This window comes from Camelus ferus, chromosome 9 (assembly GCF_009834535.1).
Source record: "Camelus ferus isolate YT-003-E chromosome 9, BCGSAC_Cfer_1.0, whole genome shotgun sequence".
Classification (NCBI taxonomy): Eukaryota; Metazoa; Chordata; class Mammalia; order Artiodactyla; family Camelidae; genus Camelus; species Camelus ferus.
Genome location: NC_045704.1, coordinates 37,416,328 through 37,478,228, shown reverse-complemented (window position 1 = coordinate 37,478,228; position 61,901 = coordinate 37,416,328). Strand labels below are relative to the sequence as shown.

Here is a 61,901-nt window from a genome sequence, read left to right as displayed (position 1 = left end):
AACTTTTTTTAATTTCAGAGACCTTTCCTACTTTATGCTGGCAATATACAGTCCAATAACAAGTCTGCTTCTTTAAAAAATGAATTTATATTGAAGCATCTTAAGAGCATGAAGCTTTAGCTCTGATTAGATGACTAGCTGCAAACAAGAATGCAGATGGAAACAGTCTTATGCACTGTAAACATGCTGTACTCTGAGGCATAAAGGTACTGGGGATGTCACACTGAAGAGTATCCCTGAATGTGTTTTCTTCTTTCATTTTGGACTGCAGTTAGAGTCCATGCTAATATCATTTCCCATTTCCTAGGAAAGAAATTAAAAGTCAGAAACAATTTAAATTACTTGAATCCTCTCCCATGAGAGGAATTTCTATACCTCAGAAATGAATGTGGCTCTTTGATGGGGAATGCTTATTTGCTGTTGACAGCTTTTTAGTGAAAAAGATAGAAATCAGATTGAATTTCGACAGTGAGAAATTGAGAGCTTGTTCTGCCAGCAGGAGACTGAGGCCTCTAATTTTACCTCTGCAAAACAAAGATGAACCAAGAATATAATCTACCTACTTTTCAAAAACAAAACATAAAAATTCAACATGAGGCCTGCTTCAAAGTAAGAAAAATTGCACATAGGGCCAGCTCTGTTCTATCTATCTTGGTATTAATATAATAGCTGGACTGTATTCAAAAGCAGACAGAATAGATTCCAAATTCCATTATACTCTCTTTTCTGAACCTTTCATTTGAACAATGAAGTTCACAGTAACCCCATCAAACTTCCTTAAACCAAGGGTCTGACAATCCCTGAATACCAAATATCTCTAACACACAAAATTAAATTCTATTCTACACTCAAAATATTGATTGTCAAAGGTACGTTTTTTGCAATAGTGGTGATAGACAGATAGCCTTCATTAGACTCTAGTAAGCTCCTAATTATATATAATAAATCCAAACAGACAATACTTGTTTTGTAATTGAAATAAAATTTGGCTTTAGAAAGACTGTCAGATTCTTCAAAGACATTTGTTTTCTAACACTCAAATCTGAGACAAAGGCAATGTTTATAAATTTCACATCCCAAATGAAGCCTGAGGGAGAAAAATGTCATAACAATTTTCCAAATTAGTATATTATGGTTATAAAAGAGATTTTTGCTAATAGAGATTTTTAACACCAAAGATGTTTCTGATACCATGACCTTACGTGTATTATCTCAGGGGAAAAAAAAAGGTAGATTTTATTATAGACTCAAAACAGAGTTTTATCAGGTAATATCCCCTGGGCTCTCCTTTGTCCCCTAAAAGAACAAACAGAGAAGAAGATGAAGAATAACAACTATTACTATTACTACCAAGCTGCCAGACAGAAAAGCATGTGATGTTTCAGGGGACAAAATTAATCAAACACAAAAGTAAAAATAATGAAAGGAAGTAGTATGTTAAACAAAATCCAAAGCAGATATAAGGATATAAAGAGGAAAGGATTACATAACTATAGAAAATGTAGATGTGCTATTTGATAGAGACATAAAAATAGTGTTACAGATATACACAGAATATTCTGTTCTAGGAAGCCTCAATCAACCATGTGCTTTCAACAATTTTAAAAGAGATTAATTCCCTACATAAAGCACTAACACTACATGCCAATCTAGCTGAAGAAAATAAATGAAGTCTAATTGAGCTAATTAGTTCAAAATAATTAATTTTACTAAATTACTAAATTTTCATTGAAAGTAATATCAGGATATGGGAAAAAAGAAAAGATCTGAGGGCTCATTCAGTTTAATTTGAGAATTCTACAGCAAAGAAAATGAGTCCACTGAAGAGAATCAACTGATTTCCATTTCTGGAAACAGTTGATTATCCTGAAAAATCTCCTAAAACAACCAGAAATACTAGCAAAAGATACTGTAAGCATCCTTTTAAAGTTTGTTGGATGGCAAGAAAGAAAATGATCCCAAATGGAAACAAGAGAACAGAAGATGAAATAAAGAGCAAAGAAAGGGGGAAAAAAAAAAGGTGGATGAATCTATATAAATATTTACTATAGAAAACAACAGTAATACATTACAGTATTTAATACACATAGAAAAGTGTAGGATAAGATAAGAGGTAAATAAATAGAAATAAAGTGTTCTCCAGCCCTAGAATTTTTATGGAAGTAGTAAAAGTACTAAATTATATTATATTGGAATAAGTTAAGGATACATGTCTTAACATTTAGAGGAGCTGCAAAAAGAATAGAAAAATAACAATTTAATAAGTGATGGAAATGGAATAATAATTTTTAAATGCTTAGTCAATAAAAGGTAAAAAATGAAAGAGAAAAAAGAATATGACCAGTGGAACAATTAGAGAACAAATAATAAGGCAGTTAATATAACAGTAAATGTAAATGGACTAGATACTATGCACATGCACCCATGCACACATACGTACATTCAACAACAGAGCGATGTACCCATCAACATTTGTACACAGCTAAACCTACTCTTAAATACATGTATTAGAAAAAAGGAGTGGCTATGTACTCATTTCCAAAAGAAAATATTTAAAAATAAAGAATAGAAAATCAAACCCTAGGAAAACGGGGAAAGAAATAACAAAAATAAGAGCAGAAATTAATATAGAAGACAAACATCAAATATTAAGTCTACAAATATGAAAATTGTTTCTTTGAAAAGATAATAAAATTAATATTTTCCTAAAAAATGACTCATAAAAAGAGAGAAAAAGAATGCATAAACTTCGATTTCAGTTAAGAACAAAGGGACACAGACTGAAACAGGAAGAAATAGAAAATACAAACAGAACAATTATCAGTACTGAAATTGAATTAGTAATTTAAAAAAAACCCAACAAACAGAAGTCCAGGACCAAATGGCTTCACAGGGGAATTCTACCAAACATTCAGAGAGTTCACACCTATCCTTCTGAAACTATTTCAAAGTATTACAGAGGAAGGAACACTTCCAAACTCATTCTGAGGCCATCATCATCCTGATACCAAAACCAGACAAAGATATCACACACACAAAAAAAATCACAGGCCAATATCACTTACAAATATAGACTCCAAAATCCTCAACAAAATACTTGCAAACAGCTACAATAATACATTAAAGGATCATACATCATGATCAGGTAGGATTTATCCCAGGGATGCAAGGATTTTTCAGTATCTGCAAATCAACCAATGTGATACACCACATTAACAAATTGAAGAATAAAAACCATATGATCATCTCAAGAGATGCAGAAAAGACTTCTGATAAAATTCAACAATGATTTATGATAAAAACTCTCCAGAAAGTGGGCATAGAGGGAATGTACCTCAACATAATAAAGGTTGTATATGACAAACTCACAGCTAACATCATACTCAATGGTGTGAAAAGCTGAAAGCATTTCCTCTAAGATCAGGAATAAGACAAAGATGCCCACTCTCACGACTTTCATTCAACATAGTTTTGGAAGTCCTAGCCACAGCAATCAGAGAAGAAAAAGAAACTTCAAAAATCCAAATTGGAAAAGAAGTAAAACTGTCACTGTTTGCAGACAACGTGACACTATACCTAGAAAATCCTAAAGATGCCACCAGTAAACTACTGGAGCTCAACCATGAATTCAGTAAAGTTGCAGAATCCAAAATTAATATACAGAAATCTGTGCATTTCTATACACTAACAATGAAATATGAGAAATAGAAATTAAGGAAATAATCCCAGTTACCATAGCATCAAAAAGAATAAAATACCTAGGAATAACCCTACCTATGGAGGCAAAAGACCTGTACTCTGAAAACTATAAAACACTGATGAAATTGAAAATGAAACAAACAAATGGAAACATATACTATGTTCTTGGATTGGAAGACTCACTATTGTTAAAATGGTCATACTATCCAAGGCAATATACAGATTCAGTATAATCCCTATCAAATCACCGACAACATTTTTCACAGAGCTGGAACAAAAAAATATTAAAATTTGTATGGAAACACAAAAGACCCCAAATAGCCAAAACCATCTTGAAAAGGAGAATGGAGCTGGGGGAATCAGGCTACCTGACTTCAGACTATACTGCAAAGCTACGGTAATCAAAACAGTATGGTACTGGCACAAAAAACAGACACATAGCTCAATGGAACAGGATAGGAAGTCCAGAAATAAACCCATGTACTTATGGTCAATTAATCTATGACAAAGGAGGCAAGAATATACACTGGAGAAAAGGTAGTCTCTTCAGTAAGTCGTGCTGGGAAAACTGGACAGCTACCTGTAAACGACTGAAATTAGAACATTCTCTAATACCATATACAAAAATAAATTCAAAATGGATTAAAGACTTAAATGTAAGACCAGATACTATAAAATTCCTAGAGGAAAACATAGGTAGAACATTCTTGGACGTAATTCATAGCAATATGTTTTTTGAACCAGCTCCTGGAGTAATGGAAATAAAAGCAAAAATAAACAAGTGGGATCTAATTAAAAGCTTCTGCACAGCTAAGGATATCATCAACAAAACAAAAAGACAACCTACAGGATGGGAGAAAATATTTGCAAACGATGCAACCAAAAAGGGTCTGGAGTGTATTGTATAAGGGCACTAATCCAATTTTGAAAGGTTCTGCCCTTGTGATCTAATCACTTCCCAAAGGCCCTGCCTCCAAACTCCACAGAGAATTAGGATTCAACATATGAATTTGGGGGAGACACAAACATTGAGTCTATGGCAGGGTTGATGCCAAGAGAACTATTCCTCTGTAAATTACAAGGTTTCCAAAACAGAGGATGGCAAAACCTGGTGAAGCTTTCAACAATACCTATATCAAGAGAAAAGAGAAATCCTTAAGATAGCCTCCCACCCCGCCACACCTCTTATTAGCTTGTTTGCAAAGATCATTTGTCTATTGGCCTAACTCTGGGAAAGTAAGTTAGGCTAATGGTAGCTTTAATGACCCTGTATTATGAAAAAGAAAAGATGGCAAAAGTCAACCAACTATGCATCTAGGAGAAGCTTACGAATATGTTTCCTTTTCTTCTTGGAAACGAAGCTCAGGGAAAATGTCAGGAAAGAAGACCACACGGTGGAGAGACTACATATAACTTGGGGGCAGCAGCTAAAAGTGAGTAAGGTTATGACAGTGAGAATAGAAATAAATTTATTTTCTAGTTACCTGCAACTTCTGTTTTTCTGCAGAAGTGAACACAGAAAGCCATGTGATGGAATAAATAAAATAATGTACGCTTCCCACTGTAAGCCTATGAGCAGTGGTTTATAGGAGCATCCATTTAGGAAACAACTCTTGATTTTAATTTAACAAATTATTCTCAGGATTGGGATTCACATTTGACTTAGATTAGGTCCTGTGCTGAATTTATCATTTAAAAATTATAAAAGGATATATAGATATATAGAGAGATATATGATTTGCTTATTTTTACATGCTTTCTGAATGAAAAGATTCAATGCTCTTGATCATTTCTTGGAGCAATAATATAGAGTTGGGACAAAAGGCATTTGAATTCTGAGCCTTTTCTTAAAAGTCAAGAATAAACAAAATAAGATATTTTTGAAAAACACATTGTGTCTGGCTTTTTCTCACTTTTCAATTCTCTACTTGCTTACCATAGGGCTTAGAGCATTTTTTGGAGTGGTAGGATTAAACAAAAGGCAAGCATGTTTCTCCATAGACTTCCCCATGTTCTCTCACCTCAACTTTTAATTAACACACTGTCAGCTGGGGATAAGGGTAGCCAAATACAAAGGCAATTATGTACAGAAAAAGAAAAAGCATATTTTACCACAGCATAAACTATTAGCACTTTTTAGTTATCTGATCATCTGAATGTAAAATCACATGCTGAGCTCTTGTGAGACCTCAGCCTCCAGCTCTGTGCAGAGGAGTCTACACCAAAGCAGGAAAAAGGAGCAGATGCCCTTGTGAATGAACCCAAGGCCACAGATAAGGAGAGGGTGTCAGTCGGTCTACGGTACATCCACACAAGCCTGAGCCTCATCGTGAGGGCCACCAAAGGCTACATTGATCATGGTCCCTTTCCAAAGACACACAACAGATATGAATACCTGGGAAAGCAGAAGCCCTGGTTTTATACAAATGAAGAGGAGGTGACACTAACTGTGGCCAGTGAGTCCACTGGTCATAACTCCCACTGTGTAGTTAGGATGCCATGATTCAAGCAGTAACTTAAAGACATGATGAGGAATTCAAATGGAGCAAGGCTCAGGCTGACACCATCTCCTCCATCACCTGCTCTCCTTGACACCCCCGGAGGCTTTCCAGAGAACCCTAGGGCTCTCCAGAACATTCTGAAAATCACTGATTTGGGACATAACGGTTGCCAGTGCTTAACTCTCTCTCAAACATGCCTGAGGGTTTTAACTTTCTGTCAGTCCTGCCCCTCACTCTGCAAAAGAGTGACCAGAGTCCAACTGGCTGAAGATGTCCACCTATTTTCAATCAACAGAACCAAAGGCATCTATTTCACTTCGCTTTGATTCCTTACTTTGGTTGACTTTGTAATGTTACCTCAGAAAAACATAGGTTCATAAAGGGGATTACAATAATTAGTAAGTGTTTTTAAATATCTACTCTGTGAGAAGTGCTTTAAACAAATGGCTCATTTCATAATCTACATGAGATGAGTATTATGTCCATCACTCACATGAGAAAGCTGAACTGGATCATGCTGCTTAACTTCTCTGAGCCTCAGTTAACGAAAAATGAAACAGATTTGAAATCATATACACCTCTACACACACACACACACACACACATTTACCCTACAAATGATGACCCACCAGGACCCTAGGGAACAAGAGTATCTCTCTTTAGATCTTTTTAGTAAGCAGTTAACTCACCTATAATGTTCTTCTCAAAGAGAAGCAATGAATTTGAGCTGATGATTGGGTGTAGGCTTTGATTCAAAGAGGACTTGATTCCTGTATCAGGGTTCTTACTGGCAAGCAAAACTGACTCTTGTAAATGTAATCATGAAAATCACGTACTTATCTCCACGGTTCACTAAATTTTTGTCTTCAGCAATTCACTCAACTCCTTTGATCCTCAGCTTTCTCTTCTATGAAATAGGAGTCACAGAGCCTCCCAGATAGGGTGAGCATAAGCTCTGAATTTGATGACTGAGGTGAAACACCTACACAATGTCCAGCAATGGCGAGTTCCTTTCCCTGACCCCATTGTCAATGGACAAAGAAGTCTGATCCTGAAGAGGGAGGTGGAAAGTTAGCGATGATGTGAGGCTGCCTTAGAGTACAGGTAGTTTCAGCAGAATCAGAAAGCATCTCTACAGGGAAGCTTCAGGTAATGGATTGCATCCACAGATAGTTCAAAACGTAGAAGTAACAAGCATCTCCAGTACTTTCAACATTTTCCTTCCATCATGTTAAAGGGTGACACCTGCAGATGCAGGAATCTTTTTACTGGCGATTTTCACAAAATGCCCTGAGCAGGCACAATAGCAGACCCCAAGGTGATGTAAAGTGTTGCCAGGAAATAAAGCAAGTGTAGCCCACTATCCCGAGCCGCAGTCTGGATTCTGAGCCCACTGCTGTGTAAATGGACATGGTTAAGGAAAACAGTGTAGGGCAAGGCCCTGTAGTATAATTCAAACAAGTGTCCTTGAGCCAGGACTGGATGCAATCAGAAAAGTCTGGAAAATGTTGCTAGAAGTGAAGGAGAGACATCTGAAATATTGGTGCTAGAAATTTTCCAGAGATACATGGCCCTTAAGGGAATCATTTATTCCAGGCGATGAGCAGCCAGAAGGATCACTAGAGAATCTGTGGAAGGAATCTGTAAAGATAGCTTTACACAGCCTGCTTTTCCCGTGCTCAGTCCTTTACACATTTGTCAAGTATTAATGCAGTTTCCAACTGAGCATCTCCAGTTGCCCATTCAGCGTTCTGACAGTCACAGGGGAAAGTCAGCCGGCAATCTTCTTCAATGTCATCAGAAGCCACTGTTTCTAGACCTTACTTCTAGGGCAACACAAAGGAAGACTCATTACAACAGGAAAACCTTCCAGGTTCCTCATCCCTGAAAATGTACTACTTTGTCAATATTCTATGTAAAGGACCCCAGAAATGCTTACTTTCAGTAGATAACAAGGGCTGAGGGACAGTGGAGTTTTCACTTCCCTCGATTTTAGTACGTTGCTTCTATTAAATCACTCTATGCATTCATCAATTTTCTGACAAGCTACATCAGACTGATGATAAATTCACTGATCAATAAAGAGGGCCAGAATTTACTGAGCTCTTGATATAAGCTTTAGATGCTTTATTTTATTATTATTATTATTATTATTATTATTATTATTACTACTACTACTACTACTACTACTACTACTACTACTACTACTACTACTACTACTACTACTACTACTACTACTACTACTACTACTACTTTACTTAATCCTCTTTTCTACCTTGGAAAGAAAGTGTTATTCAAACCATTTATGAGTAAGCAAATTTTAGCCAGTCTAAGGCCATATATCTAGAAAAAGCTGATGCTTTTCCAAGGTCAAATCCAGGGCTGTCTGCTCGAGAGTTCAAACTCAGTATCTTACACTGTTCACGTTCAGATGAGCTACAAATGCAGCCATAGGTGTTTCTAACACAGGTTGCACTGGCTTGGTTTAATCTTTGTTAATCAACAAGGCACTACAACATACATCAATTAAAGAAAAACAAGTATGGTCTGACCTTCAAACCTTTGGTGTGCTCAGTCTCATACATGGTTCTATCAGGGCGAGAGGAAAAGGAGAAAAATTATAGTGGGGGGGATAGAGACAGAATCGGCCCTTGAGGAACTTATCATGGAATTAGGAATTTAAAATAAATCAACTTAATTCAGTTAGAAAAAATTACCAGGAATAACATGATAAAATGTTAAATAGTACAGGACCCCACACACTCCAAACGCACAACATTAACACAGAAATGAGGTCGTCTTGCAGGGCTGCATTCAAGAGTTGGAATTTAAATCAGTTCTTACAGGATAAGTCAAATAAGGATAGGCAGGCAAGAAAGTACAGAAACTGCTGTTATTCAGTCTACCGGTCAGGTTTTTTATTATGTGCAGTAGGAGCCAATTCTAATTTATACACAGACACACAAAAAGACCTTATTGGAAGGATATACTATACCTCACAGAAACAACAGAAAGCAGACAACAGAGCAAGGAAAATGAGCAGGAACCAATAAACACGGCCAAGGTCACTTGGTTGAGTGAGTCTGAAGACCACCACTGATGTGCAACCAGAACAGTCACCAGACAGCTGATGCCACTACAAATGACTCTTGACTCTGCTGCCGTAACTAGGAAATCCTACACTGTCCTTCGCTATTTCGGTAACTCCCTCAAGATTAAAAACAAAAAAGCGGAGAGAGAGAAGGGATAAGGAAGAGGAGGAAGGAGAAGGAAGAAGAGGAAGGGGAGGAGGAGAGAGGAGGGAGGAATAGGAGGAAGACAAAGAGAAAAGGTCTTTAATAGTAGATTCCATAAAACGGTGTCCTGAATGCACAAGTGGGAAGAGAAAGATCCCTCTGACTCTATACCTAACCACCTTCAGTTTCTGAAATGTGAGGCACTCCCACACTATATACAATAGAGAACTTATTCTAAATAGAAAGTTTGAAATCTGCGTAGCCTCAGAGTTTAAACTCCACCTCCAACTCCCTTCAAATAAAAGTCCCAAAGGCCCCAAGACCTCAACAGGTGTTCATTCTATTTAGTTTGCTGAGAAATTGTGCCTTTCATGTGTAGTTAAACAATACTTTTTTTTTACAGAATACACACGGAGTTTAAATTATCTGAAGTTTGATTTTCGTGTTAGGTTATATTCTATACAGAGGTTCTGTAAGGATTTCCAGGATGTTTTAAGGCTTCAAGGACCAGCATCATGATTCCATGGAGAAGTACAGCAATGCTGGGAATTCTGTCTGCGTTCCTCCTTGACACCAGTTCCATCTTTTCCAAGGGCTTCCTCACTTCAAGAATTGCCACGTGGAATACATCCATGGGAAAGCTGGAAAACATGCGGTCTTAGGAAACCAGGTTCTACTGAAATATCCCTAACATAAATAAATCTCTGTCCATGGGCTGCTGAAGATATGGAGACTGAAGCACAAAAACCAGAGAAAGTGAAAGACTAAAGCTTTTAAATCACTGAAGACTGGTTAGAGATAGCTCAACAATTCATACATAAATATATATAGTGTGGCCCTTCGGGTCAGGAGATTAAAATTATTGAGAGCCTACTATTGTACTATTGTCACTGTGTCAAAAATCTTACATGTATAATTCTGTTTGTCAGCAAATTTATGTGTGAGCCCTCATTTCTAGACATTTATTTCACCTCTTTAAGTCTCACTACTCACCAGTAACACTGGAAGCAAACACACTTGCCTGGATTATTACACTGGGTTGTTACAAAGATCAAATGAATGAGTGAATGTAAGAAGTGTTTTGGAACCTCAAATGCCAGGGATCGTGATGGTGACAGTTCCATTTGACGGCTCAGCCCCCATCTGAGCTCACCAAACATTCAGGGCAATGTTCTGTTCTTTGCTTTGCTGCTCCTCTGAGACTCTCAGGCTGGAAGCATACTTTTAAATGTAGCTCTGCTGGCTCCAAGACACGGATCTACTCTGTAAAAGATAAATTGAAGCTTGTTCCTAAAAGTACACTGGAAGCTGCCAAGGGAGAAGACTTATCAAAGAGAGGACATCAAGATGTCACTCATTCTTCCCATCTGCACCTGTGATTGAGAAAAATGTTTTCTTTAATACAACTTGATATTTGAAAGGAAAATGACAAAACGAGATCCCTTCCTTTTATCATTTACATTATGCCATAGGGGTACAAATTTCATTTAAGAAATTCTGATTTATGCCAATTGATGGAGTGTGCCCAGTGACCAGAAATAGTCACCTTTACTCCTAGGAGACATAGCTAAGATATGTACATGTATTGATATATATAGACACACATATATAGGCGTGTCTATAGATATATAAGAACACATACACGTGTGTGTGTGTGTGTGTATTAGGTCAGGTAACTCCCTTGCTCAAAGGTACCCAAATGCTTCCCATCGCATTAAGATCCAAAATTTTTACCAAGGTCTACAAAGTGGCCCTTGGTGATCTCTCCTACTGCGTTTTCTATAGCTTTCCTTTGAACTGCCCCTTGTTTCTTGCTTCTCTATTATTTGAGCACACTAATTATACACCTGTCCTGGATGCTTTGCTTTCTTTCTGTTCCTTTGATGTGAAGTGCTGTTCTCCCCTGTGTCGCATGGTTCAGTCCTAGCCATCATTCATGCCTCTCCTTCAGTGTCACCTCCTCATATGTTGTTACCCAACATCTGATCAAAAATAACACCATGGGTACTCTTCCTCCTCACTCTATCTTATTTTCCTTTATCTCCCTTATCACCACCTGAAAACATGTCATATATTGGTTTATCTGTTTGTTGTCCATCTCCTCTACCAGAATGTAAGTCATACAATGTGGGGACTTCACCTACTACATGCCAAGCATTATTCTAGGCACAAATGCAGTGAACAAAGTAGACAGCCAACAGGTATTTTGAACAAAAGAGAGGCGGCAGCATTCTAGACTGAAAAAGTCTGAATGCACATCCTCATGCGCCCAATCTCAGGTTACTTCAGTACAGGTTCTCAGAAAACCATATTCTTTTCTTTCAAATAACTTGGTCTATATGTATTTATGAATTTATTAGTGGATGAATGCCTATCTCCCACTAGGGCTATAATCTCCATGAGAATGGAGATCCCACCTCTTTTTTAATCTGTATTTGTTTCCCAGCTCCTTACAGTGTGTGTCACATACAACAAATATTTGCTGATTGAACGAAAGTGTGTACTAATGAGTATCTGACCCAGTTATGGCCAACAGCTGAACCTTTGCCCTCCACTATTTAACAAGGCAAAAAGCTTCTTCGTGAAACAATTCCTGTTACTTAAAACAGTCATTTAAGTTTGGTCATATACCTCCATTCGGAATCCAGGTGGCTTGGAAACATGATATGGAAAAGCATAAGGATTGGTATTTAGACCTGGATTCAAAATCTGACCTAATATGTTATATATAACTCTCAGGATTGTCATATTTAAAAATTGAAATGCCTAAACCTATGTTTTAACATTATAAAATCAAAATAAGTTCATGTGTACATGACTTGAACTATGGCCCTTGTGGTCCAATCTCTGTGTCATCCGGCCTTAAAACTAAACTGAGGAATTATAAAGGGAATCCATTCCTTACATGCATCTCTTTTAAAAATATATTTACAGGAATCAAACTCCTGATTTACAGTTGCCTCTCAAACTCCCCACCACCAACTTTCTATTCTCAGGAATTCTGTGGCCACTCCAGACTCTCTCACAGGACTTTCCCAAACTCCCCAGTCCCCGTAATTCTTCTCTTTCTCTTTTACCTCTTTATTATTCCACTTTATTTAGGCTTTTTTTTTTTTTTTTAATGGAGGTACTGGGGATTGAACCCAGGACCTCATGCATGCTAAGTATGAGCTCTACCATTGAGCTATACCCTCTGCCCTATTTAGGCTTTTTATTGTGCCCTTCCATTTTCCCTCTCAAGCCTCCTTTACTCTCCCTCTCTCAATCTATTTTGCACATTTACCAATGGAGATTCAACTGCCAAAAACAAATTAAAATGAGCAAAAAGCTCGTTCTGTTTGTAGGAATGGGGGGAGAGTAACACAAAAGATGTAATAACTCTTATTCCTCAAACTAAGGACCAGGGAAGGAAGGTACCCACTTAGACTACTCAGCTAACATACATTAGGACTAAGGTTAAAACACTGGTTTGATTCTGAAGACACACTGGACCTTACAGGGAGATTCTGAAACCACAAATCTGCCTAAAAATCAGGATCATTTGAGACCACATCCCAATCGATGAAACAGAGGGGAGGAAGTTTAAGCTGCTTAGTTCCTTTTTGCCCCTTTCTGGAGGGATCTAAGTAAAGGAACACAAGCGGCATTGACATACGTATTTATATTTATTCCTTTCAACTGGTGGCCTCCAGAAAGAGTGCTCAGTGGCACGGTTTGATTTAGCTGCAATCAGCTTGTTGCCATGTTAGCTCCGTTTAAAAAGGGCAAGCTACGTCTATCCGCTCCAGCCCGCTGCGTGGTGCGCCAATTTGGTGAGGTTTATCATCTGTCTCTAATAGCAGTGGGCCCCAGAAATGGCACAGAGCAATTTTCTGCTTTCGTTTCCGCTGCACTTGAGAAAAATCTGGGGGCAATTTTTTTAGTCTGAGGCAATATTTCTTAATGTTTTTATCTCTTAGAATTGCTACTTAATTCTCTCCTTGACTCACTTTCGTAGTTTCAGGCCGAGTCGACCATTCGGTAGCTCAGTTCCAACCAGGTGGAATAAAAGTGGAGTCTAGGGGCTGAGCAAGGCGCTCGGGGTAAAGGAACTGGGAGAGTGAGCCAGCTCAATCACAGGGCAATTTCTGGCTGAAAAACATAGCCACCTTCTCCACCCTTTTCTCTGGTGCAGATCTGTCTGCAGCATCATTTCCTTGACTAATGTGTGTTAGGTGCCTCTGTTGACAGAGGGTATTAAGAGGATGTGACTGCAAGTTGACCCGCAAGCTGGACCTGGGCAATAGGAGGCTCCTCACCCCTCCCCTGTCCTTGGAAAGTGTCCTCCACTCACCTTCCCCCATGCTAGAAGCTGCCCAAGGACACAGCCTTGAGATAGCAATGTGTTGTTCAGACCAGCTGGACCATATACATGACTGAGCCCCATTAAGGCCTCTATAAAAGTTTAAGATTCTGGCGGGTGCAGAGATCTACTCATCTTGCACCATGCAACCCAAGCCTTGTATGTAAGTTCCCTTGCTTATTAAACCTGCCGCCGCCAATCTAAAGTGATTTTCCTCTTTCTTCCAACTCTCCCTTCCCTCCATATATGGGAGCTAGTTTCATATTACACCCAGGAAGTTCCCAAGTCTGCAGACTAATCATTGGCAAGCCAGCCAGGAGACCGAAGACATGCGCTTTGGGGAAAAGGCATCTGTGGGGGAAATCCCAAGTTAACCATCGATCTCTGTGTGGGGGGTGGCCCACATGTTAGATGCAGAAGTACAGGATCCCCTGAAAACACCAGCTGGTCTAATGGAGGAACTACACAGTGTCCCAAGGCAGAGAAGAAACAAATGGTTGCTGCAGTGGGCTGGCCTCTCCTGTGGGCACTTCAATGGCCACCAGTGCCCAACTGGAGGCTGAAGCTCAGGTTAAAAAGTTGGAAGAAGAGCTGGGGTTAGAGAAGGATGTGCAGGCATCCACTGCTCTGCTCACTTCAGGGCTGGCAGACAAGGTGGGAGATCAGGATAAGTTGGAGGCCTTAGCGTGGAGACCTCAGAGTGCAAGCTGCTTCAGATAATGGTGTGGACACTAATGACAGAGTCCAGGTGGGGCATTAAAAGGTGGAGTCCCTGGGAAAGTGATGAGAATGAAGAGGAGGATGTTATGGTGATTGATAATGAAACAGATGAAGCAGCCAGGCCGTCGGATCTCTAACACAGAGGAGAGCAAAAGCACATCAACCACAACCCCAGCCAGCAGGGCAACATGTTTAGAAAGAATATGCTCCCACTGCTCTAGCTGCGAAATCCCAGCAGAAGGACGGAGAAGTACCCCGGTATGGTTAGTGCGGCTATGGGATACAGGAGGCAATGGCACTTAAAACCTAAACAACAAATCAGACCTGCCCCACTGCTCCAGCAGAGGCATCAGGGATAACAGTCTTATTCTGAGCGGGTGTTTCCCATGCCCCGAATATAGGATGCAGGCCAAGACTGCCTCCAGGTGAGGGTTGTTGGAGGTGTTCGGAAGCCTCATGTTGAGCTCACTATTCACTGGGCCTCCAGAAATAAAAGGTGATGGCTCTGGTGGACACTGGAATTGAACGCACCTTAATACATGGGACCCCTCAGAAGTTTTCTGGTCCCCTCAGCACCACTGATTGTTACCAAGGACAAATGGTTATGGTCAAAACACTTTTGACACTGCAAATTGGGTGTTTTTCCCCCACCGCCGGCCACTGCCTGGAGAATATGAGGTTTTCATCTCTCCAAAACCAGAGAATGTACTGGGCATTGATATCCTAAAAGGTCAAACTCTGCAAACCTCTATCAGCGAATTCCATTTCCCGGTTAATCAAACCAGTGCTGATGGCAAACGCCAAATGGGAAACAGTAAGCCTGCCACCCCCAGGAAGAATGTTAACTGTCAAACAATGTAAGTTGGAATAAGGAGACAGGAGAAACGATCCAAGGACTGCACCGAGTGAGGACTGTACACTCTGCCATGGTTCTTTCAGCAGCCCAGTATGGCCAATAAAAAAGCCAGAAGGCTCAAGGTGGATGACAGTGGACTGCTGAGAGTTGAACAAGGTAATGTCTCCCATCCATGTGGCTGTGCCCATCCTTGTCACCATCTTAGATCCCTTGGCCTTGGTCCTAGGAGTCTACCATGCTATGCTGGACTTAGCAAGTGCTTTTTTCTGTACACCCCTGGCCACTGAGTCACAGATAAATTTGTCTTCACTTGAGAGGTGCCAGAATGGACCCTTCAAGGGCTTCCCCAAGGCTGTCCTGCACAGCCCCATTTCACGTCATGGGATTATAACCTGAGACCTGCTCCTGTTCTCCTTCCTCAAGTCAATAAAATGAACCCATTGCACTGATGATGTCATGTTGACACGCAACGACTTGCCCCTGCTGTAGGGCACTCTGCAGGCTTTGCTGGAACATCTGTGAGGGAGAGGATGAACCCACAGGAGATTCAAGGCCCAGGCACCACCATGAAGTTTTGGGGGATCATTTGGTCAGGTAAGATGTGTGTTGTCCCAGAACCTGCGGCTGATAAGATGAAAGCTTATCCAACCCCTAGGAATGTGAAGGAGACACCAGCCTTTGTAGGGGTTCTGAGGTTTTGGAGGACTCTTACTCCCAGCTGGCACAGTGCCTCCATCCCTCATATCACCTGGCAAAGAAGGGGCACACATGGGACCGGGGATCAGAGCAGCGAGCCGCCTTTGAGAAGGCAAAAATACTAGGCAAGCAGATTAAAGCCCTAGGCATCCCCCAAGCTACCCTTCGAGTTAGTCGTGTTTGTGGCTCTGAAAGGCACGGTTTGGGCACGGAGGCAGAGACAACAATAAAAGAGAGAGTACCCCTAGGTATGGGGCCCAACTCTGCAAGGGGGCAGAAACTTGCCGTAGTCCCATAAAGCAACGGCTCCTACAGTGTACATAGCACTCCCCCAGGCACAGCCTCTCACGAAGGAATGGCACATTGCGATCAGAACTTCCCTTCCTATCCATCAGCCCACCTCTGCCATTTGGCTCAGACCCCTACTTTGACTAAGGGGCAGGCCTATTTGCAGCAGAGAAGCACCCTGTCCACCAGCCCACTGTCTCTAAAAACGTGGGTGCTGTTAGGCCCTGTAGCATATGTCATCCTCCAGATGCCCTCACCCCTATTCCTATGGCAGCCCCTGCAGCCTGAGAAGAGAGAATGGGGGAAATTCCCTTTGTTTTGTTTTGTTTTAATTGAAGTATAGTCAGTTTGCATTGTGTCAATTTTCAGTGTACAGCGCAATGTTTCAGTCATATATATAGATACATATATTGGTTTTCATATCCCCTTTGATGCCTGGTTTAGAGGTGTATCTAGTCAAGGCAACCGTCCACATGGACTACAGTCGCTATTCAGTCCAATAATGACACCATCTGGATGGAAACAGTAACAAATAGCAGCAGCCAATGGGCTGGACTCAGAGCGGCTTGGCTGGTGATCACTCATGAGCCCTGGCTGTTAATCCTTTGTGCTGACAGTTGAACTGCTCTAAAGGGATTAACCTCATGGCTTGGACAATAGGAGGCTGAGGGGTGGATGATAATGATTAAGCCCTTGTGGGTCAGGATACATGGAAAGACATTTGGGTTCACCTGCAATAACCTGCGGCAGTCCTCACTGTTTCCCACATCCCACCTCATAAGGCTCTGACACCTCCTGGCAATCGGCTCAGGTATGAACCCTGCCCTATGAACTGCCCTCGCTGAGGTATGAACCCTAGCAACTGACCCTTCAGTAGATACAGCAGAAAAGGTGCAGAGAAAGAATGGACACCACAGTGCCTCGTTGGAATGGGGTATTACCAAGGATGCCAGACTGCTCTTGAAATAGAGTGACCTGGTTAAGGCAGTAACAGCACATCTTATGCATTCTCACCAATGCCTAAGGCAATTGCCAGAGGAGTCTGGGGCCATCCACTGAAGTTCCCAACAGGGGAGGGATTGGCAACTTGATTACGTTGGCCCCCTCCCTATGAGAGCGAGTTCTAAATATGCCTTGGTTTCTCTGGGCACTGCCTCTGGCCTAACCCAAGCTTTTCGGTCTCCATGCAAACCAGAATGCCACCACTGGGGGATCAGAGAAGCTGAGTACCATGTATGGAGACCCTCATTGAATAGAAAGTGATTGGGGTCACATTTCAAAGGTGCAAGACTGGGCAAAATAACATGATATTGAATAGAGGTTCCAACTCTCCTGTAACCCACAAGCATCAAGATTGGTAGAAAAGAAAAATGTAATATTAAAACAGCAGGTTAAATTACTAACAGGTAAAACCACTTGGCTGGGTGGACCAGGTACTCTCCCAGGCTTTAATACACTTGAATCATCAACCAGTAGGGCCTAGCGCCCCATATGCCAGACTGGGGGCCCCCACCAAGGCACCCAATACTGTAAAGGTACAGAACTGGCAGGAAACCATCACTGCCCCTGACGCTCACCACGGATCAATGAGCTATGCTGCTGAGAACGCCACGCCAACTGACGCCTGGGAAAGGAGCTACCTACTGGAATTTGCAACAGGACATCCCACCGAGTTGGATGAATTACTTCGTACCCCTGGGTGAAAGAAAATACCCAGTCTCACTGGGATCCCATTGTCCTGCTGCAAGCTGAAATACACTCTACCTGGAGTGGAACACGTGGCCTTAAAAGAGGAGAGAAAGCAGAGGTGCTGCGGGATGTCCTGCCCCAGTCCACCTCTTCACACCTGACAGTGCTGCCTCCCCCGCCTCCTGCCCCGGCCAACAAGTATGCTTTGCACAACCAGGTCAAGTTCCCAAAGCTGCAGCCACATTAACATCTAAGGATCAGGCCACAAGTGTAATTCTGGTAGAAGGGGAAGATCTCCCCATACACGTTCCTATTAAAGAGCTGTCTTTTTGACCTTAGACGTCTGCTACTCCTTTGCTGTCCAGTAATGGGACGGGCACCTGAAGTAAGTGCCTTTCTACAGGCGGCCCACACGTATGCCCAGCAAAGAAATCAATCCAGCTGTCGAGTGGGTGGGCAGCTGCCTGCCTCTAGCTCGTCAGGATTGCCACGGTGGGTATCGCTGCTGCAGGAAGGGGACTGGAGCGCCCGAAAGCAGTACGTTAAGGAAGTACATGAAGCAGTACGACTAGTGCTCTTAATTCAACTGATTTACCAGTACTGATCCCGAAACCTGGCCCGCAGCACGCACCATCAGTACCACGGGGCATGGGGTTCTTCTTCCGTCACACTGTTCCAGGCAGCCCATCGAACTGCTGCCCAGAAAGGCCCTAGAAATACCACCATTAGAGCTATGGGTGGCTGTGCTCAGATTTGGAATGGGTTTCTGTGGTTTACCCCAGGTTGTAGACACTTGAACACCCAGTCACCCCTATGTGGGGAACAGAAAAATCACTCTAAACAGAACCAGCCCAGGCACACCAGGAATATGGGACGGGCATCACTGGAATTATGTAGTCAGTCACTCTGCCATACTAAAGGCAGTGACTGGTCACACCTCCTAGTACTTATCGGGTAGCCCTGAATGCGACTCGGTGTTGTGTGGCACAAATCTTTGGCGGCGGCTTCCACCTGGATCATTGAGCTGCTGCACCCTGGGTTTTCCCTGGACACAGAGGAAAAATCCACCCACAGTAACGATGCCAGCTTCCCTCTCCTCAAAGGCCAGATGGGCACGTTTTGTTTGTCACTGGTAGGATCATTTGGCTTCCATCTTCATTCCCTTCATTGACCTGGAGGATGTCATAGCACATACAGGAGCCCTTGCTAAATTCACCCAGCAAGCCTTCAGTGACAGCCAGCAAAGCCTGTCCTTACCGAACCCTGAATGTCTCATGAGAAATGCTGTCCTCCAGAACAGGATGGCCTTGAACATTATCACTGCCTCACTAGGGGGCACCTATGCAATTACCCAAATAGAATATTCCATGTTCATACCTGATGAGTCTGCTAATGTATCACCTTTATTAAACCACATAAAGACACAAATAGCCCTGAGTGATCTGACCTCCAGCCTGGGGGACTTAATAAATCAGTGGTTTGGATCATGGGGCTCTTGATAAAAAAAAAAAAAAGCTGTCACTGGTTTTTGGGGAATCATTGTCTTAATCTGTGTTTTCTCTTACATGTGCCTGTACTGTTGTTACATCTGCCTCCAGTGCAGCCAGAAGCTGCCAGAGCCACCTCTATGCTAATGAAACTTCTTGCTGGCCACTCAGGGCACACTGAAGAAGAGGGGGACGTATGAGATTATAAGGGCTCATAATGAGGGATAAAGTGTCAGGAGGAGGTCATGGAGAGGGTGTGACTTTCAGCTGACCTGCAAGCTCAGGCAATCAGAGGCTCCTCACCCCTCCCCTGTCCTTGGAATGCACACTCTGCTTGCCTTCCCCACACTGGAAGCTGTCCAAGGACACAGTCTTGAGACAATAAGGTGGCACTGAGACCATTTGGCAGTATATGTAACTGAGCCTGGTGAAGGCCTGTATATAAACTTCAAGATTTTGGCAGGCAGGTGCAAAGATCTACTTGCCCGCAGCTGCCGAAGACAAGCCTCGTATGTACGTTTCCTTGCTTATTAAACCTGCCACCCACCAACCCGGAGTGGTCTGCCTCTTTCTTCAGTCTCTCCCTGCCCTTTGTCTATGGGCCAGTTTCAGATCACACCCAGATAATTCCCAAGGTTGCATACTAATAGCCTCCGATTCTGACTTTGTCACAAATGTTAACATTTCTAGCCATCTTTTTAAAGTTAGCTTACATACTGAAAGCATAGCGACAAATCTGTTCAAATTCTCACCATTGAGAGATAACCCCTAATAACTTTTCACTGCTTGCAGCCTCACATACAGACACGTTCTTAATTGACAAAGTGGCAATGCTGTTTAACTTGCTACCATCGAGTGATACAATCATCTTTCAAAGCCAGTTAATTTTCTTTCTACTGCCTATTTTTTAATAGCTCCACAAATCTGGTGGTTTATTTAGCCAACCATCTGTGGTTGCTCATGTACTCTGTTTACAAATCATTCACTTAGACACAATACTTCAGACAATACAGTCGTAGCTTAATGTGGAGATGCCACTGAATAAGTGATAGACGTTTTCCCCGTGTTCTCATGAGAGTGGAGAGCTAATGTGTCTTTCCCTTTTGATTAGCAGCCACAATTGACCCCAGGACTTGGAACCTCACTTGAAGTTTCAACCATCCCCTTACTACTCAGCCCTCATGCAAACCCACATGTCCTGACGTCAGGAAATCAAGTGGCTGGTGCCCTCCTAAAGTCTGTCAGTGAAGAGGTTCCAGGTACAACGTGGAGACAGCTGCTTTGGTAACAAGGGGCTGATAAATAAGCTCTTTTAGGAAGAAAGTCGATTTTCTCTACTGACTTTTCTCTCTCATGCCACCAGTTTTGGGGTGATATGTTAAGGAGAGGAGAGACACGTAACAAGAGGCTAGTGAGAGACAGTGGGAGTTTAAAAAGAAAATGAAGGTGGAGAGAGAGGAAAGTAGCTAGTTCCACATCTCTCTCTTTCTTCTCAAAAGAGGTCTGGAGTCCTTTTTAAAAATTGGTGAGGCTCAATGACTGCAACAGCTCTTAGAAACCACTGAATTCAAACCCTCCTTGGCATTGATGAGAAAACTGTGGACTAGCAGGAAATAAAAGGCATTTCTCGTTTTATTGTGTTTACCAGATACTGTTTTTTTTTATGAATTGAAGATTTGTGGCAACCCTGCTTCTAAGGAAGTCTATCGGCACCATTTTTCCAGCAGCATTTGCACACTTCATGTCCCTGTTGCCACATTTTGGGAATTCTCGCAATATTTCAAATCTTTTCATTACTATTATATTTGTTACAATGATCTGTAATCAGCCATCTTTGATGATATTATTACAAAAAGATTACGTCTCACTGAAGGCTCAGATGATAGCATTTTTTTAGCCATCAAGTATTTTTTAACTAAGGTATGTACATTTTTTTTAAGATATAATGCTATTGCACACTTCATAAACTACAGTATAATGTAAACATAACTTTTAAATGCACAGGGAAAGCAAGAAGTTCGTGTGACTCCCTTTACTGTGGTATTGGCTTTATTGCAGTGGTCTGGAGCCGAGCCACAGTATCTCCAAGGCGTGCCTGTACGTGGATTTTAGAATCAACTTTCCCTAGTGCTCTTCTCAGTCTACCTTGCTACCTTTGACCAAAAATGTAAATTAACATTTATAAGGAGCTTATTAACATTGAGCAAAAACACTTTGCATATTACATTCTATTTAATACCAAAACATCTGTTTTAAGCAGCCACTAGCACCATCTGAGGAAGACCATGTACCGATTCTAAGGTCTCCCAGAGCTGGTTGGTGAGGGAGCTGGATTCCGATGCAGTCACACTGTTTCCCAAACGCTTTCTCACATGCTGTATTTAAGCTCAACCTTCTCACCGACTATGCTAAGAGCAGAACCACAGATGTTCCTACTCCAACACAATAAATAATGTTGTGCTTTTGCGGGGAATATGTTTTTAAAACAAGCCCAAAAGAGAGCTTTACAGAAGATACAAACTTTTCTAAAATTAAAGATATTTTCAGCAAAATGGAAAATCTCCTGTGTATATTATAAGTAGTTTGGGGTATGATGACAAAATTTTGGCAGGAAAACCCTGGCTCCTTGCGTATTTACAATTTAAAGGTGGTACCCAATGACAGACAGAAGTTTAAAAAACAGAAAAGAAACCACTCATAGAAACTTATCAACAAACATAGATCTATTATGCCTTGATTGGAAACGATCTATTTATAGCACACAAATGTGTCATCTCTTCTTGGCTATTATACGCTCCTACTTGGGAACTCTGAAAAAAGAGAGCAGAAAACAGTGATTGCAAATAGTCTGATTATCTTGACAACTGCAGTACAGCCTCTTAGGCGTGACACTCTTGCAAGCCGCCTCAACAACCCCATGAAATTTGGAACATCGCTTGGTTCCACTACCTACAGGGAAATATAATTCTCATCAGGAGTTACCTGCGGCTGATGCAGCTGACAAATGTTATCTTATCAAGTCTGTAAGCGTCTCAGACAGGTGCGTCTCTCCCCCAACCTAGGAAATCACCCTGAATAATTCATTATCTAATATGTTTCTCTAAGCCACCATACCTGAGGGGAAAAATATCACGTTGAGGCTCTCTTTATGTGGAAAAAGTAAGGGGTTTAGAATTCTTAAATTCTTATAGGAAGCATCACAAAACCTTTTTTTTTTCTGTTAAAAAAAAGGGGGGAGGTATCAAGGAAGTGTGGGTCTTGCTGCTCCATTACCAGCTTCCTAGCTGATTTCCACGTCCATACCTTGGCTCTATTCAACTTCTAAGATAATCCTCTCATTTGGATAAACCCATTTCTAAATCAGCATTCTCTTTCTACAGTTCAGTTTCACCACAGACATGAACATGCTTGCTTTGCAGCTCCTGTGGGCAGTGCCTCAGATCCTTTCCCCGCCCAACCCCAGAGAGTCTCTGCAGGTGCACAGCTCTTTTTCTCTTTTTCAGCTCTTTGTTCCCACCCACTCCCTCACTTCCCACTGTCAAGACTGGACACGGGTTTGCTTTTGTTTTAACCCTTCGAATATCAGACCCAGTGGGCATGAGTTATGTTCCCATCTCCTTAGGCCCCCACGCTAAGCTGTCTCCTTTTACCAGTGATTCTCAAACGTTAGTGCACACCTGAGAGCTTGTTAAAATACAGATTGCGGGGCTACACCAGAGAGTCTCTGAGTCCAATCTGGAAAGGATCAGAAAATATACATTTTATATCAGAAAAGGAAAGTAAAAAAAAAAAAAAAAAAAACTCTTTTAAAATTGTATCAAAAAAATAAAATACTTAGGAATAAACCTGACCAAGGAGGTGAAAGACTTACGTGTGGAGAATTATAAAACAATGAGAAAGGAAATTAAAGATGACTTAAAGAAATGGAAAGATATCCCATGCTCTTGGATTGGAAGAACTGATATTATTAAAACGGCCATACTACCCAAAGCAATCTACAGATTTAATGTGATCTCTATCAAATTACCCAGGACATTTCCCACAGAACTAGAACAAATACTCCTAAAATTTATATTAAATCACAAAAGACCCAGAATTGTCAAAGCAATACTGAAGAAAAAAAATGAAGCTAGAAGAATAACCATGCCAGACTTCAGACAATACTACAGAGCTACAGTAATCAACACAATATGGTATTGGCACAAAAACAGGCATATAGATCAATGGAACAGAATAGAGGACCCAGAAGTAAACCCACACACCTACAGTCAGTTGATTTTTGACAAAGGAGGCAAGAATATACAATGGAGAAAAGATACCTCTTCAGCAAGTAGTGCTGGGAAAGCTGGACAGCAGCATGTAAATCAATGAGTTAGAACACACCATACACAAAAATAAACTTAAAATGGCTTAAAGACTTAAACATAAGACAGGACTCCATAAATCTCCTAGAAGAAAATGTAGGCAAAATATTCTCTGACATAAATCGTAGCAATGTTTTCCTAGGTCAGTCTCCCAAGCCGACAGAAACAAAAGCAAAAATTAACAAATGGGACCCAATTAAACTCATAAGCTTTTGCGCAGCAAAGGAAACCATAAACAAAACAAAAAGACTGAGAGAAAATATTTGCAAATGATGTGACTGACAAGGACTTAACTTCCAGAACATACAAACAGTTCATACAACTCAGTAACAACAACAACTACAACAAAAACCCAATCAAAAATTGGGCAGAAGACCTAAACAGACATTTTTCCAATGAAGACATACAGATGGCCAATAAGCACATGAAAAAAAATGTTCAAAATCACTAATTATCAGAGAAATGAAATCAAAACTTCAGTGAGGTATCACCTTACACAGGTCAGAATGACCATCATTAAAAAGTCCACAAACGATAAATGCTGGAGAGGCTGTGGAGAAAAGGGAAACCTCCTACACTGTTAGTAGGAATGTAATTTGGTACAGCCACTATGGAAAACAGTGTGGAGTTTCCTTAAACAACAAAAATAGAGTTACCACACGATCCAGCAATCCAACTCCTGGGCATATATCCAGAGGGAACTCTAATTCAAACATGCACCCCAATGTTCATAGCAGCACTATTTACAATACCCAAAACGTGGAAGCAACCTAAATGTCCATTGACAGATAATTGGATAAAGAAGGTGTGCTGTATATATACACAATGGAATACTACTCAGCCATAAAAAATAATAAAATAATGCCATTTGCAGCAACATGGATGGACATGAAGATTGTCATACTAAGTGAAATAAGTCAGACAAAGATAAATATGATATCACCTATATATGTGGAATCTAAAAAGATGACACAAATGAAACTTATTTACAAAACAGAAATAGACTCACAGACATGGAAAATAAACTTATGGTTACCAAAAGAGAAAGGCAGGCCGGGGAGCAGCGAGAGATAAAGTAGGAGTTTGGGATTAGCAGATACAAATTACTATATACAAAATAGATAAACAACAAGGTCCTAGCATATAGCACAGGGAACTATATTCAGTATCTTGCAATAACCTATAATGAACAAGAATATACGTATAACTAAATCACTATGCTGTATACCAGAAACTAACACAACATTGTAAATTAACTCTACTTTAATAAAAAAAATATATATTTATGTGTGTGTATATATATACACACACACATATTTTTAAAACAAGTTCCCAGGTGATGCTGATGATACTGGGGGTCACATTTTTAAGAAGCCCCAAGTGACATTAATGTTTCCCACACTGGCCTGTTCATAAGAATTAACTGGGAGTGCCTGAAGGGTAAAAAACGCAGACTCCCTTCAATGTGGATACCCGTTCAGTAAATCTCTAGTTTGCACAAGCTCTGCAGATGTTTATTATAAAAAGGCATGTTGGAGTTTCTGAGTTGTGAAGAGCATGCAGTAGCTCTAAACTGACAGGTTTAGTATAATTATGACTTGGGAATAATTATTGGTACAGGTGAAGAATATCTATTACAATAAATCGATGGCATTCTCAGATTTACCATTTATATATTTGACTATTCAGTAGAAACTGGATGAAACGATAAGTTCTTTGAGGGTAAGGTTTTGTCTTTCTCCCCAGATTTGCACAGTAAAAACTAGTGGAAGGGAGAAGGGGAAAGATAGGGAAGACTGCTTAAAAAAATACATAATCCCAGGCCCAACCTTACAGTAATTCTGATTTAACTTGGATGGGGTGATTCAGGCATTGGTAGTTTTAATTTTTTTTGTTGGGGGGGTAATTAGCTTTATTGATTTATTTATTTTTTATGGAGGTACTAGGGATTGAACCTAGGACCTTCATTCATGCTAGGCATGCATTCCACCACTGGGCTATACCCTCCCCCCGCAGGCAGTGGTAGTTTTAGAAAGAACTCCAGGTGATTGAAATATATAGCCAGTCTCAGCAACCACTGTGATCTACTGTTCTCAGTCATCATCTCTGTTTTGTATACTACATACATTCTACTGCGCAAGTTACTTAGTCTCTCTCTGTTTTAGTTTCACATCTCTAAAATGATGCTAAAATATCTCCTGCATTCAGTTACTCATGAGAAGCAAATGAAATGAAATTATCCCTCCTTCACTCTTTCAATCATTATTTTATTCACTCACTTAACCAATATGTATTGATCAACCCCACATGCCAAGCACTGTTACAGGCCATATGGACAGAGCAGTGACCAAGACAGACCAACACATCCATGTCTCATAGGACTTGGCGACATCCTGGAAATACCAGCACATTTAGTAAGTGCTTATCACAACTGTTATCCAGACTGGAGATAACAGTGGTTATCTGGTCAACAAGAAATGACAGAGTGGAAAGCAACATGCTTCATATATTTCAAAGGAATATTCAAATTAATAATTATAGTTATGGTTATGACTAATATTATATTAATATGACCAATATTATAAATTTGAAGATTCTTTTTTTTCCCCTTTTCTGCCCATAACCCAAAGGATGTTATAGCCATGGGATCACAGAATATGAAAACTAAAGAGGATCTTAGAACTCATGAATAAAACTTCCTCATAGTACAGATGAGAACTTCTGCAGCCCTCGTGAAGTGCAATTCCCTTCTATTAGACTTGTTGATTCTTTCAGGTCAGGCACGGAGCGTTTTTCATCGGTGAACACTCCACAGTGCTTGGTCAGTGCTTACAGAGTGTAGGTTCTGGATAAATCTTTGCTGACTACAAGAATAAATGAAAAATGTGTAAATAAAGATCAATGGTAATCTTTGCTCAGGAATGCACACTGAACATTAGGCAGCCAAATGGGCAGCTTCTCAATTTGGTGCTTTAAAACATGACAAAAAGCCTATAAATATCCCATTGTCTCTGAAATAGCACCATACGCAAGCATGGTATAGTATTAAATAAATTTTATAACAAATAAGTCTCTTTTCAATGTAAATTAATAAATTTTCTTTTCACATCATTTTTAGCTATCTAGGTCCTTAGCCTTTACTTAATGATGATGCATTCGATTAAATAAAATGAAAGTTCTTTCAGACATTAAAATGAATAATGAATTTAGACTTAATCCAAAAGCAATTTAACTTTAAACATTCATATGAAATTAAATGAGTCATTGAATTTGCTATATAAGCAAGCATTAATCTTATCATGCTATGAAAACTAGAAAGTTATACAGTGACCCATTAATTTCAGAGCCTAATACAAGGTCTGTTTCATGCCTGCACTCCATTAAAAAGCCTTATTCCACAATATAAGTGCTTTTTCATAAAAGTTTAAACCCCAATTCATTTTTTTTACTGCTCCAATCATGTGATAATCGACTCCAACAAGATTATGGCTACAAATCTAAATATGATATGTAATGTTGCCCTGTGAAACGAATTTTGCTCGTGGCCAGCTTCCATCAAAAGAGAGAACATTTATATCATTAGCAGGAATGTGAGCATAAATTATTACAGCCCACTCCCCCTCCATCCAAGGGTATTTGAAGTAGTTTATAACTCAGCCATTACGTGGATAGATATCCCTGTTACATGCAAGCAAAATTCTTTCATAGAATTACACAAGCCAAAAGCAGCATTCCAGTACACACGAATCATATGCTACAAGCAGATACAATTCAATGCTGAAATCAACAGCATATGTTTATTTTTACACATTTAAAATATGTCCCCATATAAAAAAACTAAATTAAAATTTTATCAGAAATGTTTACATCCCAACTTCAAGTTCCATGTGCAATAAGCCCATTTGACAGTTGAAACCACAGATGAAGAAAAAAGAAAGAGCAATGGTGTTGCACTTACTACCTTATATAATATTTAGCTAAATGGCAAATCTATAATGCCATTCTACATTGCATTTCATTGATAAATGTTGGAAGATCTAGGGTAAAGAGGACAACAGATAGAAAAGTGAAATGTGTCTTTCACTGGCAGGGTCACTATAATTTCACTATACGCCATATGACAAACTGATCGATTATTTCATAATAATAAAGAGGGAACCAAGATGTGAGAATATGATCACAGTGGTATTATGTCATTGCATTGGGATTAGATTAAGAAATTATATGTTCACATATTTTAAGCCCTCATTAATAAATATTAGTTCTTATTACTTAGAGACTGGATAATAATTCACCAGTGGCCTGATATTTGAAATTTACAGCAGTACATTTAAATAATGAAGTCTATTATTAATGAAGAAGGGCTTTGTGGTGTAAGAGAGTAAATCGTTGCAGAATTTTAACTAAATAAGTGTAGTTTACAATATAAATCTATTCATCCTCAGGCTGGTACACAAGGTATATATGGCCTGTCTCCTATAGAATATAGTGAGGGGTGGGGGTTCCTGTGTCATTCATTCAGCATTGTGGCCATTCATAGCCCTTAGATTTAACAGTTCAACCCCATCTCCACATTTAATCACCTCCCCAGTCTAGTGCACAACTGGCTGCCAAGACAATATGGCTACTCAAGGCTTGCTCCTACCAACCTAGAGGCTTAGGCCAGTCCAAGTGCTGCCCAACCCAGCCCAGTACAGCAGTCCTCAGGGGAAGCTTGAAGGAGGCCTAGTAAAGGTATGTCTTATTTCTCTGTACTCATCACAAAACTTAAAGCTTTTACTTTCACAAATTAAAAGTATTCAAAGATGATGATGGGTACCTTAATGTTTTGAGTTCTCCTCAAATGATAAAGGAAGTTACACAACTTTCCACTTTGAAAATGGAAAAAAGCTTGAGTTTTGAGCTTAGAAAAATTTAAATAAAAGGAAGAGTTGAGCCTTAATTAGATTTCTATCCATGATACCCAGGCAAGTTATCACTATTGTAAATACTTCCTATTGGAGAATTGAACCCCCTTCATATTTTGGAGATGCCCCTCCTTCTTCGAGTTTTCAAGTGGCATGCAGGACTTCCCAATATATTGCCAATAAGTTATTATTTTTTCACAGGTTATTCAGAGTTGTTTCCCTTCATCTGCAACCAAAAACTCTGAGTAGCATATTACATCTTTAGTACTCAAATTCCCATCTCTAAAACTGAGGATATTCCCTCACATCAATTGCAAAAATAGACTCAAAGTGGATTAAAGACCTAAATGTAAGACCTGAAATTGTGAGACTCCTGGAAGAGAACATAGGGAGGATATCCTTTGACAAAAATCATAGCAATATTTTTTTTGGATCTATCTCCCAAGGCATAGGATACAAAAGCAAGTGGGACATAATCAAGCTTAGAAGCTTTTGCACAGCAAAGGAAAACACTGACAAAACAAAAAAATAACCTACCAAATGGGAGAAAATATTTGCAAATGATAGGACCAATAAGGGATTAGTATCCAAAATATATAAACAGCTCATATAACTCAATATCCAAAAATGAGAAGAAAGAATCAATTAAAAAATGGGCAGAAGAGCTGAATAAATAGTTTTCTGAAGAGAACATACAGATGGCCAACAAGCACATGAAAATGCTCAATATTGCTAATCATCAAAGAAATGAAAATCAAAACTGCAATGAGGTTTCAATTTCCAGTCAAGACGGTGGAGTGGTAGGCCCTCGAGCTTGTCTCTCCTCACGACTACAATGAAACCACAACTGAATGCTAAACAACTGTCGAAAAAAAGACTGGAACCTAGCAAAAAAGATCTTCTGCAACTGGAAACATAAAGAGGGAACCACAGCAGTACGGTAGGAGGGGGCGTGCTCTTGATATAATCAGGCCCCATACCCCCCGGGTGGGTGACCCACAAGCTGAAGATTTGTTAAGTCGCAGAGGCCCTCCCACAGGAGTGAGAGCTCTAAGCCCCATGTCAGGCTCCCCAGCTTGGTCCCAGCATTGGGAAGAAAATGAGACCCCAGGACATCTGGTTTTGAAGGCCAGGAGGGCTTGGCTCTAGGAGCCTGATGGGACTGGGGGAAACGGAGACTCCATTCTCTTGAGAAGTGTGCACAGAAACTCACGCACACCAGGTCCAAAGGCAGAGGCAGTGATTTCATAGAAACCTGGGCCAGACCCACCTGCTGGATTTAGAGGGTCTCCTAGGGACTTGGGGGACGGCTTGGCCCACTCAAAGGGCATTAAAGCTGGTGGCTGACATTCCGGAGTGTTAATCTATATGAGATTTCCTGGAGGCTGGCATCTTGATTGGATCATTAGCACCAAGACCTAGCCCCACCCAACAGCCTGCAGGGAAGCCTCAGGCCAAACAACATACAGGGTGGGAACACAGCCACACCCATCAGCAGACTTCCTAAGCCACGAAGGCCTCTAGACACAATCTTACCCACCAGAGGTCCAGGACCAAGCTTCACCCAGCAGTGGGCAGGCACTGGCTCCTCCTGCCAGGAAACCTGCATAAGCCTCTAGTCCAGCCTCACCCACCAGGCGCAGACACTAGAAATAAGAAAACAATCCCAAAGCCTATGGAAGGAATCCACAAACACATAGAATAATACATGATATGAGGCGGCAAAGGAATATCTCCCAGGCCAAGGACAAGATAAAACCCCAGAAGAAGAAATAAGTGATGAGGAGATAGGCAATTTATCTGAGAAAGAGTTTAAAGTAATGATGGCCAAGATGTTCAGAGAACTCAAGAGGAGTGTAGATGCACAGAGCGAAGTTTTTAGCAAAGAGCTGGAAAATATAAAGAATACCCAAACAAGAGTTGAAGAATAAAATCACTGAAATGAACAATACACTAGAAGGAACCAAGAATAGACTAAATGAGGAAGAAGAACAGATCAGTCATCTAGAAGACAGATTAGTGGAAATCATTACTTCAGAACAGAAAAAAGAAAAAAGAATGAAAAGGAATGAGGATAGTTTAAGAGAAATCTGGGACAACATGAAGCACTCTAATATTCGCATTATAGGGGTCCCAGAAAGAGAAGAGAGAACGAAAGGACCTAAGAACATTTTTGGAGAGATAATCACTGGAAACTTCCCCAACTTGGGAAAGGAAATACTTACCCAAGTCCAGGAAGCGCAGAGAGTACCACACAGGATCAACCTAAAGAGGAACACACCAAGGCACATAGTCATCAAATTGACAACAATTAAGGATAGGGAGAAAATATTAAAATTAGCAAGAGAAAAGCAACAAATAACCTACAAGGGAACTCTCAAGGTTATCAGCTGATTTTTCAGCAGAAACTCTACAGGCCAGAAGGGAGTGGCACGATATATTTAAAGTGATGCAAGGGGGAAACTTACAACCAAGAATAGTCTATCCAGCAAGGCTCTCATTCAGACTTGATGGAGAAATCAAAAGCTTCACAGGTAAGCAAAGCCTAAAGGATTTCAGCACCACCAAACCAGCTTTCCAACAAATGTTAAAGGACCTTCTCTAGTCACCAAACCATAAGAAAAGAGAACAACAACAACAACAACAACAACAACAACAACAACAACAAAAACTACAATGAGATATCACCTCACATCTGTCAGAGTGGCTATCATCAAAAAGCCTACAAATAACAATTGTTGGTGAGGATATGAAGAAAAGGGAATCCTAGTACACTGCTGGTCAGATTAAAAATTGGTGCAGCCACTGTGGAAAACAGTATGGAGGTTCCTCAAAAAACTAAAAATAGAACTACATATGATCCAGCAATTCCACCGCTGGAAGAAAAGGAAAACACTAATCTGAAAAGATACATGCACCCCAATGTTCATAGCAGCATAATTTACAATAGCCAAAATATGGAAGCAACCCAATTGTCCATCAACAGATGAATGGATAAAGATGTGGTATTCATATATATGTGTGTGTGTATGTGTGTGTATATATGTGTATATATGGTATGTGTGTGATGTAATATTACTCAACCACAAAAAAATGACATTCTTCAACCTGCAACATGGATGGTGAGAATATTATGCTTAGTGAAATAAGTCAGACAGAGAAACACAAATACTGTATGTTATCACTTATATGTGGAATCTAAAAAATAAAACAAACAAATGTATATAACAAAACAGAAACAGACTCACAGACAGAGCAACCAAATTAGTGGCTACCAGTAGGGAGAGGAAAGGGGAAGTGGTAAGATAACTGTAGGGGATAAAGAGATAAAAACTACTGTGTGTAAAATAGATAAGCAAGAAGGGTATCTTGTATAGCACAGGAAAATATAGCCATTAATTTATAATAACTTTAAATGGAGTATAATCTATAAAAATATTGACTCACTATGTTGTATACCTGAAACTAATACAATATTGTAAATCAACTATACTTCATTAAAAAAATAAATAAAATAAACAAATAAAAATGTAAATAAAAATAAAATTGGGGATATTATGACCTGTGTAACCTATCTCATGGGATTGAGGGAATAAAATGACTTAGTAGAAATAATGTCTGTATTAGAATTGACATACAGTTTCCCACAATAGTCTGTTCTTTCCTCTTAACATTCTCTGAAAACATTCAGAAGTCCATGCCAAAAAATCTCCTAGTTGTTGTAAAAATGGAAACAATTTGTTCTTAAAGTGTTATTGGGAAGATTGACAGAGATTACATATGTAAAAATAACTAACCATTGCCTAGCATATTACAAACACTAAAAAATATTTTTTCTTCTTTCCTCTTAATAAAAATAAAAGAACAACCCGATTTCGAACTTTATGAGAACATCACCCATCCAAAACCATAGAATATCTAGTTTAATATACTTTGAAGGCAAAATTAAAGATACATCAAAAAAGAGAAGTAATATGTATTGATAAGCATATGACAATATAGTCACACCTTCTTGGTTTATGTTCTCTTACTAACTGTAGGAGTTTCTTAACTTACTTAACCTATTTGATCCTCAGTTACTTCATTTGCAAAATAGGGATAATTAACATCTACCTCTCAGAGTTACGATTAGTATTAAAACACACAGTGTATGTGGACATGGTTTACAAGCTCTTACATACTATGCAGAGACTATTTATCATCTCTATCATCATCAACTTAATATTTATTGAGATGTATCTGCTCTAAGAACCATCATATGCACATGCACACACACATATACATATACATACATACATTAATTTAACTTAGTCAGCAAACATACACTAAGCAGAAGAAAAATACAGGTATAACTATATGGCTACTAATTTTTCTCCTGACAAAATTCCCAGTGACGAGATGTTTCCAGAAATGTACTGGCCCCTTGTTTAAGATTGACAGGCCAGTGTTGCTAGGACTCCAGCAGAAACCAGGAATTAAACCAACAGAGCCATGTTAATTGTAACCTTCAGTAGAATTTGGGCAAGCATGCCTATAAAGACCACCTGAGAAAAGAATACATCTGGCCAAGCACTCAATCACCATGAACCACACTCTGTGTTTCCCACAGCAACACACAGCCTCATTATCCTATGGACTTCTTGCTTAGAGATTTTCTATTGCACTTGTCTTAAATCTAATTCCAAGTTGAGATAATCAACTGAAGATACCATATTTGCCAGACTGTATCACCCAAAACTTTAAAATAGTTAACGATTGACCATAGGTAGGTAGGTAGATAGATATTAACTGATCAACCATACCTTACAGAACTTTACCTACTTGATTCTATGTGAAGTAAGCTGTAGAAAATTTTATTCTCCAGTTTGCATCAAATCAATGATTCTTAAAAAGCATGGCTTCTGAGAAAATGTACTTTCAACTAATAAAACATAAACAGAACAGTCCTTGTAGGCAGCTCATTAAAGCTAACAAATTTAGAGTGAAACAACTTCTTTAATGTGGAAAATCATAACTAAATAATAAGGCAAAACCGTGAGGAAAATTTAGATATTTTTTCATTAGTCTTTCTTAAAGGCATCATAAATTATGTATTTTTTAAAATAAAATTATTAAAATCACTTTTTTGCAAGTCCTTCTTAAACTCTCAGATTATGGTACTCTGCATAAAAATCATCATTTTTAAAGAGTGTGTTACACTACTATATATAAAATAGAAAAACAACAAGGACCTGCTGTATAGCACAGGGAACCATCTTCAATTTCTTGTAATAACCTATAACGGAAAAGAACCTGAGAAAGGAACAGATATTTATAGACACATAAATAACTGAATCACTTTGCTATACATCTGAAATTAACACAATATTGTAAATTAACTATATTTCAATTTAAAAAATGGTTTTAAAAAAATGGCTGTGTTAATCCAGTATTAAACATTCAAGGATGCTATCAGGAAAAATAGCTATGTGAGAGCTGAAAAGGCTGGGAAAACTATCAGACCATGATGCAATCTGATCTCAAATGAGGAGTCAGGGAGGGAAAGTTGGGTCAAGGCATCCTAGACTGTTATACGGTCACAGGAGGTTTTCACAAGACCAACAGGGAGTCTTCAAGCCAAAGTCACCATTGGAAGAGTCTCATGTCTCCTTGGAATGAGCCCACCTTACTATCCCTGCCACACTCATTCACTGGCTGGGAGCAGCTGGTGGGAAACATCCTCTGAACACACAAGCTACTATGGAGTTCAAATCACAGCAGCCCGTGTCCTTGATCAGTTACACTTAGAGATTTGCAAGGCACAATCTCATGGCCGTCACAAGGGATAAGATACATGTTTCCAATCAAACAATTTTTATATATGGCATTGTATATCCTTTTTTATTTATTTTATTGATATGATGATTAATGTGGAAAATAATTCCATCATAGTTAATAAATACAGCAAGGGGAGGGGAGGAATATCTTCATTTGCTCTGTATTTTCACCGTATTTGATGAGACCTGTTCTTTGAAATAATGGTTTGGTGATTGAGTGAAACATACTGTCTCTATCTCTCTCCCAGCTCCATAAGGAGAAAGAGCTGATAAAGTATTCTGTCAATGTCTGGGACACAAATTGGTCTGTGTTTGTTAATGGGCAGAATAACTGTTGCATTAAGCATTAACTCATATGAGTGTGACTCTCTCATCTTTCATTTCCTTGCTCAGTGTAGCTGGGTTGGTAAATTGACTGAGAGCCTGAAACCTCAGGGTTCTCTCATCATTGATTTATTACTGCAGCAATCCATAGGGTAATAAGGTCTTGTAATCTAGATTTGGGATTCAAGGAAACTGGTAGTTTCATTTAAACCTTAAGCCTAAAGACATATGCTCCAAACCTGGTTTCCCAAATTCTGCTCTAAGGAGCACTAAACCCTGGTCCAATTAACAGTGCACTTTGTTTCCATTTCATATTACACATTGTGTTTACTTCTTCTGCAGGAATCTCAAAAAGGAGATTCCTTGTGATGTAATTCCATTTTAGTACAACCAAACTATAGCTTAATATTACCCAAAGTTTCATTTCTAAATAATATACTAAGAGTGACATTAGAAAGATAGCAGACTAAGAGATCCCAACCCTCACCCCCACAGAAACACAGTGATACTAAAGTCAACATGACAATAGTTCTCGGAGAACTCTGGAGTGCCTTTAGGGGGCAGCAGTGACCCAGAGGAGCATAAGGTCTGGGAAGGGCAGCATATAAGGGGGCAAGAAACATTCTACCTGTGTTGCCCCATCCCTATGCTGGCGTGTCACCATGAGGGATCTTGTGGGTCATGAGTTCCTCCCATGGGGGAAGACGGAGAGCAGGGTATCTCAGAAGACTTTGCCACTGTTGATCACAGCAGCCCTAGCTACCACCACAGAGAGCGCCCACAGTCTTCACACAGACCAGAGCTGCTGGACCTGCCTGGAGCCAGAGGTCTTGTGCCATCTGAAACTGGAGCTGCCAAGAGCCACCCCTCCCCACTTGGAGTCAGAGATGCTGCTCCTCCAACTCCAGTTTCAGGGAGGCCCCAGCCCCCATAACTAGAAACTGACACCCACCATGAAGCATGTGCCCATGCACTGGTCCTGGCACCCACTAGTGCCACCACACATGCACCCACATGCCTGCTGGACCAGGCACCTGTCCTAGCTACACAGTTGCATCCATGGGACCAGGTGCCTGCTGCAGCTGTGTGTGCATCCACACACACACCAGACCCAACCAACATGCTCCCTTAAGACTGCACCACTGCATACCCCCATGGCATCCTCATGCATCCCCCAACATGGATCCAGACATAGAGTCATCACTCGCTTCACCCAGCTGACAACCTTGCATTCACCCATGAAAGAAGGTCTTTCCCTACTGAGGCCAGTCCTTAATGTTTAGAAAGGATGACTGTTTCTTCAAACGTGAAGACAACAGTGCAAGACTACAAGCAACGTGAAAATCCAGGGAAACACGACACCACCAAAGGTACACAATAACTCCATAGCCAAACCCAAAGAAAGGGAGATTTACAAACTGCCAGACAAAGAACTTGAAATCATTTTTAAAAATCAGTGAGCTACAAGAGAACACAGGTAAACAACTCAATAGCATCAGGAAAATAATACTTGAACAAAACAAGAAGTTCAACAAAGAGAAATCATAAAAATGTATTAACAAAAATTGTGAAGCTGAAGAACATAGTATCTGAAATGAAAAACACAACAGAGAGCTTTCAACAGCAAACTCAATCAAAGAGAGAGAGAGAACTCAAAGGAAGGTTCTTGGAAATTATGGAATTTGAAATCCATTCAGACACGATATATATAAAGTAGGTAAACAACAAGTTTATACTGTATAGCACGTGGAGCTATATTCAATATCTTGTAGTAACTTATGGTGAAAAAGAATACGAAAACGAATACATGCATGTTCACGTATGACTGAAACGTTATGCTTTACACCAGAAATCGACACAACACTATAAACTGACTAGACTTCAATAAAAAAAAACACCACTTGGACACTTTAAAAATATGTAATTTTTTATTAAAAATTAATTAGTTAATTAAAAGAGTGAAGAGCTATTTCTAAAGCAAGTAATTATAGTGAGATTAACACCTCAGATGGATATAATAGAAAACAAAGATTAAGAATTAATAAACTAAGCATAAAGAGAGAGAGAATAAAGATTTGAGTTTTAAAAAACAGCAGAATAAACACAGGAGAAATGAGTAGAAGGAGAGAAGAGCAGAAATTAATAAAATAAAAAATAAAGCAGAAATTAATAAAATAAAAAATAAAGAAATTACAGAGAGTAAGAACCCTACCGTGACTTAATCTACAGCCTTAAAAGACAGTGTGTTCACTGTGTAGGAGGCTGGGTGGAGCCGCTCCCTGGAATCACCTGGATAGCTTTGAAATACACTGGGCCCCACCCCATCACTGAATCCGCATCTCTGTGCAAGGGTGGGGCACCTGCATTCTTTCTTTTTGAATGCTCCCGCAAGAGGTTTCAGTGTGCAGTCAGGATAGAGAACCGCTAGGTTGGATTATGGAAAATTGTCCCCCACTTTAAAGTTCCGGGCCATGACCAAATAACTTGCATTCAGGGAGGAATGGCTGGAGATGGTTTAACATCATATTCTTCCCAGGAGAGTCTTCATTTTCACCAGGGGCCTGTTTTGCCACAAAGGTATGGCAATGGCGGAACTCCAGGGAAGAATAAAGAAAAAAAAATAAAAGACAATGTGTTCAAGAAAATAATCTGCACACAAAATTTTCAATAAATGTATAACTTCCTTAAGCAAAAAATAACATACAAATACAAAATGGAAATTATTAATACAACATAAGCATTCCAATTCATGTTAAATATCTAAATGTTACTATTAACTCAAATTAACTGAGACCCAGGTCGGTTTGAACACAAGTTTTACTACAGTGTAGGAATTCCTAGCATTTTGATGACTGACTTGTTTGAGAATTAATTATATAACTCGTTTTTTATGTCTTCTTTTCTGAGGAATTATGGCCGTGAATATCTATGTCTAATCAGTAGAACTTTCAAAACCAATCAGAGTAAAAAGGCTGATGTTTAAATATGTTTATCCTGAGGCAGGTGTTCTCATTGACATACTATACTCTGATTCACAATTACAAGGTTAATATAAAATTGCAGGTCTTGAGATAAGAGAGAATTTTAGGTTGGCAATGTACATGATAAACTGAAATACAATATTCACATATTAAAGCTTAGCATCACCATAGGCCTTTCTTCACAGGATACCCCCAAGTTCTAGTTTTGTACTGGGGATTCATGAATTTTTGTACATATATAATTTATTCATGGAAATGTCCTAGAGAGTGGTCATTTTAATGGCTAAATTATTTTTCATGATGAGGCTGTAAATGCTTACCAATATCAATGGTCCTTGTAATACAACTTTCTCTCCCTCCCTCTGTCTCTCTGTATGTATAAGTTTAAGCATATATATCAAATTCCCACCCACACGACAGCCCTTTAATCCTGTAGGGCAGCTATCATGTTTTATTATCCCTGATTTTTCTATTCCATAAGCCTGACAGAGATAAGAGTCAAGAGAAACAAAACAGGGAGCCACGGAAATTGGGCAAAATCTATAAAAGGCTTTGAAAATGTTCAAAAGCAACCAGAAATTGAGCAGACATGTAGTAGAGGACAATGGGGAAAGAAGCTGGAAAGATAAGCAGGTCTATTTTTTTGCTGCAAGTAGCATCACAATCACCTGGGAAATGTCAGAAAGGAAAAGTAAGAGTAAGATTAGAAGTGACAGAAGATAGGTGAAAGGCGGAATGCGGATGCGAAGACAGAGGGAATGGAATGGGCGCTGTTATTGACACCACCACAAAGGAGAGTCAGGAGACTAACTAGAGGTGATGGAATATGAAACAGGGAAACAACTAAAAATAGTATCAAACTACCAAACACTGGAAAGAAGAAAGGGTGGGGGAACAAGGTGGTATAGATGAACAGAATTTTCATATCTCATCAAAAGGAGTAAGTAGATAATGCCTTAAGTTGATAAATAAAGGAAAGGAGTTATAAGTGTATAACAAAGTTACAGAATAACCACGAGGAGATTTAAAATAAAAAAGATGTCCTTCAGGCTGTGGACTGGAGGTAGAAGAGATTAAAAAAAAAAAAAAAAAACCCTGAGCCCCACCCCAGACTTACTGAATCAGAATATTCTTTTTAACAGGAGTCTATGCAATTAGCATGCATGTTAAAATCTGAGAAGCAGGGACACAACAATCTATAAAAAGACTTGGCAAATGCTTTAGCACTCAGGAGAGGAAAGAGAAAAAGAAAAATTGTTATTATAAACGCAAACAAAATCCACAAGTAGTGATCAAGGGAAAAATAATAACACAATGAAAAATCATAGTACTGTTTTCATCTCGTATTACATATGAAGTATATACTACAATATTTTCAGTCCTTACAGTCTCTAAAGGCTTTAGCCTAGCTCTTTTGTTAGGTCTAAGAGGTTGAACTTTATCTTGGAGGGAATGGGGAATCACTGAGCGAGAGAATGGCCTGGTTACATCTGAATTATAGGACCCTCCCTCAGGTACACGTATGGAATGTCAGAGTGGAAAGAATGGTGCTTCCAGATGATAATTCTGTGTAGTTTTATTTGATTTCCAGCTGCTTGGAAATACAGGTGGGGTATAAATGCTTCTTCACACTTCTGTTCTCAAAAACAGTTTCCTTGTTTAAATCACCTAAACCATCTCCTCTTGTATTATGAATGCAGTCTCCTTTCCTCTGACCCTAAAGATTTCTTTGTCCCTCTGGCTGTATCCAGGGTGACCATGCTGAGCCTTATTTCAAATTCAAATAGGCCTTTTTCCCTAGTGCAAGGAAGTCACTGAATCTGTTGGTCTTCAGACAGCGTGATCCACTCTGACTGTGAGAAAGCCATTGACTAGTTAGATGAGGACTCGGTCTGAATGGCATGTTTTTCTCTTTGTGGAGCCCCAGACCCCAGAGTGTCAGAAATCGTACAGACCTAATTATTTCAGAATAACTGCAGATTCTTGCCCACTCCGATTGACTAAAGGAAGGAGACAAGAGACCAGGAGGTCAGAAGACACAGCGTGATGGATCTGTTACTGCTCATGCTTGCCCTGTGTGGGGACCACCCTTTCCCATCCTCAGTCCCTGTGGTCTAGGAGGAGCCCCTTCACCTACCATTCCAGGCAGGGGACAGATGAGGTTGGCCCTGCCAAATAGGGCAGAGCATCACCCCAGGCCATTGACAGATTCAGGGTGGGCATGAGCCAAGCTTAACCAATGGGAACCACGTCTAGGACTTTTGTAGAAATCATCTGGGGAAAAAAGCCTTCCTACTTTTACTGGAATTTCTAAACTCTAATCATTCATCCCTAGAGCTGAGCTGCTACTGACATCTTTGCTCCATGGTGCTGAGAGCCCATCTGACAATGAATTACAGAAGAAAGCAGAACTTAAGGATGGAAAAAGACAGACTGCTGATAACATTATGAAGTTCTGCTTACTTCCATCATGAATGAAGGCCATCTTGGATTTAAACTTCACTGTTTATGAGCCAATAAGTTCCCTTTTAGCTTAAGCAAGGTAGAATTTAATATGTGGCATTTGCCTTTTTAAAAAATCTTTACTGATGTACGGAAATAAAAAGGAAAAAAACTCTACCCAGGCAAATAACATGGATTGAATTTGAAGCTGTCCCTCCCTGTGTCACACAGGCAACAACACACACATCGTTGGGCAGGGCCCAAAGCCAAAACAGGCAACGTGTGGGCTGACTAAAGGTTGGCATCTAGAACCAGGCCACCTGCGTTTGTAGCCTGGCTCATTATTAGTAGGTTGAGTCATGCTGGGCAGGTCATTTGGTCCTTGTATGTCACTGTTTCCTCGTCTATAACTTGGAGTGAATGATAGAACCTACTTAAATAGGACTGATAAATGAATTAAGTGAGGTAATACTATTAAACACTTAGAAGAGTGAATGGCACTGAGAAAACATTTTTGATGGCTATAATTTTTTTAAAATCTCTCCCTCCATCATTCCTTTCTCCTTTCCTCAGTTCATCATTTCCTCTTATAAGTCAGAGATTGACAGTGCTTAGCAAGCAGAGATGGGTGATGCAAAATCTATAAAAGGCTTTGACGATGATCAAGAGCAACCAGAAATTGAGCAGACATGTAGTAGAGGACAATGGGGAAAGAAGTTGCAAAGATAATAAGGTCTATTTCTTTGCTGCAAGTAGCATCATGATCACCTGGGAAATGTCAGAAAGGAAAAGTAAGGGTAAAATTAGAAGTGACAGAAGGTAGGAGTCTGGTAAAGAAGCCCTTGTGCCAATATGAATTTGGGCTTACGTGCCACATGTGCAAAGATAGGGCAGAGGAACTAAGAACTCACAGAGAAGGGATTCCTCCCCCATAACGGGGGTGGTCAAGGCAGGTTTATGGAAAGGGGTCGCTAGGGGCATACACTGTGTCACTGCAGGGCATGGTGGTGATGCTGTAGGGAAAGGCCTCCTTAAGGAGGTTTATAGGGACATCCCGCATCGATTCCCTTCTAAGGATGTGAAGCATTTCATTGTGGGCCAAGTACAATTGTGTAGGTGGTGTGAGCAGAACAGATGAGCAAATTAACAAGGTATATTATTCCTGATAAAATACATTTAAGCTGGTTTGGGCTTTAAAAAGCGATCTCTGATTGCTGCCAACTCTCTGATTCTCCTTGAGAATTATGAAAGTTGGGGTTTATGAATCAATACAAAGTCTAAAGTGGGATCCTGGTGGTTCTGTTCTTAGGGTATAAAAAAACAATTCAAAGGGCAGAGTTAGGGCTATGATCAACGTGGAACAATAAGATCTCGGGGGTGTTTCAATCCAAGGTTAGTCACCTAACATACCTCCAGACAGTGCTGAGAAATCTCTCCAAAGCCTCAACTCTAGCAATAGACAGCCTGACAGGGAGTGTGTTGCCAATTTCTATGCAGCTGAACCACAGAGGCAAAATGCTTTTGTTTACGAGAATGATTGTGAGCTGTAACTCTATACCTTTTGAGCAGTGCGGCTGAAAGATACAAGACTAACAGATGAAAAGATGAGTGCAGACACACATATATACGTTCACACGCACAGCTCCGCATGTCTCTCACGACTCAGTGTGTGTGGCAGGCTCACCCACCCAATGCGCACAGTGTATACCCCAATACTAACACTCACAACGTTACATTCAGATACACACACCCTCCACACATTCATACCAAACACACTTGCATACACATCTCCCACACTTACACACACAAGACATGGCCACTGTATGTGCCAGACCAGGTGAGTCACACCAACTACACGTATCAGCCCCACACCCCAAAGAGTCATCCAAAATATGCATCTGGATATGTACACACATACTACACTCCAAAATTCGATAGACTGCATTTTTGTCTTTTGAGAGGCAGAGCTTCATTTTTAATGATGTAAAACAGTAGAGAGGGATAGAAAGAAGAAATAGTTTTAATTTAAAAATCATCGAAAAGACCCAGGCCATCAAAATTCAATCGTTTTTGCACGATAAGGCTAAAGGTGCCCTAGAAGATGTTCAACACACTGAATTCATTCTCCTCTCAGGGATGAAGATGGAAAGAGTCTTATGAAGCAGCCTCCACTGAGCCCCTCATAAGGCAGGTCCTCGGAACAGTAAGAAAGCTGCTCTGTGTCTTCCCTCGGCTCTCTCCTCATGCCTTTCCCAGGAATCTATAGCCTCTGAGTGGAGTCTACAGGGCTCAGACCTCTAACGAGATGTAAGGTCTAGTGAGAGATGAAAGCATTTAATTCTTGCCCCAACAGTGACAGAAGCAATTCTCCATGACGAAGGCCACAGCCATCTAAAACAAATCTTCTGCCATGGCTGTCACAGCAGTTTGTTGTAGGAGAGGAAGAGGAGGACGGATTCCGTTGAATGAGTAAGCACCAAGCAAACACCCTGGACTGAGTGCCCGAGGCACAGAATCTCATGTACTCTTCACAGCTTTGAAAGTTCCCTGATATGGACCCATTCCGCGTATTCTATATATTAGATTGAGTAGCTTGTCCAACTGCACACCGTTTGGGGCTGGTTGTAAACTCTGGTCTCTCTGCCCCTTGAGACTTAGCTCCTCCTCCATTTTCTTAACTGGCCTGTTAGTACTGTAAGTGGCATCACGTTCATACACAGAGAATCAGGCTGAGGTCGGTGGACATCGCCATGAAAATCAGGAAAAGGAAAACCTTAATACCACTTCATTCATGTTAGACCAAAGCATAATTAATATCTATTAATGTTTAAGTTGTAGTGAGTAGGTCACTGCATTGGCATTTGAATGTGTTATTTTTGCCAAGGGAGTCAGCTGATGTGGAAACAAGCACTTCTGTGAACTAGTGCATGAATATCACTCTCACAGAAAAAGTATACAGCATCCACCTTCCACATCACACTGCAACCTTCCCCCTCAATTGTCCCCCTTGAGACAAATATGTCTCATTTGTCTTTAACCCCTAGTGCCAGGCACTCAGTAGGCACATGGTGCATGTCGAGTAAATGACAGAAAGAATGAATAAAATGTACAGCTTTACATAAAACAGTGGAAACTTATGGAGCGCCAATCCTTGCAGCAAGGTCATTTGTGTGAAATGGCAGCTACTGAGCTTGGTAATGAACCCACAACAGGAAGACAGAAATGGCTGGGCTGATACTGTTAACTCATCACGCAAAAGTCTTTGGTCCTTTGAAATCAGAGCATTGTCTCTGAATGAGCAAGACCGTAGAATTCTTCCCAGGAGCCCTGTTTCTGATTTCGGAGGGTGATCTGCTGTCCTTTTTGATTCTGCAATCCTACCAGTGTTTATAAGTACAGGTACCAAAATGGTTAAGAGTACAAATACTAGATCCTGCCTGAGGGCTGACTTTCTAGGGGAAGAGCTTTTAAATTTTGGAAAATTCTCTGATACACTGATCCTCTAACCTGCTGCCGTTGAGTAAAATAATAAATGAATGAAAAAATCTAAAGTAGAAGAGAAAGTAGAAAGAGTCAGATGAGAAGGAGAGGGAAAGGAAGGAAAAAATAAACAATGAAATGCAGGAATACCCGTTAGTAATTACAAGTCAAGCGCTCTACTTAACCCATTTCATGCATTATCACATTTGTTCTGAAAAAACTGCTACTATTATTATCCCTAATTTTTAATATGAGAAAGCTAAGACTCAGAAAAATTAAATTGCTCATCCAAGGCTCACACAGCTTAACAGGTTATGGAACTAGTTAGAGTGACACTGAAATTCTTGAACCCGATACCCATTCTGTCTCTTTAAGGCAATAGAAAAAAAAACTTAAAAGTTGTGCTTCCTTGGTTTTGAACTTTGTTGAAAGCAAAGGGAGGGCTAGGTTTTAGGAATATTAATCTGCACGCATTTTAGAGGACAGATTGAGAAATAACATTACTTCCCTGAGAGATAAACTGGCTGCTACAGGAACCCAGGCAAGGGACATGGAGACTTGATAGCCAAAATACTTGACAACAATTTCCCAGTTGAAGAAATACCAAATACATAGTAAAATTAGCGTGGACTAATTAGAAATGAGGGTGGAGGAAAAAGGTTTAGATGCAGTGAAAATTCTTAGAATGGGGAGGAATTTCTGGGTGTCCCAATACATTTATTAAATTGTTGGGCCCCTGCAATGTGGATAAGTATAAAGGGGGAAAAATAATCAGCAAAACCGGACCCCGTTTTGTGCATCGCAGAGCCTACATGGGAGACTAACAAAATAATTTCAATTGATAGAAGTTTTTGACACATGACATGACAGTGACAAGTGCAAGGTGGTCCAAATGGAAGGACAGGGAGGAGAGGACCCAGAAGTTTTTTGCACAAGGAGAGATGACTTACTGCGTTTTGAAAACACAACAGAAGTCATTGAGGTGAGGCAGTAAAACTGAGGAGAAAGGAACTAAAAAGTTTAGATGTCAATGGACACACAAAGAAGTAGAAGCTGACTTCCACGGTCTGACCCGACTTCCCACCCTGATGGCTTGTCTGCCATCAGGACCAGGCATCAGGGCAGTTCTAGTGAGCAGCTGCTGTCTGGTTACAGAGAACTTATTGAAGCCATTTGGGACGGTGGCCTGTTATCGGCAACTGCCTCCCTGTAGGCTCCAGGTATGCTGATTTCATTTTGACCTGAAAGAATAAAATATAATAGGAGAATGATTTAAACAAAGGTTAGAGCCAGGAATGTCCCACTTTGCCACTTGAGCAAATGTTCCATGTGTCACTTTTATTAATGCCATTCATGAAGAAAGGATTTTACTGGCTGTGAGTGGGGAGCTTAAATGTGTTTCTGGAGGTGCTGCTCGTGCTGTGGGAAATTGCATTTGCCCTCTGGGGTTCCTGCGTCGATAGAATGTATTCATTTCCTCCTGGAGCAAAAGTAAATAATTCTGGAGGGAAGCCAAAAAGTTCAGGCTTCCAGGACCACCCTTTGTTTATTCCCTAGACGTACAGGGAATTCATCTGTTTGGAAACTGGCCAGCTGTGAGAGGTACGTGTGATTTTCTTAAAATACTGATAGCCCATATGGTCTTGGCCCATTATGATTTTCACGTAACTCATACAGTTGTCGGGACGGCCGTGTCCTGTAACACAGGAGGATGTTGCAACCCCGAGCTATGCAGTCAGACAGCACCGGAGGTAAGTGTCTACTGTGTCTCGAAGTCAACAAAAGTGTGTGTATGTGTGTGTGTGTGTTTGTGTGTGTGTATTCAGGCTTAAATGACTTAGCTGATAAAGATAGCTTTCACTGAATTACTGTGGGTTCACATAGCCTGCCTCCCCTGCTTTCTCAAGATGAATCCAATCTTACAAGATACAACTGTTTTATGCGCCATTTATGTGGAAAATCTGACCTGTAGGCCATTCGTGCCAGTTAATTAATTTTCCTTTGCTCGCCAGACACCTGTCACCGAGGTGGAGGATGCTCTCATTTTATGCCTAAATAGGGCAGGGAAGGGTTCTTCAAATCAGATACAAGAAGCCACTCAGAGCGAGCCTCTAAGGGAAAAAAAATCATGAGCTTGGAAACACTCTCAGTCCCCTATCTCCCTTCCTTCCTGTTTACCTATATGCCCGCTCTCCAACACAGTCCTTGGATTATAAAATTCATATAAATGTAAGTCTCCTCTATCCACTTATCAAAAAGGGCTTCTTTCCATTTATGCATTCATGCATCCTGGCAGCCTGTCAGTCAGACAGTCATCTGTCCATCTGTTCATTCTGTCATTTATTCATCCACCCATTCAGTCGTTAAACTCTCATTTTTCTACTTCTATATGCAATAGGACCATTCTGAGCCACTTCTTCTTGTCCACGTAGTACCTGTGTATACTTTGTTCACAGTACTTCCAGAAACAGTTTAAACAGAATGCCATGTCTGTCTTCCAAGCCCCTTCCCTTCCTTCCCTGAGCCCTTGCTACTGCCTCTGCCTGGAACACGCCTTCCCTCACTCCTCTGTTCTATCTCCTCCTTTCCTTTATATATTTTTTTTATTTTTTATTGAAGTATAATCAGTTTACAATGTTGTGCCCTCCTTTCCTTTATGACTCAGCTTAAATGCCACCTCTGTCGGGGGTCTAAAATACCCTCTCGTTAGACTCCCTCTCAATACCCTGGTTCTTTATCGCTTCACAGTATTTATCACTACGTGCAATTATTTTTCATATCTCTTTGTTTGTTTTCTTTAACTTTATTACCACTTGGCTGCTAGCTCCACAAAAGCAGGCACCAAGGTGATTTTCACTTTCAAACACCTAGAACTTACAGTACATTGCACAAAATTGTTACTCAGTAAATGCTGTTAGTGATCAAAAGGATGAACATTTTTACCCTTGCATCTCCAGCTAATAGTCCAGGACTCTGCATGTGACAGGTGCATGGTAAATGCTGGCTGCTCAGAAATAAGTGGATTCTATCAAATACAGACTGTGAATTGAAATATGCGGAGATGAGTACATTTCTGATTTTCTATTTTCGTTTTTCTTTGTCACTAGTGTCTCTGTCTCCATCTCTTTCTCTCTCACTGTGTCTCTGTATCTCTGTCTCATTCTATCTGTCTATCTCCATCTTTGTGTCTCTCTCTCTAACTTTGTAGCCTGAAACTCTAAAATGCTCTTCTGAAGCCATTCTGGGCGAGATGGATAATGTTGTCTCAGCAAAGCAGAAACCATGAAAGTACAGCCAGCTGAGCTCTTAACACTTCTCATGATAGCTTCACATTTATATTAAAGATGTGGGTGAGAATGGACAGAATGTATAATTTTAAGCTAGGAGTCACTCACCCGCTTACTTTTGATATATTGCTTCAATTGGGCTGAGAAGGAAATTTGACAGAAAGAGAACTTTGCAAAGTGTGAGAGGAGAATTTTCCCTGAAAGCTTAACTCTCCAATGTACACCATGGAACATTTACCAGTCCCACTTCCTCACTGCCCATTCAAATAATTCATGGTTCTTGAGTTCTAGACCCTAAACTAGGCTCCAAAAATGCAGCAAGTGTTGCTCATCTTCTGAGGCAGGATGTTAAACAGAACTGAACAATGAAAGCTGAGGATGACAGAAGCCTCAGAAGCCACTGGCAGTTATGGGTGATGGTGCCTTTCTGCTGCATTCCAAAACTCCCCACGCTGTCTGTGCTCAGGAGAGAAGAACCAACAGAGCACCAAATTGTTAACACATTTATCTCATAAAAATAAAATTACATCTATAGAGATCTAACATACAATATATTGAATATAGACACTAATATGGTACTCTAAGTATGTAATGTGATACATACTGTTCCAACAGCAACCATATTACAATATATAAATATATCAAAGTAACACACTATACACCTTAAATTTGCACAAGGTTACATGTCAAATTTACCCAATGGAAAAAAAGAGAGAAAAGTAAGATTACATCACAATAGGCAAAAACTGAAAGCCACCTAAATGTCCATCACCTGGTATATGGATCTGTTTATACAGTGGACTACTTACAACTCGATATTAAAAAGGAACGAACTGCTTCATCATGGATGAACCTCAAAAAAGTTATGCTAAGTGAAAAAAGCCATTGTGTAGAGACCAAATATTGTGTGATTCCATTTATATGAAATTTCAGAAATGACAAATTTATAGAGACAGAAAGTAAATCAGTGGTTGCCAGGGGCTGGAAGTAAGAATGAGGATTCATTGTAAATGGATATGAAGAATTGTGTTGAGGGAGTAAAAATGTTCTAAAACTGATTTAAGGTGATGGTAATGGTAATGTTACTAAAACTCACTGAACTGCACTCCTGAAATGGGTGAATTTTACAATACATAAAATACATCTCAATAAAGTTGTTTTAAATTTTAAGATTATATATTTTGTTATGCAGTGACACTGCGTGCTTAGCCTAATTAGTGCCTCTTTGATAATTACAAAACACAATGAATTTTTACCTGTATCTTTTTTTTTTTTTCATTGTCACATTTTTTTTTCACTGTGAGCTACCACAAGATCTTGTACATATTTCCCTATGCTATACAGTACCTGTATCTCTTTTTATTGACTTATTTTTTAAATTAAACTTGTCTCTGAAAAATAAAATTGGGCATATTTTTTTCAGAATATTAACTCTGAAAAATTAATTGCTTAGTGGAAATGAATGGGCTGAAAAATACTGTTTCCAAACCACAGTTCTTTCTGGGAGATTTTAAATAATAAAGTGTAGAGCTTTTTTTTCCCTTCAAAATGAAATATTTTGTCCTCTAATTTGGTTCATTTCACTTGATTTCAGAGATTCTAATTTCTTCTGGGCTAATGGGAGTGGTCAGGTTTTTGTACGTCTTCTCAAAGGGAATTAAATTTGCAATTATTCCTCACATACCACAGACTTTTGCAAACCCGTGTTTCGTGCAGTCTTCAGATCCCTGTTGCAATTAGCATATTTTCAAGGTGAAGTGCAGATGTCAAATTAATGTGGAAGGCATCAGGATTGCCTGAAGGACCCAAGGTCAATTGGTATTGGTCTAATTGGAGGACATGAGTCTTTCCTGTGAAAAGGGTCCAGGGACTGATATCAGAAACAGGAAAGGCCCTTCATGTGTGAGCAAGGGTAGGGGGAAGGAGAAGAAACTGGAAACATGAAAGAGGGCTTGCTTTTACAGAGGAAGTTAGGATTCAGAAAAGAGAATGAAATCACAAGGAGAATTTTATTACTACTTCTATTTAGTTACTGTCATGTACCAGGCATTTTATATGCATTACAACATGCCAGTCTGACAAAAAACTCTCTTGGCAAATTATTGTTCTTATACTGCAGAGGAGAAAAGTGAAGCCCAGGAAGATGAAATTATTTGCATAAATGATTACTGAGCACTCACTATATGCTAAGCACATTTTTAAATGTTTTGTTTGTTATCAAATTTACCTCTGACAATAACCCATGAGGTAGATGTTATTACCTGTATGATTGCAAATGAGGGAATTGAGGCAAAAAGAATTTAAGAAACATGCTCAAGATCCCACAGTTATTGAGCCTCACAGTCACTGACTCCAAAGCTGGTCCGGCCGCAGGTGAAGAAGCATCAACCTTTTCAAGAGTCTGTGAAAGGTTATCAACTCCCAGACCACAGAGCCCTTGCTTAAGCTGTTTTCTGTGACTCCAAGTCCACATCTTTCCTTCAAGCCTGTTTATTTTTCTCCCAAGTTGGGCTCCATGGAGCCACTGAGGGAAGAGGAAAGGAGAGAACCTTACGGTCTTGAGTTTTTAAACAGAGCATCTCTGTTGAATGTTTTATAAGTTAGGGATTTTATGAGAGTTCTTTCATTTGAACAGAAGAAGCTCTGGAGTTATACAGAAACCACAGCTTTAAAGCCCACATAACAACTACATCTTCTTGAGGGTGATTTGGCTATCACCAGACAGAAAGGAAAGGAAAGGGACTCGGGGCATGAGATCTGGGGTTGAGTCCTGACTCCAACCCATACCAGTGTTTGTGATTTGATAAATCCATCTTTTCCATCTTCAGTTTCCTTGTCAATTAAAAGGGAATGATAGTTGTTTATCTTGCCAATGTTACAAGGAGGTTATGAGGCTCAAACGAGATAATTTACAACAAGGTGCTTTGCATTCTATAAAATAGCCTTGAAATAATAATAATAAATAGAAGTGATTCATTGAATCAGTTCCTTGGTATTGTACAAGGTAAGCTCCTTTACATGGATTATTTTCCACAAAGCCCACCATAGCTCTAAGGTACCGTATTATCCCTATTTAGTAGATAAGAAAGCTAAGCTTACAGAGGTTAAGCAATGTCGGAGCCAGGGAAGTGGTGGCACTTCTAGAATCTAGAATCAGACACAGCATTAGATTCATTTTTTCAATCACTCTTTTATAAAGATGCATGTTAATATCATGTCTTTTTAGTATTTCAAAATGAAATTGATCATTCCTATTTCTGTTCTCTGTGACATATTTGTGCCCCTTTTATAGAGCCTAATCACAGTCTTTCTTGCATTCAGAATGACGTGGCCTTTTGCCTCACCCTCACCAAGCAAAGTGCCTAGAAGACAGGGCTGCACCTGTGCCCTCCAAACACCCCAGCATCTAGAGCAGTGAGTCCCCAATAAGGTGTTCCCTTCTCTATAACTTCCCAGCTGGGTGGAATTTAACCTCCACGTACTCAGATCCACACTGGGCTCCTTGTCATTCCATGGCAAGTTCTGCCTGGCTTCTCCGGACGTGTGCATTGCAAAAAAAACCCTTACATCTGGTTAAAATGGAAAAATAATCATCATAACTACAATAACAACAGTGGTTAATATTTATTGAGCACTTACTGGGTCTGAGCCTGTGCTAAGTCCCTATGTGCATCACCTTATTTAATCTTTACAACAAGCCTGGTCTCAACCACCCCCTCCTCCGTTGTCTGAACAGGGAAGCTGAGGCTTACAGGTCAAATAGGTAAGAATGTGTAAGAGCCCATTAAGAACTAAGGGTTGTTGACTCCACAGCCTTAACTCTTAACCCACAGACGTCACTGCTGTACTTTTCTAGAATTCCCCCTGCAAGCCCCTTCATTCCTCAAGACACGTTTAATATGCCAGCTCCTTGCTGAAACCTCCCCATTCTCTCAGCTGTTCCAATCCATTCGCAACCTCCCATCGTTCATTCTACACATAACTTCTTTCGTTTTTACTAATTGTCTTTTCTGTCCGCTTGATTGTAACATCCCGTTTCATGGCTGCATTTCTCACAGCACCTAACATCTAGACATACAGTGTCTGATATAGAGTCGACATTGGTATTAAGTTCTGAATTCTCCCTTTGCCAATCATTCATTCATTTATAATTCAGTAGATTTGTTATATAAAAGGGCAGCTATACTATCTTTTCCCCAGCTCCCAGAGCAATGTTTCTTGGTTATGTCAAATAGAGCTGTCTTAATTATTTGACTTATCTTTCTACCGTTGGTTATTGAAAAAAATCTGTGGAGGGAAAGTCTCCACAGGATTTCTGACGTATTTTGACAGAGGAAAGGACAGGGCCCAAGTCCATGCCCGGGCCTTAGAATAAGGTGACTGTAACCAATTGTATCCAATTGCGTTTTCAATAGATCATGGAAGTGGTTGGGATTTTAGAAGACTGAACAATTTTCCAAATTTATCTGCTCAACATTTACTTGCTTATTCTAGAGACAAATTCCAAAAGCAGAATCTATATATGGAAAAAGAGGTGGTAGGCAGGAGAAATGCAGCTCTTGGGGATCACTCCTGGGCACCTCCCATCCATCTATCCTGGTCCAGGTGTTCAGCTTACGTTATTACTACATCTGCATCTCAAAAAAACCCTAGGAAACACCTGTTAAAATTTTCCTGAGTCTTACGATTCCATGTGCTGTCTCTTCCCATTAGAACAATGCTTTTCAGTATTTTAAAGTGTATGGACACATTTGGAGGGAAAAAAGCATATGGCAGTAAATGTCTGAGGGGTCTGCATTGTGTGTTAATAGAGATCTTATTAGCTACTGAACACTGTTCTAGGCAGAAGGAATAAAACAATGAACAAAATAGACAAGATCCTTGATATTATGAAGCCTATATTATAAAAGGAAGATAAAATGCCTTGTTTGGTGATAGGATCGGGGTAGAGGCTAAAAACAGATCAAGATTTTTCAATACTGATCAAGAGACTTTTTTCCATAGAATTAATATTTTTATGTCAATTATAATATCTTGGAATATATCCTCTATACATAATATAGACAATTCAAATACAGTGTATAATATATATGCATACATATATAGTTGTATGTATGTGTACACATAATATATATTACATATGATTTTGTGTATACACACTATAAAGGGGATTACTAAGACTACTGGTGAAGTTTGAATAAGATTTGTAAATTGGTTAATAGTATAAATTAGAAAATAGTATTGATCATTGTACTGTGGTTTATAAGAAAATGTCCTGTGTTTAGGAAATACATGCTGACATATTAAAGGGGTATCATGTCTGCAATTTATTTGCAATGAGTTCAGTAACACTTTAATCTGGCATCAATTTGTATCTCTAGCCTAGACTGCTTCCCTGATATCTAGACTCATATTTTCAATTGCCCAACCGACACTCAGCTTGAACATCTCACTGGAATCTCAAGCTAAACATGCTCAAAACCAAGCTTCTCTTACTGACCTTCCCTCCCCAAACATTGTCCCCCACCCTTCCCCTTCTTAGAAAATGGGACCTCCACCTTCCCTATTGTTCAGTAGTTGAAGTAATTCTTAATCCTCTTTTACGTTCACATTCCACATTTCTACCTTCAAAACGTAATCAGAAACTGTCTACATCTGACCAGCCCCTCCACTACAACGCCCCTCTTCTCTTCAGGGATTTCTGCAGTAGCCCCAGACCTAGTCTCCCTGCTCCCACGCTCCACCCAGAAGTTCCACACAGAAGCCAGAGTGATCAGAGTTCATGTTACTCTTCTGTTCAAAATTCTCCAATGGTTTCCTACCCTACTCAGAGTAAAAGCCAGACATTAAAGTGACCTACAGGATTCTGCACGATCTGGCCCCAGTTTACCTTCTTGGTGTCATCTTCTAATGTAACTCTCCTTCTCTTTCACTTCATCCAGGCACAGCGACATCCTTGTGAGGTCTTCCCTCCCACTTTGGTTCTCTTTCCCCAGCTGCCCCATGTCGGGTTCTCTCCCTGCAGGTTTCTGTTCAAAACTACCCTCTCAGATGAGGGAGCCCTTCCCCATACCTTGCAATACCAAAGAGCAAACCCCACTTGCCAGCACCTCTATCCTTGCTCTGTTTTATCTTTCTCCATAGAATATTTCACCAACTATCAAGCTAAAGCTTTACTTGTTAAGCCACTTAGTGTCATTCTCACTCCATCAGTTATAAACTTCATGAGGACTTAACTTTGTCGTGAACGTCTTCGTTCCTGGAAGTGCTTAGTAAGTTGCTGAATGGCTTAATGAGCATTAAAATCACAATAACATCTACTTTAATTTGGGAAGAAGAAACATAGGCACATAGAAGATTCACTCAGTCTGCAGACACTTTTCCGCGTCATTAATGAATTTCAGGGCCTCTTGTATTTGCTCTAAAACTAATCAAAATGAAGATGTTTCAGAGCAAGCTTTGCACTAAGGTTGAAGAGACTTCATTTCTCGTCTTGGCTCTGGACTTGAAAAACACATTTAAACTTGGTTTCACCACAAGTAAAATCAGAGAGTTGGGAATTTCTATGATCTGTTCTGGATTGTGTGATGCTGGGGGACTATCCTGCTTTTGGAATCCTCAAAGAAGCACATGTGGCTTATTGACATAAGAAGAGATTTGCATGTTTAAAAGCTTCATATATAAGCATTCAGAAACTCACTTTGGATTCTCAAAAGGTTGTAGTTGAAAAACTGCTGCCCTCACTAATTATGGTTATTCAGACTTTCCATTATTATTATGCAGAATAATAATTGTCATCACTTACTACATGCCCACACTTTAGGAACTTAGTTAAAAGGAAAAAAAAAAAAGTCTAATTACAAGGTGGGGATATTTGCGTAAATTGATGGATTTCAGGCATAAATTTAGGTAGTAATGCATTATAAAACCAGAAAGGTTAAATTTCTCTTGATTTGCACCTGTTTTTATTTACTTTTAATATAGTTAATTTTTTGATGGCAAAATCTTTTCTTCTTCACTCAGCCTTCTGGCTGCCTATCTCAGCTGCCGGGAGACATATTTGGAGATTATTTATCCTGACATAACCATGCAGTTTTCAAGGATGGCTGATCTATGTCTAAATTCCTATTCTGCTGCCATTCACTTACTTTGTGTCCTAAAATAAGCTTCCCACTTTCTCTTAACTTTAAGAGTTTTTTTTATCTTAATGGAAATAATAAAAGCCAACCTGGAGAAATAGAAAGCCAATCTATAAGGGACCTTTTGTAAGACAATAAAATGTGTACGGAAAGCACTTGGCATACACATACACTCGCTAGCTTCCTGCTCCTCCTCCTTTTTTCCATCTTTGTGGCCTCAGAGAAATTCCAGGGAGAGAACATGGAAACATTCCATGGGAAAAGTTCTCCACTCTTGCAAAGGAGAAATGACTTCAGAATCCCTCTTTACTTCATGCTTTGACCCTCTTTTAAAAAACCCAAATGCCCCATTTTCCATGCTAATACTAATACCCCACAAAAATTTGCTAATGATAAACCCAGTAGAAAAAGACATTTTTTCAGAGCACAAACTTGCTGAAATGTGTGTGTGGGTGCACATGCATGTATCCATCCATCTCTATTCTCTTCAAAACAAAAGCAACAAGCTAGTACCCAATGGGCAAATCGCCCACGTATGTATTTCCTTTACTCTGCAGGACTTTAATTTTTTTCCATTCATATTCTTACACTTAAAATATTATTACACAGGAAATTCTGAATTTCTGCTTTATTCTGAAACATCCTAAGACCTGGTAAGCACAGAATAAGCCCTTGCATATATGACCAAATGATTTTCAACCAAGGATGCCAAGACCATTCAGTATGGAAAGGACAGTCTTTTCAACAAATGGTGTTAGGAAAACTAGGTATCACATGCAAAAGAATGAAGTTGGACCCTTAACCTACACCACATACAAAATTAACTCAAAATGGATTAAAGACCTAAACATAAGAGTTAAAAGTATAAAACCCTTAGAAGAAAACATAAGGGGAAAGCTTCATGAGTTTGGCAATTATTTCTTGGACATGATGCCAAAAGCACAGGAAACAAAGTGAAAACAGATAAATTGGACTACTTCAAAATTAAAAATATGTGTGTATCAAAGGACACAAACAACAGAGTAAAAGTGCAACCAGTGGAATGGGAGAGATCACATATCTGACAAGGAGTTAACATCCAGAATATATAAAGAATTCCCACAACTCAACAAAAAATAACCCAAATTAAAAAATGGGCAAAGGACTTGATTAGACATTTTTCCAAAGAAGACATGGCCAACGAGCACATGAAAATGTGCTCAACATCATTAATCATTAGGGAAATGTAAACTGAAACCACAGTGAGATATCACCTCAAACCCATTAGGATGGCTACTATCCCAAATAAATGAAAATAACAAGTTCTGGCAAGGATTTAGGGAAATTAGAACGCTTGTGCACTGTTGGTGGGAATGTAAAATGGTGCAGCCACGTGGAAAACAATATGGAGGTTCCTCAAAAAATTTTAAAAATAGAACTACCTTATGATCCAGCAATTCCACTTCTGGGTATATACCCAAAAGAATTGAAAACTGAGCCTCAAAGAGATAGGTGTACATCTACATTTATAGCATCATTATTCACCATAGCCAGAAGGTAGAACCAACCCAAGTGTCCATCAACGGATGAACAGATAAATAAAACCTGGTGTATACATACAATGAAACATTATTTAGCCTTACAAAGGAAGGAAATTCTGACACATGCTACAACATATATGAACTTTGAGAACATTATGCTTATTGGAATAAGCTGGTCACAAAAAGGCAAATATGATTCTTCTTATATGAAATACCAAGAGCATTCAAATTCACAAGGACAGAAAGTAGAACAGTGATTGCCAGGAACTTGAAGGAGTTAGGAATGGAAGTTGTTTAATGGGTGTAGAGTTGCAGTTTTGCAAGATGAAAAGAAATCTGGATATTATTTGCATAATAATGTGAATGCACTTAACCTACTGAAGTATACACTTAAAAACCATTAAGATGGCAAATTTTATGTATGTGTACATTATCAAAAACTATCTTTAATTTTTTTAATAAAAAAAATAAAAAAACAGATCTAACAGTAGTTAGTCCTCATGGACATTTATTCCAAGTTCAGCAAAGTCATAGCTAGTCTTTCTTACACCCAGCCTGCTTCACTCTTTCTCTTTACCAGCCTGACTACGCTGTTATAAGCATTTATCATACAACCCAGGCATCAGAACAAAATCCTCACGTTAAATGTGCAGCCTGACAATTTTGTCTTTCTACAGCCTCCGCTGTAATCCTCTTCCCCCAGATAACAAGGAATGCTCCTGTGCATTCGTCCTACCTTGGCTCAAATGTCACCATCTCAAAAGGCCTGCCTTGACCACCTTATTTTAAATTACAAACTTCCACCCCTCCCCTCCACTACTCCTTTTTGCGGTCTCCTACTTCAGTTTCTTTCATAGTAGTGATCAAGCTTTGGCCTATTATTATCTTAGTTAATTTAATGCTTGTTTTTCTTTTTCCTTCCACCACCCACCCATTTACAACATAATATCCAGGAGGGAAAGCATTTAAGTTTCTCTTGTTCACTGCTGCATTCCCAGTAGCTAGAACAGTATCTAAGGCATGGGAGGTGCTCAATAATGCGTCAATCAATCAATAGTTGATAGACAACAGCATTCTATATGGTAAAAGTGAGGATACGTGTGGACATATACACACAAATGCCTATGTGTGTGTAGGCTGGAAGCACAGGTCAGGAGATACCAACCCCAAGAATACACTGCAGGTGAACCTGTCGTATCTGTAGGGGACACTCTTCACCCAGCCCTCTAGGGTATCCGGGTTTCACGTGTACACTCTACAATACTGTTTGAACACTTGAACACATTTTTAACACGACTTCCAGGAAACTCAGGACCTCATATTTCAAGGCCATGTTTGTGTTGAGCCTCAGCAGAAACCTGCTGCACAGAAGGCCCTGGGTTGAGGACTGAAAGGCAAAGTGAGAGCTCTGAGGTGGGATGCTGAGCTCAGAGGATGAGAGCTCTGAAAGATGCTGAACAGTAGCTGTCATGTTCTTTGATGTTTGCAAAAACTTCTGGAGAACTGCATTCATTACGTCCTTTGTGTATGCTTTAAACACATCTCCAAAATAAACATTCCCTTTCATAAGAGGGGCATCCAATCTCCAAAGTAATTTATGTGCATAAACTATGTTTTAAGGCAACAAAAACAGATATAAAATTTCCCTTTCCTAATTCAATTTTGCAATAAAGAATTATTTAGTGGGTGGAAAATTGGGCAAGTCTTCCTTTGGCAGTAACAACACAGCAGGAATATGTAAGTAGGTAATGGGTAGCTGACTCCCCCACATGCATGAAAGGTACCAGGGAAGCCATCTACACTTAACAAGACCTTTTGCCTGATTTTCCCCACCTTTTCCCCCTTACTAGAATGTCACCATGCTAATCTGTCCTCACTAAAGAGGCCACCTCTTTTATCCTCTCCAGCTCAGTAGTTTCATCAAAGCTAATAGCAAATCATCACATTGTACACATTACATATATACGGTTTTTATTCAATCAATTCTATTTCAATAAAGCTGGGGACAGGGGGAGGGAGGTGGTGTGGAGCTAATAAATCCAGAGTATTTCTCAGCAAAACTATTCCATGGCAGGCTTTTTTTTCATTGTAAATGATAAAGCTTTCAACTTCATAATTAAGTAAAAGCTGGTTATAATCAATGCCTTCTTTTAAGGAGAACTAAGAAAACACACACTTGATAAGTTTAATGAAAACTTATAATCTGGGTCCAAAACTTGAATCAGAAGAGGCACCAATTGGAAACAAAGCCCTCCCTCCACATTTTTTAACATTTCCTGGGAAATTCTCAAAATATTTTTTAGAAAATCTGCTTTCCTCAACTCAGAGGAAAAATGCCCACCTACAAAAAAATGGTGACTACAATTTCTGAGGGGGAGGTAATTAGGTTTCTTCATTGATTTCCACGTGGAGCAGGTACTGGGGTTTGAACCCCTGACCTCGGATGCTGAGCATGCGCTCTACCACTTGAGCTATACCCCTGTCGACTACAATTTTTAAGTAATATGGACTTCCTTTGACTATCTCTGGATCTCTTTGAATTCTAGATTAAGACAGTCTGATGTTTGACTTTCTGCAGATTGCAAAATTTGCAAATAAATTCATATATATCATTAAAAAGACTTTTTTTATGTGCTAAACTATTTTTTGAATGTGCTAAATTGTATGACAACCAGCACCAGCCTTCCCTAAAAGGGTTCTCTAAAACAAATCTCTAAAAAATTGTCATCCTGATATACATACCTGACGAACATTTCATTCACATGTAAAACAGGTTGGGGGCGTACAGAGTGAAGTCCATCTAAATCTGAGCACCTTACCAAGTCCCCATCTTTTGTAGCTGCATATTACATGAGTTGTGTATGTTTGTGGATTTTAATTTACTTCTTTAGCTAATGACTTAACTAAGTTAATTATTGGAAGATAATAAAAGCTGTCCTCTAACCAAATTACCAAATGATTCTATTTTATGTTACCAAATTGTGCTAAATTATAACAATGGTATTCAATACGAGAGACATTTCTCTTTCCCCTTCTGGAAGCTTGAACTGGGCATTGAAAACTTATCTCATGTTTGAGCAGTTAAACTTTCTGTGTAACACTTTCAAACATCCCCTCTTTCCTTTCTGCATTCTCCACTAGACTGTACATTTTATGAGAACTGGATCATGCCTACCTTGCTGACAGTGCTTGACACAAAGCAAGTGTTCAATTTTAATGATGCCGTTGGCTGTCACAGGACAGCAGTTACTGTTTAGTCTCCTGCCGAACACCATGTGGGTGATGTCAATAGGTTAGAAATTGGTTTCCTCAGAGCCTTCGGGTTCAGGCAGAGGTGGAAAAGGAAACAGAATTGCTAAGAAGCAGGCCGCGCGGGTGGGTTCCATCCCCACTCTCCACTCCTGCTTCAATCAGACCATCTCTGCTTTAATCCGGACTTCTACAGAAGATTTGTCGGAATAAAGAGTTTCAGGCTCAAACAAACAAAGAAGCCAACAAAAGTTTAAGTCCTGGAACACTGCAGACTCTGTAGCTGTATTCTGGTGAAGTTAAATGCAACATTTCCTAACACTTTTTTCTTTGGCTTGACTGATAACTTGAGAACTGAAAATAGTAATGATTTTGTATTCAGTTCCTTTAGATGCAAGAAATATGTCCCCATGTTCTTTAAAAGGAGATGATATTTGCAGATGGGTCAAAAGTTTCAAACAGACATTCTTCAAGAGAATGCATTTTACATTATACTATTAAAATATATTGGATGTAACTACTTTTCCCCTTGTTAAGTCTGAATGAACTCAGCATATATTAGGAGCCTGTTTATGGTGTCTGAATAACATATGCAACAAAGACTGGTAGAAGCATCAGAAACTTCTAATAGTAGCAACAGAGTTATCATTTTCACTTGGGAACGCCAGAAATTATGTAACAGAAGTACAGTATCCCTCTTATAATTTTATAAGATGTGTTTTATAACCAGTCAGTTTTTCAGCAATAAGATTATAAGTAGATTAACGAAATTCAGAATTGATAGAAATAATTACTTTTCTGGAATATTTTTTCCAAAGTTTTCACACACTTTTCTACCAATAACTCATTTTTTCCTAAGAAAGTTAACAGTGGTGGTGCTGTCAGCCATGGAGGTGATGGTAGCTATGGAAGCAATGTTAGCTGGGGGTGGGGAGTGGAGACAGTGGCGATAGTTATGGGTGCTAGTGATGATGGAGGTGGCAGTTGTGGGTGGTGGGGTAGTGAGGGAGAGACAGTGGTGATGTTTGTTGGAGACAGTAGCTGTGGGCAGTGGTGGTGCTGGTGGCAGTAGCTGCCAGGAGCAGTTCTGGGCATGATGGTGATGCTGGAGGTGATAGTTATGAATGGTGGCGGTAATGGAGATAGCACTTTGGGAAGATAGTGGTGAGAGCTGTGAGTGACAGTATCTGTGGGTAGCAATGGTGGTGGTGCTAGTAGTGGAAGGTAGTTGTGAGTGGAGTCGGTGGCGGTGGTGGTGGTGGTAGCTGTGGCAGTGGTAACAGTAGTTGCAGATGGTAGTTATGAGGTGGGGGGAGTTGCATACATTTCGCTAGGGTGATGGAGAAATGTGGGCAGACGAAATTATTCTTAAAGGAAATTTTAGGGATCCTATTATCTGATTGAATATGTTATTTAAACATGACAAGATGTAGTCTGAAAATAGCTAATCATAAAACATCCACTGCAGCCAAAATTATCAGTTTCCTTTTCTGAAGATCTGTTGCTGTCAGTCACTGAGGAAAACCCACCAATGTGACACAAGAAACTGCAATACTACTTTAATTGCCAACAATAATTTTAACTAGGGTCCAGGATTTGCCTTTCACACTCTGACTTCAGTGTTTTGGACAAGAGAGGGACATGATTTATGTCTTAAGTGCGGCGTTCAAAACAGTCTGTATGAGAACAGGGTTGTGAGATGATGGTGGCTGGGGCCGGCATGGTGGAGGTAGAGATGGTGAGATGTGGCCACGTTATGAATATATTTGAAAGTAGAGCCCACAGTATTCTCTGGGATTTGTGAGATGTGAGAATAAGGAGTCTAGAATTTGGAGTGAGTAGCCCAGGTGATTCAGAGAGAGGATTGCACTCTGCAGAACAATGATGCAATGACATCTGTTTTTTGTCTTTTCCATTTGTCATTAGAAACTGACATACTGCTTGGCATGTTGATGATCTTAATAATTTTTTTAATGACAACACATTAAATGAGGACATTTTCAGAAAAAAAAAAAACTTTCATGTAAGTGAAATCATGCCAGGTCTTAATACTAATCCACGTTTCAGTCCTTGTCATTAACATGGTATGAATTTTTTAAATATTTCTTAAATAACCGAATCCTCGTATTTTATTTTCAGTCTTTGCCAGCGCTCTCCAATGTAGGTAAACCCACAGCCACATAGTAGACAGTATTTTTGGAAAGAGCCTGATGTCTTCAGACTGTCTGAATGAGACTTAAGAAATCTGAAAGCTTGGTTATCATTAGCACCAAATTTCCATTCATAAAGAGGTTCATAGAACATTGAAGGCAAAGGCTTCCAGCCCTCTTGAGGAATTATCAGAAGGTATGTCCCTACATTAATAATCTCTCCATTATTCTTTTTTTCTCTTCAGCTTGTGCTCATGGTATGTATGATGTGAGCAGCTGCAAGCTATTCTGAATGATGAGAACTGGTTTCAAGTGACCTACAATTGTTTCTCTACCTACAGGCATTTATCACACACACAGACACACATGCAAACACACACAGCATTATGACACTAACTTGGTTTACTAAAATTAAAGTGTTTTACAAATTCAGTTTCAACTCAAAATGAGCTAAAGCAATTAGAAAAAATGATAGCATTGTCACACTTCAACTCAGATGTTGAATTTTCAAGAGTTCCTTAACCCATCCTACCCCTCACCAGCACCTGTTACAAATACCAGGTCACAGATCATGTGGATCTCTTTCTTGGAAAACTAATAAATCTCGACCAAAGTCATAGGTTTAAAGAAGTAAGAGAGAATAGGAATGAATACTCAGCTCCAAATCATTTACCCTTTGACTTCAGAAAAATCCCATAGTCTTAAAAGCATCAGTCAGAATCAGCTCG

At 39.7% G+C, this 61,901-nt stretch overlaps 1 long non-coding RNA gene across 1 annotated transcript; it reads left to right on the top strand.

The window, feature by feature from the left end:
• The first annotated feature begins 7,819 nt into the window (after window positions 1-7,819).
• On the top strand, window positions 7,820-30,270 carry LOC116666079. The gene is made up of 4 exons (XR_004322953.1): window positions 7,820-7,830; window positions 13,135-13,140; window positions 26,694-26,699; window positions 30,008-30,270. It is a non-coding gene; the product is annotated as an uncharacterized LOC116666079 (long non-coding RNA).
• The last annotated feature ends 31,631 nt before the right edge of the window (window positions 30,271-61,901 follow it).